This window comes from Pelophylax lessonae (genome assembly GCF_965119305.1).
Source record: "Pelophylax lessonae genome assembly, chromosome: 9".
Classification (NCBI taxonomy): domain Eukaryota; kingdom Metazoa; phylum Chordata; class Amphibia; order Anura; family Ranidae; genus Pelophylax; species Pelophylax lessonae.
In genome coordinates, this window is record NC_138776.1 from 45,999,184 (window position 1) to 46,071,272 (window position 72,089).

General features: G+C 44.3%; 1 protein-coding gene across 1 annotated transcript; it reads left to right on the plus strand.

Annotated features, from left to right (window-relative positions):
* Positions 1 to 8,578: 8,578 nt before the first annotated feature.
* On the plus strand, positions 8,579 to 47,557 carry ADRA2A (adrenoceptor alpha 2A). The gene is made up of 2 exons (XM_082269247.1): positions 8,579 to 10,760; positions 47,500 to 47,557. The coding sequence occupies exon 1, from the start codon at positions 9,259 to 9,261 to the stop codon at positions 10,564 to 10,566; it is 1,308 nt and encodes a 435-aa protein (XP_082125373.1). The 5' UTR covers positions 8,579 to 9,258; the 3' UTR covers positions 10,567 to 10,760; positions 47,500 to 47,557.
* Positions 47,558 to 72,089: the final 24,532 nt, after the last annotated feature.

Below are 72,089 nucleotides of genomic sequence, written 5' to 3' on the forward strand. Positions count from 1 at the left end.
TTTTAGGACTCAACCATCAAAACAGGATTTAAAGTAAGACAAAAAAAACAGCATCATATGGCAGCTCTGATCTAAATTGGACCCAGTCTGTCAGATTAATCTAAAAAAGGTACCGTAATCGAATCCACACATCCTGGAACATTAAATTCTGTCATCAACCATCCCGACGAACGCCACGCCCCAGTCACGCCCCCCCCCCTCCTGGGCTGCTCAGTCCAAAATGCCCGGGCCTATTTTTTGTCCCAGTCCGGGCCTGTCCATGTCTCTGACCATCTCCACTTCCATGTCTCTGACCATCTCCACTTCCATGTCTCTGACCATCTCTTGTCATAGGCCCATAGTCTCTGACCATCTCCTGTTCCATGTCTCTGACCATCTCATGTCACAGTCCCATAGTCTCTGGCCATCTCCTTTTCCGTGTTTGCACACTCTGACCATCTCCTGTTGCATGTCTGCAGACCCTGACCATCCCTTGTCACAAGCCTATAGTCTCTGACATCTCCTGCACATCTGCGGTTTTGATAGGTTTCTGTAGAATTACCAACCATCACCAAATATTATGTGTTACCCCTTTTAGCGATGTTAGGGGCTGCACTTGAATCCCTTTATACTAAGAAAGTTGACCACCACTGAATTACATAGTTGCCAACATTTGAAAAAAAATTTCAGGGACACTTTGCAGCACAGCTATCAATTACTTACCACACCCACTTCCCTGAAGCTCCGCCCACTCCACATAATTACTCTCTGCCTACTTATCATCAGATTATAGGGTCTACTCAATAAAGAGAGAATTATGGGAAACTGAAAAGGGAATTTTAAACTTGAGGCCAAATTAGTGGAGTTGGAATAATTCTCCCATCCAGCTGCACTGCTTCTGCCTAAAGTTTAAAATTCTCATCACAATTCCCTGCAATTCTAAAGTGTCAAATGTGCTCAGGTGTGACCATACAAAAAACGTAATATGTAAATATAAATAGAGTGCAAAGTGTAAATAAGTACATTGAGTCAGTAAGTGCAAAGCGTAAATAAGTACATTGCCGGGACAATGTAAATTACCCGGGACAGGCTCCTATTCGCCGGGTCTGTCCCGGCAAAAACAGGACAGTTGGCAAGTATGGAATTAGACTGACAATATACAAGAATATCAGTCAACAAACAACAAAGTGATCTATTTGTTACTTTTAATCCCCAAATGGGTCCCTGTCTTCTGTGTTAATTAAAAACACCTATAATATAATATAATATAATATAATATAATATAATATAATATAATATAATATAATATAATGTCAGATTAGGCAGTCTTCATTTTTTTCCTCCCAAGGTCTGCATGTAGAAATGAGATCTACATCAATTTGCAGCAGTTGGGAATGGCTTTTCATTTAACACATTCAGTGTACAGGGGAGTGTTCCTTGTTGTATAAGGTCCTATTGGGTGCTTGGTTGTCGGAAACCCCCAGAGGAAAAACATGGCAAGTTGAGTTGGTTTGCTCCACCAGTCCATTCCTGCATGTAAATTGGTAGCATTACAAGATTACTAGCCCTTGTTGCACAGAAATACTATAATAAACAGGCAAAAAATTTGGGGGAGCATACCCATGTATTTCTAAAGCTGCTGCAGCTATGAACCAAAAGACATGTATATTAAAAAAGAATAGCGCGCAAATGCAAAAGAAACTACCAAATCTGAAGACAATCCATAAATAAAAATGGGGGTTTGGTCCCACCATATGGCCATATCGTGCTCAAGCCCACTACTGCGTCAAAGTACCCCATTATCAGTGGGTCCTACACTATCCATGAAAAAGAGATGAATCCAGCCTTTCTAACCCTTGGAGATAATACTCCTTGCTGGGAAAGAGGTGCAAATGCACTACAGGGGACTCCTCCTATATCCACTTGATGGTGGACACTGATTGAGTACAGGTGTGTGTGGGGGGTGGGGAGGGTTGCTCAACCTCGGTGGTCTGGTCAGACCGAATACATAATAAACAGGCAAAAAATTTGGGGGAGCATACCCATGTATTTCTAAAGCTGCTGCTATACCAGATTAACGCCACTCCAAGCCTGCCCATCCTCTGACAGGTTTCACCTGTATTGACCTCTACGATTAAGCCCAATGTGGGCGAAACACGTCAGAGGAGTGTGACCTGTGGCTGAGGATTCAAAGTGAAGCCTGTCCTTCATTTACCTTACACCGGAGTTGAATGCAGTGTGCGTCAGTACCTGTATGCTAGATTATACCTTGTTGCACAGAGTTTAATATGCTGTATATCTGCCAATCAACATACCGATACGTCGCTTGAGTTCAAGTGGTTGTACCAGGATGATGCCTCCTGCCACCTTCCGTGGCTCGCTTGGGCTCTCCTGTCCCGAGCAGGACGGGCAAGCTGGCCGGACACCAGAACAAAGCCAAGATGGGCTTTGATCGGGACTCATAGGTACATAGTTAGTCTGGTTGAAAAAAAAGACACATGTCCATCTAGTTCAACCAATAAAAAGATTGTCTCCATAGCTGGAATCCATAAGCGATGAACTGACATCACTTCTGGTTTACCCGGATGTCAAAGGCGCCATTATAAAAAAAATAAAAGCATTCAAAAACAGTGATCTTGGCGTTTTGAATGCTTTTAAGTTCAGAGGAAGGGTTTGGGGTCTCTTTGTACCCAGGTCCCTCCATAAGGAGTACCTGTCACAAGTCTATTGCTGTCACAAGGGATGTTTACGTTCTCTGTGACAGCAGTAAAAACGATAAAAAAAAAAAAAAAAAAAAAAAAAAATTTAAAGAAACGTTTTAAAAATAAAAAATAAATAAATTAATATTATTTAAAAAAAAAAATGTAAGCGATCCCATCCCCCGTGTTCGCGCACAAAGGCGAACGCATGTGTTGATCCCGCACAAGCGCAAACAAGGATCACCCCACACATGTGAGGCATCACCGCGAACATCAGATCATGGGCAGTAATTCTAGCACCAGACCTCCTCTGTAAATCCAAAGTGGTAACCTGTAAAGGATTTTAAAGAATCGCCTATAGATAGTAAAATTTTAAAGCATGACATGTTTGGTATCTATTTACTCAGCATAACATCGTCTTTTATATTTTATTACAGTTTACAAAGAAGTTGGGTTATGTATTGTGTTTTTTTGCACTAAAATTCAAAAAAGTATTTTTTTTCCCCAAAAATTGTGTTTGAAAATACTGATGCGACTAAGAGCCCATTCACACTGCCGCGACTTGTCAGGCGACTTGTCAGCCTGACAAGTCGCGGTATGTCGCGTCCCATTGAGTAGTACAGGACCCGTTCTAATAGGAGCGACACAAGTCGCTCCGACTTAGAAAAAGGGTCCTGTACTACTTTGGGGCGACCTCGGAGCGACTTGCATAGACTTCCATTATGTGAAGTCCCTGCAAGTCACGCCGAAGTCGCGGTGCACGCGACTTCACAGGTCGCCCCCCGAAGTCGTGCAGCTTCAGTGTGAACCGACATTTTATAGCAAAAAATACAGATTGTTACATGTAAACAAAAAGTGCCAGAAATAGCTTGGAGCTGAAGGGGATATATTGCACTGGACGCCAGGGATAGGCCCTAGGAGGCGGGTAGGTTTCCCCTTTATTTGGGTCGTGGTTCCCCTAAAGGGGGACGATTTGGGACAGTTTGGAGTACTCAGGGGTTCTCATCCAAGCAGGGTGAGGGATTCCAGTTAGAAAGCGGAAAACGAATATACAGTTTTCCAAGATTGTTAAGTCCTTATATGGGATCCAGAATTCAGAGGCTCAAAGAGAGTTTGAGTGGAGAAGAGCCTTCAACCCTGATTACAGGGACTGTGGTCCTGAAGGGGTTAAACTGCCTGCAGGAGAGGCCTAAAAAAGAAATGGTAAGTAGCAGTAGGTGTCTGTTAGGTGTGAGAGTGTGAACCAGGATACACCAATGGTGGACTGCTTGTGACTGAGCCCCTGAGGCCAGCAGGGATATAACCCTGTTACGGGACAAGGTTTTTCAGATGGTGAGCCAAAAGTTTGATTTGTACCAGGAGTGTGGACTGTCTATTTGATGCTGCAAACAAGCTAAAAATACTGCTTTGCTTTTACTGACATGGTTGGCTGGTAATCCCGGGCTCCCCTATAAAATATACACTATATTGTCCAAAGTATTGGGACACCTGCCTTTCACACACATGAACTTTAATGACATCCCAGTCTTAGTCCGTAGGGTTCAATATTGAGTTGGCCCACCCTTTGCAGATATAACAGCTTCAACTCTTCTGGGAAGGCTGTCCACAAGGTTTAGGAGTGTGTCTATGGGAATGTTTGACCATTCTTCCAGAAGAGCATTTGTGAGGTCAGGCACTGATGTGGACAAGAAGGCCGGGCTCGTAGTCTCTGCTCTAACTCATCCCAAAGATGCTCTATTGGGTTGAGGTCAGGACTCTGTGCAGGCCAGTCAAGTTCCTCCAAACCAAACTCGCTAATCCATGTCTTTATGGACCTTGGTTTGTGCACTGGTCCAAATCATTTTGTGGGGTGTGTGTGTGTGTGTATGTGTGGGGGGGGGGTTATAATTCTGTGGGGGTGTTTTTTTAGGGGTTGGGCTTGGCCTCTTAGTTCCAGTGAAGGAAACTCTTAGGCTTCTTTCACACGGTCCGCCTCCACAGGCGGATCCGTGTTGCTCAGCGGGGATCGATCCGCGATCCCCGCTGAGCCGGGCGGATGACAGCTCCGTCTCCGCTTGCAGAGCGGAGAGGGAGGTGTCTCAGCACCCGCTGCCCTCTATGGGGGATCGGAGGAGAGCGGACCGCTTGTCCGCTCTCATCAGATCCGCTCCGCTCCGATTACTGAATCTGATCGGATCCTCCATGCAGCTCTATGGGGAAGCGAGTGTCAGCGGAGGTCACCTCCGCTGACACTCGCTGCCATCCGCATCCGATCCTGTGCTGAAATCTGGACGGATGGAAACCCTATTTTTCCATCCGTCCAGATTTCAGCACAGGATCGGATGCGGATGGCAGCGGGTGTCAGCGGAGGTGACCTCCGCTGACACCCGCTTCCCCATAGAGCTGCATGGAGGATCCGATCAGATCCGCCTAAAAAACTGACAGGCGGATCTGATCGGACCGCCCGTGTGAAAGAGCCCTTAAGGTGTCAGCATACCAAGACATTTTGGATAATATCATGCTCCCAACTTTGTGGGAAGAGTTTGGGGATGGCCCCTTTCTGTTCCAACATGACTGCGCACCAGTGCACAAAGCAAGGCATAAAAGCCAATCAACAAGAATTTTCCCAAGGAGGTCCGGTCTTTTAAGGTGGCTTCCAGGGACCTTTACTTCTGAAAGAATCTCTGGGCACCAACCTGTGCAATACACAATTCACTAAATCATCATACTGAAAAAATGCATTGCCGAAAACGCTGAAGGTGCAGACCATTAAAAAAAAAAAAAAAAAAAGCATCTAGCATTCCAGCAAGAGGAGTTTTCTACATTAAAAAAAAATGTAAAAAAAAATATTTAAAAAAATGAAGAATACAGATATAAAGAGATCAAAAAATAAACCCTGCACACTTCATTAATAATAAATAGATGTATAAATAATTTTCCCAAACAATGTACAGCGATGATCAATCAGTAAAACCAATGGTCTGTGAATATATTAAAAATACATAGCCATCACCTTTAAAAAAAGAGAAAAAAAAAAACACCTATCTGCTATTAAACTGTGCACAAAAAACACATTCATGTCCATAAAAACATGTGTTATATAAACAGTGATGATCAAAAAGATGGTATTATTTTACTGATTAATGATCACTCACTCTACTTTGGGATAATGATTTATACTTAATTAGTTATTTATAACATTTTTTATATTTGTATTTATTATTTATGAATGGTATAGGTTTTTTTTTAATTTATATATAGCGTTCTGTACTGGTATAATTATTAACTGTGGTCTAAAATGACATATAGCATAATAACAAAAAAAAAACTGAAAAAGGTAGTAAAAAATAAAACAGACATTAAAACAATTAATGAAAGTTAGCAGTAAAAATGGGCATGAAAAAATATATTGAAAAAAAAAATAAAGTGCAAAAAATAGTAAAGAAAGGATAATAACTCCCTTCTAGATTGTAAGCTCTAACGAGCAGGACCCTCTAAATTCCTCCTGTATTGAATTGTATTGTAATTGTATTCCCTTCCCTTCCCTTCCCTTCCCTTCCCTTCCCTTCCCTTCCCTTCCCTTCCCTTCCCTTCCCTTCCCTTCCCTTCCCTTCCCTTCCCTTCCCTTCCCTTCCCTTCCCTTCCCTTCCCTTCCCTTCCCTTCCCTTCCCTTCCCTTCCCTCACATTGTAAAGCGCTGCTGTAGTGGTTAGCACTTTCACCTAGCAGCAAGAGGGTCGCTGGTTCGAATCCCAACCACGACACTACCTGCCCGGAGTTTGCATGTTCTCCCTGTGCCTGCCTGGGTTTCCTCTGGGTACTCCGGTTTCCTCCCACACTTCAAAGACATGCTGGTAGGTTAATTGGATCCTGTATAAAAAAAAAAAAAATTGGCCCTACTATGTATGAATGTGAGTTAAGGACCTTAGATTGTAAGCTCCTTGAGGGCAGGGACTGATGTGAATGTGCAATGTATATGTAAAGCGCTGCATAAATTGACAGCGCTATGGCCCCATTCACACTAGTGCAACTTGTCCCATGATTTTGGACCGCAAAATCGCATGACAAGTCGTTTTCCATTATTTTCAATGAGCCCCATTCATATCAGTGCGTTTTGAAGTTGCACTGACTTCAAAGTAGTTCCTGCACTACTTTGCCACGATTTTAATGCTTTTTGAGGCATATAGCCTTGCCATTGCTTTCAAAATCGCGGCAAAGTCGCGGCAAAATCGTGGTAAAATTGCCTCGCATAAGTGTGAAAGGGGCCTATATAAGAACCTGAAATAAAATAAATAAATAATAATAACATAGTAGACAATAAAAAAAAAAAAAAAAGTTAAAAAAACACAAGAAACCATAATTTGTAGTAAAAATGGGCGTAAAGAAGGTATTAAAAAAACGGAAAGCAAAAATTAGTAATAAAAAAAAAAAATAGAAACAAATTATACAGAGACATTGCACTGAGAAATAACAGTTAAAAAAAGGCATAAAATAATTTTAAAAAATTGCATTATTTATTTTTTTTTTTTTATTGCACTAATATTTAAATATTCATGACAAGCTTTCTGCCTGGGACCAAAAAAAAAAAAAAGGGAACACCTCTAATAATTTAAATATTAGTGCAAATAAAAAAAGGTTTCACGGTCAATTTTATTTTTTTTATTATTGTATGCCTATTTTTTGTTTGCTGTGAATTTCACTTTTCTTTTTTTTTTTTTTTTTAAAGATATCAATCAGGACTGTCCCTGGAAATGAGTGTGATTTGCCTGTTAGTGACCAGGGGAGGTGTGCACAGTCTCCTGGCTGCAGCTGTAAGAGTGTGGAAGACTGAGGGTGTGTGCAGGGTGTAGGGATGGTAAATACCCACGTGGGGGTGACGTTGCCTGTTCTCTGCTCTAGCACTGAATGTGCTGCTATATATGAGTCCGGTGCTGGGAGCTCATACAGCAAACAGGAGCTGAATCTGTTCACACAGCACAGGCACAGTCATCGGCTGCTGTCTGCCAACAGGGACACAGGGATTGCACTGGGCAATTGCAGCCAAAAACAGGAGCTACATACTGGGTCATCCTACAGAGACAGTGTCCAAATCACTATTCTGACCCAACTGCAAGAAGAAACAGCACCCAGATCAGTCTTCAAACCCAACTGCAAAAAGAGACATCAACAAGATCACTATTCTGACCCAACAGCAAAAAGAAGCAGTAACCAGATCAGTGTTCTGACCCAGGTGCAAGAGGAAGCAGCACCCAGACCCATGTTCTGACCCAACAACAAGACTTGAAACAAAAGTCTTCTGAACCAACGGCAAGAAGAAGAGGAAGAAGCACCAAGTTTTGTGTTCTGACCCAACTGCAAGCAGAGTTAGCGTCCAGATTGGTGTTATAACCCAAATGCAAGCAGAGACAGCACCAAGATCCAAGTTCTAAACCACATTTAAGCAGAGACAGCACCAAGATCAGCGTTCTAAAACAACATCAAGACAAAACAGAACATTAAATCGATGCCTGATCCAACAGCAAGCTGAGACTGCACCCAGTTCTTGCTAGCTGCAAATGAAGACAGCACCCATATATAACAACCAGTGACAGCACCCAGGCTGAGCAGAGACGGCACCCATATATAACAACCAGTGACAGCACCCAGGCTAAGCAGTGACAGCACCCAGGCTGAGCAGAGACAGCACCCAGGCTGAGCAGTGACAGCACCCAGGCTGAGCAGAGACAGCACCCAGGCTGAGCAGTGACAGCACCCAGGCTGAGCAGAGACAGCACCCAGGCTGAGCAGAGACAGCACCCAGGGTGAGCAGTGACAGCACCCAGGCTGAGCAGAGACAGCACCCAGGCTGAGCAGTGACAGCACCCAGGCTGAGCAGAGACAGCACCCAGGCTGAGCAGAGACAGCACCCAGGCTGAGCAGAGACAGCACCCAGGCTGTGCAGAGACAGCACCCAGGCTGAGCAGAGACAGCAACCAACTATTGCACTGCTGAGCTGTGAGCAGATACAGGACCCAGGCTTTGTATAGCTAGATTCAAGGACAGCACCCAAACTGGACAGCATCAAGGTTCTCTGTTGAGAAAGCAGCTCCCAGCTAACCCCTGGGCACAGGACTTTACTGGAACACAGATTTTTTTTTTCCTGCCACCTCCACCTGTACTCAGAACTTGAATTCTCTTCTACACAGGACTTGCTGCTACCTATTTAAAGATAACTTGAATAACCAGAGTGATCACGCTGGGAATCCAGATGACTCCTATTAAAGCATCTCCCTCAGGTGACCCATTATGTTTCCTAAAACCTTCCATTAACCCTTGATGCCACCGGCATGTTGTGCAACTCATCCAGATGTCCACGCAGGTAAGAATCTGGACTACGTTACTCAACAACTAGAGGTGGGGGGGAGGAGAACAAAGACTAAGAGAGAGGTGCAGGGAACTGTGTGTCACACCTGTGTGGAGTAGTAGGAGCAAGGAGCTGGTGTGCAGAGAAGGAGGTGGACATGGCCGACCCAGGCTGCTGCTAAATACTCTTTGCCTGTGCCTGGTTCAATGTCACACCCAGACAAGTCTGCTGAGCCCAGGGGAAGACATACTAATATTTCATGATTAACTTTGAGAACCCGCTAGCGGCAAGGGGGGGCATCTCTGCCATGGAGTGCCTGGGGGACTGTGACAATGGCACCCTGAACAATGGGACTAATACTGAAGAAGCGGCACCCCCATACTCCCTGCAGGTGACATTGGCACTCATATCCCTGGTGGGTATTCTCATGCTCTTCACAGTGTTCGGCAATGTCCTGGTGGTCATCGCAGTGTTTACAAGCAGAGCTCTCAAAGCTCCACAGAACTTATTCTTGGTCTCTCTGGCCTCAGCAGACATTTTAGTGGCCACCTTGGTCATGCCCTTCTCTTTGGCCAATGAGGTGATGGGCTACTGGTACTTTGGCAAAGTGTGGTGCGAGATTTACTTGGCTCTGGACGTTCTCTTTTGCACCTCCTCCATCGTGCACCTGTGTGCCATTAGTTTGGACCGCTACTGGTCCATAACCCAAGCCATCGAGTACAACCTTAAGAGGACCCCCCGCCGGATCAAATGCATCATCGTCATTGTGTGGGTGATCTCAGCTGTGATTTCGTTCCCTCCGCTCATCACCATCGAGAAGGAGAGTGGCAAAATAGAAGAGCCAAAGTGCAAGATCAATGAGGAGAAGTGGTACATCATCTCCTCCTGCATCGGCTCCTTCTTTGCCCCTTGCGTCATCATGATCCTGGTCTACATCAGGATCTACCAGATAGCAAAGAAGAGAACCAGGGTCCCTCCCAACAAAAGGAACAGCAGTGAAGCTGAGAAGAGGCACAATGGTTACGCTGACAAGGACTTGCCGGTGAAACTCAACGGGGAGAAAGCCGGGGGGTCAGGAGGGGACCAACATCGGGAACCAGAGGCCAATGGAGTGGAGGACCTGGAGGACTCTTCCTCTTCTGATCATCATGAAGACCAACAGCAGTATTCCTCCAAGAAGAGGTCGGACAAAGCCCCCAGGAACAAAGGGAAGACTAAATTAAGCCAGATCAAACCAGGGGACAGCTTGCCTCAGAGAGATGAAGACAGAAGTGCCAAAGCCTCCCGTTGGAGGGGCAGGCAGAATAGGGAGAAAAGGTTCACCTTCGTCCTGGCCGTGGTCATTGGAGTATTTGTAGTGTGCTGGTTCCCATTCTTTTTCACCTACTCCCTCATTGCAATCTGCAACAAGACCTGCTACGTTCCTGAGAAACTCTTCAAATTTTTCTTCTGGTTTGGGTATTGTAACAGCTCCCTAAACCCAGTTATCTACACCATCTTCAACCATGACTTCAGGAGATCCTTCAAAAAGATTCTGTGCAAGGGGGAGAGGAAAAGGATTGTGTGATTTCCCCAACTAACAGCACCCCTTAAACTAAACAAAAAGAAAAAACTAATACCCTAAATTAAGGATGCCTCTTACTCTAGGGGCCCCCCATCTCCTCTAACACCCCTTCATCTTATCTCGTGTTATTCAGTAAGAGAAAACTGTGCACTCAGTTCAAGCAGTGTGCCTTTCCTTTTTTTGCAAGGCATGCAGCTGTAAGTGAACCCATGAATGCTTAATTATAAATATATTTTACTACTAAAATCATCATTCTGCATCGTTCTTGCCAGGTATCTGCTACTTGATGTATTTTTTTTATTGTTTTATATTTGTATTTTTATTTAAAGGGTTGATCTGCCAGCCAGACAGTGCAATTGCTCCTTGCAACCATTCAGATTTGATCTTTTATTTTTTGACCTGCCTCACTAAAACCAAAGGCAGGGATTCTGGTTGGTTGCTAGGAACAACAGCTGCAGTTTTATTTTCTCCAGTGGCCATAAAACTAGCCTGTTTATGCTGTTATAAGTCAGTATTGTTAGTTTCAGTTGTGCTCAGGCACGTTGCTGTGTTAACCCATCATGTTTTGTTTTCCTTCAGAATTTGCAAAAAGGGCTTTTTAGACAAATCTATTTTCTGCCAGGGGGGAGGGCATTGTGCCATAGAAATTTTTTATGAAGCAGCTAACGGGGCGTTTGGTCCCAGGTCCTCCAAGATGGGTGTACACCAAAGCACTTGTAAAAAATGGGGCTTTGATTTTGAAGGTGCTTACTGGTCACTCTCTGTTACTCATGGAAGCTAGTTGACCTTGGGGTGATTTACTAAAGGAGTTGAGGTTCTTTACTAAAGAAGTCCCATGTCCTCCAAGATGAGGGTACATCAAAGCACTTGTACAAAAATGGGGCTTTGATTTTAAGGGGTGAAGGTGGTCACTGGTTACCCTCTGGTGCTCATGGAAGCTAGTTGACTTTGGGGATGTTTTACTAAAGGAGTTAAGGTTCTTTGCTAAAGGAGTCCCATGTCCTCCAAGATGAGGGTACACCAAAGCACTTTTTACAAAAATGGGGCTTTGATTTTGAAGGTGCTTACTGGTCACTCTCTGGTACTCATGGAAGCTAGTTGACTTTGGGGAATTTTTCTAAATGAGTTGAGGTTCTTTACTAAAGGAATCCCATATCCTCCAAGATTAGGGTACACCAAATCACTTGTAAGAAATGGGGCTTTGATTTTAAGGGGTGAAGGTGCTCACTGGTTACCCTCTGGTACTCATGGAAGCTAGGAGACGTTGGGGATGATTTACTAAAGGAGTTGAGGTGTTTTACTGAAGGAGTCCCAAGTCCTCCAAGATGGGGGTCCACCAAAGCACTTATAAAAATGGGGCTTTGATTTTGAAGGTGCTTACTGGTCACCCTCTGGTACTCATGGAAGCTAGGAGACGTTGGGGATAATTTACTAAAGGAGTTGAGGTGTTTTACTGAAGGAGTCCTAGGTCCTCCAAGATGGGGGTACACCAAAGCATTTGTAGAAAATGGGGCTTTGATTTTAAGGGGTGAAGGTGCTCACTGGTTACCCTCTGGTACTCATGGAAGCTAGTTGACTTTGGGGATGATTTACTAAAAGAGTTGAGGTTCTTTACTAAAAGAGTCCCATGTCCTCCAAGATGAGGGTACACCAAAGCACTTGTAAAAAATGGGGCTTTGATTTTAAGGGGTGAAGGTGCTCACTGGTTATCCAATGGTACTCATGGAAGCTAGGAGACGTTGGGGATGATTTACTAAAGGAGTTGAGGTTCTTTACTGAAGGAGTCCTAGGTCCTCCAAGATGGGGGTACACCAAAGCACTTGTCAAAAATAGGACTTTGATTTTAAGGGGTGGAGTTGACTGGTCACCCTCTGGTACTCATGGAAGCTAGGAGATTTCGTGTATAATTTACTAAAGGAGTCCCAGGTTCTCCAAGATGAGGGTGCACCAAAGCACTTGTAAAAACGGGGCTTACATTTTGAAGGTGCTTACTGGGGACCTTCTGGTACTTGTGGAAGCTAGGAGACTTTGGGAATGATTTACTAAAGGACTAAAAAAAACATTTTTCGTGGGACAACATTTGCAAAAAAAGATTTTAAGATTTTCCTAAAAATTTTATTTATGTAAACGTTTTTCATCTACTGCTTAATAGATCTTTTTATGCAAATGTTGTGCCCTTATTTAAAGCCCCATGAAAAATGTTTTTTAGTTCTTTGTATGTGCAAATAGGGGAGGGAGGCATTACTTTATAAGGCACCAGCACACATTATTATTTATTTGATTTACTAAAGGAGTTGAGAATCTTCACCCGATAAATTGTAGCTGTGTTTGTTTTGAAGACAGTCACATGCCGATAAAATGCATAAATAGGAATTTGCTTTTCACATGATTGGATAATTGCGGTGAATCCTCACTCAATGCATTAAGTGACGGTTCGGAACTCCATTAGTAAATCAGCCTCAATGTTTGACAGTGGGAAATGTTTTCTGGCATTTATGAGATTTGCACGGTCTTTAATATCATCATTGGGGTTGGATATAAAATGCTCACCCCCCCCCCCTATGAAAGAATTTTTATAACATATATAACAGAGCAGAGATATAAAATCCAAAAATTGATCAAAATGTGCCACTTGAAACCCAAGCATCTCATTTTTGTAAAGACTTCTTCTACCTTATTGCGCAGAACAACTACTGAAGGGGTTAACCCTGGCGCTGCACAGTGGCTGGTGTATGTACGCAGCAGGCTAGCTCTGGTCTTTAACCGTTCTTGTGCTGGAGGGAGGGACTGGTAATCAGGATTCTAAAGCACATCTGTGCCTGGCTTCAACACAGCCATGCATTTCCACTTGAAACGCAGCTATGTTGCATAATAGATCACTATCTCCGCTAGCATCTTTGACACAGTGGCAAGGGATCGCTGTCAAGCGACTGTAGCCAGTATTAATGAATTCATGATATGGGGAAGGACTAGTAATTAAGGTGCAATGCCTGACCTCACTATTGATGTGCAGCTCATTGTAAGCTAATAAATGCAGAAAAGGCAGTCTATTGAGCGTAGCCGTGGAGGCTTTGCAGGGATGGTGAAAACCCTCATAATGAGCAAAGGTGGGGTGCAAGCCCAAGAACTCAGCACAGGGATGGTGGAGATCCCCTCATAATGGGCACAACAGGTGTGTAGACCCTGGAACTCAACACAGGGATGGTGGGAACCCATCATAATGGGCACAGCAGGTGTACAGACCCAGGAACGCAGTACAGGGATGGTGAAAGCCCCTCATAATGGGAACAGAAGGTGTGTAGACCCAGGGACTCGGTGCAGGGATGGTGGGAACCTCTCATAATGGGCATACCAGGTGTGTAGCCCTGGGAACTCAGCACATGGATGGTGGAAACCTCTCATAATGGGAACAGCAGGTGTGTAGACCCATGGACTCAGTGCAGAGATAGTGGGAAACTCTCATAATGACCACAGCAGGTGTTTAGACCCAGGAACTCAGCACAGGAATGGTGGGAACCCTCATATTGGGAACAGCAGGTATGGACCCAGGGACTCGGTGCCAAGATGTTGGGAACCTCTCATAATGGCCACAGCACGTGTTTAGACCCAGGAATTCAGCACAGACATGGTGGAAACCCCTCATCATGGGTACAGCAGGTGTGTAGACCCAGGAACTCAGCACAGGGATAGTGGAAACCCTCATAATGGGAACAGCAGGTGTGTATACCCAAGGACTCAGTGCAGGGATGGTGGGAACCCCTCACAATGGGCATAGCAGGTGTGCACACCTGGAAACCCAGTGCAGGGATGGTGGTAACCCCTGATAGTGGGTACAGCAGGTGTACTGACACATTATCTCAGTGCAGGGATGTGGGAACCTCTCATAATGAGCACAGCAGGTGGGCAAACCTGGGAACCAAGTGATAGAAGAAGGAAACATTTTCACCAAGAGATATTAGAAAACGTTAGGGGGTCCATTTGATTTTGAACAACCAAATACACAATTATATATTATATATATATATATTGCTCAAAACATTTAAAAACATGTCAGATCTCTACTGGGAAGAATATCATGATATGGACTGGGTAATGTGTTAGGAAGGAAAGGATGCCATATAGTTTGATGGAAATGAAAATGATCAACCTACAGAGGGCTGAATTCAAAGACACCCCCAAAAAGGGAAAAACAATCAAGTAGGCTAGTCCATTTTATTGCAGCAACTCAGAATGGTAGTCAGTAGTTTGTATGGCCCCCACGTGCTTGTATGCATGCCTGACAACGTCGGGGCATGCTCCTAATGAGACGACGGATGGTGTCCTGGGGTATTTCCTCCCAGATCTGGACCAGAGAATCACTGAGCTCCTGAACAGACTGAGGTACAACCTGGCGGTGTCAGATGGACCGAAACATAATGTCCCAGAGGTGTTCTATTGGATTTAGGCCAGGCGAGCATGGGGCCCATTCAATGGTATCAATCATTCATCCTCCAGGAACTGGCTGCATACTCTCGCCACATGAGGCCGGGCATTGTTGTGCACTAGGAGGAACCCAGGACCCACTGCGCCAGCGTAGGGCCTGACAATGGGTCCAAGGATTTCATCCCGATACCTAATGGCAGTCAGGGTGCCATTGTCTAGCCTGTAGAGGTCTGTGCGATATGCCTCCCCAGACCATTACTGACCCACCACCAAACCGGTCATGGTGAACAATGTTACAGGCAGCATAACGTTCTCCACAGCTTCTCCAAACCCTTTCATGTCTGTCACATGTGCTCAGGGTAAACCTGCTCTCATCTGTGAAAAGCACTGGGCACCAGTGGTGGGCCTGCCAACTCTGGTATTCAATGGCAAATGCCAATCGAGCTTCACAATGTAGGGAAGTGAGCGCAGGGCCCACTAGAGGACATCGGGCCCTCAGGCCACCCTCACAAAGTTGGTTTCTGATTGTTTGGTCAGAGACGTTCACACCAGTGGCCTGCTGGAGGTCATTTTGTAGGGCTCTGGCAGTGCTCATCCTGTTTCTTCCTTGCACAAAGGAGCAGATACCGGTCCTGCTGATGGGTTAAGGATCTTTGATGGCCCTGTATAGCTCTCCTAGAGTAACTGCCTGTCTTCTAAAACCTCCTCCATGCTTTTGAGACTGTGTTAGGAGACACAGCAAACCTTCTGGCAATGGCACATATTCATGTGCCATCCAGGAGGAGTTGGACTGCCTGTGCAACCTCTATAGGGTCCAGGTATCATCTCATACTACCAGTAGTGACACTGACCCTAGCCAAATGCAAAACTAGTGAAAAACAGTCAGAAAAGATGAGTAGGGGAAAAAATGTCACCTGTAAAACCATTACTGTTTTGGAGGTTGTCTCATTGTTGCCCATCTAGTGCCCCTGTTTTTAATTTCATAAACAACAAAGCAGCTGAAACGGAATCACAACCCCCTCTGCTACTTAACTGACCAGATCAATATCCCAGGAGTTTTATTGACTTGATGCTGTACTCTGATTAAAAAGTGTTCCTTTAATTTATTTGAGCAGTGTGTAAATATATATTTTTATAGGATTATATTTATAAAAAAATGAATGAATTATCCATCTTTAGCTATATGAAATCCCATAAGGAATGGCTCTGTAAGCTGAAGAGGGCCCTGTTTGCTTTGCACTGTGTGCTGCTGCTCCTCCACTGTGCAGTCAACACCCTACAGAAGGGGGCGGGTCCTGGACCAGGCTGTATTGCCTAACTGTCATAGAGAAAAGTGAGGTCTTAGATCTGGCTTTCCAGTTTGGCTGGATCACAAGACTGGCTGCACTGGATTACTAAGCCTTTTGCAGGTAAACTCACATATATGTAATTCAACTGCATTGTGGCCCACTGCTAGAAAATACAGTAGAGTTAATCTGCGTATATAAGAGCACATTTTGTGTGTTTGTTTCATACTAAGGGCTCTTCAGTTGTTTGCACAGTGACTGTATACAGTGACAGATCCCTTCATTGCAGAGTGTGTTTTCCACTCCGTTTCCTTTAAACAGAAGTATTTTCCATCTTCCTTGACCGATTTGCAATTGGGCGTCAGTCAGATAGTGAAGCAATTTATGAAGCTGACCTCTGGCCTTCCCTTCAGTCTTGCACAGTTGTAGCGGCTCCTCTCCTGTACCGATATCGTGATCTCTGATTTCACTGCACACTGTGAGCTTCTCAGAGTATACATTGGAAGTTGCAGCAAATCAGATAGAGCCCGCCTCATTTCCTGGCTGTGGGACATCCAGCATCATCTAGCTCTTTTCCCTCTGGTCTGTTACCCAGGGCGGACTACATGCAAAAACAGCTGGCCTAGGAATGCTTGCACACCTATCAATGCATTTTCTACATTTACATAAATCCTCCCAAAAGCCAACCCACTGCGGAGGGCTCTGGAGAGGAGTACTGGGGCAGGGTGCTGTGATATCATCAGGACGCCATATGTACAGCACTCTGCCAGCCCCTCCCACCAGCCATGATCTGCCTGCATTGCATATAGGGATCCAGTGGCAGCTGGTGCTCCATGGGCCGGGGGGGGGGGGGTGTTAGACAGACCACACCAGCTCCAGCCTGCACTGCCCCCCCCCCACCTCCCTGGTTCCCGGTCCCCCCACCAGCTGCAGCCTGCACTGCCCTCACACCTACCCGGTCGCCGGTCCCCCCACCAGCTCCAGCCTGCACTGCCCCCCCCATCTCCCCGGTCGCCGGTCCCCCCACCAGCTCCGGCCTGCACTGTCCCCCCCGGTCGCTGGCTCACTCACCCTGGGCAGGCAGCGGCAGGGGATTCCCCCTCAGTCTCCTTCCGCCGCCTCCTCCGCTCCTTGGCCAATAGCATGGCTTTTCCTTACGGCCAATCGGGAAACGGGTCCTGATTGGCCAGGAGGAGAATAATATTCATTCGCTATTGTCACACAACTGGGTGGGCTCTGCGCCCGAGCCCGGCCTTTTTTTGAAGCCTATTAAAGCCTCTGGCTCTAATCACGTGCTTCAAAAAAAAAAAAAAACCCATTGGAATTCATGCGTCCGGCGCCCTGCATGTAGATTAGGGGGCCGGATGCATAGATAGGGGGGACACCCCCAATGCACCAGCCGCCACTGACAGGATCTAAAATAAAATATGTAGAAAAAACACAAAAGTTTTATTAAAAAAAAATTAAATTTTCATGTTGATTAGGGGGAAAAGACGAGGGAAGGCAAAATTAAACGTCAGCTGTAAATGAATTTGTAGAATTGGCGCAAAGGTGGCCATCATGTGACCCAATGAAAGCCAGCAGATGAATTGATTGCAGCAAAAAGATTGTGCAACCCAAGCTGGCCACATACATTACAGTCTAATTGTACAATCTCCTTTAGATTTACCAAGTTGAAGACCTACCCATATAAAGCCAATCAGTTTGCATCCAGGCCCTTGCACTGCCCTTATACGAAGATTGTACAGTCAGATTGTAACCTTTATGGCCAAAGTTAATTTCTCTAAAGTCTGGAGCCAATAGTACCATTTAATTTGGAGAAAATGGGAAAACACTTGACATAGGTGCTGCTTCAGCAGCCATCTTTAATAAGAGAAAGAAGCCATAAAAGTACATTTATATATATCATAGGTAAAAAGGCGCTGGTAATCTTAATATATCACGTGTTATAAAAATTAATAGGTGATTTAAAGTGTAATATATGTGATTAAAAATTGCTACAAATATATATATGATCTACTATTGGTGCAATTAGCAAAGAAAAGTGCATACCAGTGCAATTTCAATTCAGAAGTGTTTGTGCTTCTCAAAGTAAATTAATCCACAAAGGTGTGGATCAGTGAACCAATAAATAGATATATAAAGAATTCCATACAAAAATCACATAAGAATATATAAAAATATAAATATATAAATGTGCTCCAAGTAGTGTTTAAAAATCCAGGCAATAGCATGCAATCAAAATTGTGCTTGGTGGATTCTTATTAATCCCTTCACAGTGCTCCAGGTGCTGGGATGTGACAACCGTCAATTAAGAAGTGCTTGTGCTTCTCAAAGTAAATTAATCCACAAAGGTGTGGATCAGTGAACCAATAAATAAATATATAAAGAATTCCATACAAAAATCACATAAGGATATATAAAAAAATCACATAAGAATATATAAAAAAGTATAAATATATAAATGTGCTCCAAGTAGTGTTTAAAAGTCCAAGCAATAGCATGCAATCAAAATTGTGCTTGGTGAATTCTTATTAATCCATTCACAGTGCTCCAGGTGCTGGGATGTGACAACCGTGGCCTCTTACCAGCTAGCAGCAGGTCACAAGGACCCCCAACGCCTGTGATCCCTTTATTGGGTGGATCAGACCTCTCCTCGATTGCTTGGATCTCTGGCTCCTATATTACTCGAGTTGGACCATGTAGTCCCCCCATACACATAAAGATATAGAAGAACAAATAGCCTCCAATAGTGAAATACTGTTTTATTCTCCAAAAAACATACACTATAAGGTGACAATTAGCCTCTTACTATTTGTTGTGCCCTCCTGGCACTGGGCAATTCGGCAGTACAAAATCGTTTTTTTGGGTCTTAGGAAGATATTCTCCGGGGATCTGCAGCACCCTGTATCTCCTTTCCCCCTTTCTTTGTATTGCAGCGGTGGATGTGTATCCCAGCCTCTGTTCCGAATGCCTCTGTGTGTTACTTCCGGGTTAGCATTGACCACAATGCATTTCGCTTAACGAGCGTCCTCAGGCAGTCTCAAAAAATTAAATTTTCATGTTGATTAGGGGGAAAAGACGAGGGAAGGCAAAATTAAACGTCAGCTGTAAATGAATTTGTAGAATTGGCGCAAAGGTGGCCATCATGTGACCCAATGAAAGCCAGCAGATGAATTGATTGCAGCAAAAAGATTGTGCAACCCAAGCTGGCCACATACATTACAGTCTAATTGTACAATCTCCTTTAGATTTACCAAGTTGAAGACCTACCCATATAAAGCCAATCAGTTTGCATCCAGGCCCTTGCACTGCCCTTATACGAAGATTGTACAGTCAGATTGTAACCTTTATGGCCAAAGTTAATTTCTCTAAAGTCTGGAGCCAATAGTACCATTTAATTTGGAGAAAATGGGAAAACACTTGACATAGGTGCTGCTTCAGCAGCCATCTTTAATAAGAGAAAGAAGCCATAAAAGTACATTTGTTATATGAATAAAGCCGGCACGCGAAAAGGCTTTATTCAATTAAGCAGATTGATGCTACGAGGAAGGCGTAAAGCCGAAACGCGTCAGGACTCGTCATGTTGTCACCGCTATCCATGCTGGTATAAATAATTTTACTTGGAAGAAGCCTTTTCGTGTGCCGGTTTTATTCATATAACATTTGTTTTTGACGTTCAGCCTGAGCGCCGACGCTTAGCTCTTTATCTTCTCACAGTGCGGTGGAGCTAGGGTGAGTTGTTGTTTATAAAAGTACATTTATGGCAAATCCGACACTTTTCTCTCTATGTATGATGTAATCGGCTTGATCCTGATACAAAAGTCAACATCTTCCTGGTTACTTGCAATAGGCCCCTGCTGTTACTGTTAAAGAAGAACTCCACCCAGTGTAAGAATCACTTAGAAGGGGGCACTTTTAAAATCATAGGTGACCTCTACAAGACTTGTGGGTGAATCATGTCAGAGGAGGAGGTCCCAAGCAGAGGACTCCTTGTCCATTTGTCCAGATCAATAAAGTTCTCAGTGCTAAGACTTCATTGAGTGCCGCCAACTTTCTTTTTTTGGACTGAGTGGAGGGCTCGGTGTTGAGTGTAATTGCATTGTGTGTTTGGTGGTTTGGTGATTAGACACTATACTTGTATTTTTCTTTATAGGTAAACATCTAAATCCATGCATACACTATATTACCTAAAGTATTGGGACGCCTGCCTTTACACGCACATGAACTTTAATGGCGTCCCAGTCTTAGTCTGTAGGGTTCAATATTGAGTTGGCCCACCCTTTGCAGCTATAACAGCTTCAACTCTTCTGGGAAGGCTGTCCACATGGTTTAGGAGTGTGTCTATGGGAATGTTTGACCATTCTTCCAGAAGTGCATTTGTGAGGTCAGGCACTGATGTTGGATGAGAAGGCCTGGCTTGAAGTCTCCGCTCTAATTCATCCCAAAGGTGTTCTATCGGGTTGAGGTCAGGACTCAGGTTGATTGTGCAGGCCAGTCAAGTTTCTCCACCCCAAACTCGCTCATCCATGTCTTTATGGACCTTGCTTTGTGCACTGGTGCACAGTCATGTTGGAACAGGAAGGGGCCATCCCCAAACTGTTCCCACAAAGTTGGGAGCATGAAATTGTCCAAAATGCCTTGGTATGCTGACGCCTCAAGAGTTCCCTTCACTGGAACTAAGGGTCCAAGCCCAACCCCTGAAAAACAACCCCACACTATAATCCCCCCTCCAAGTATTGATTTGGACCAGTGCACAAAGCAAGGTCCATAAAGACATGGATGAGCGAGTTTGGGGTGGAGGAACTTGATTGGCCTGCACAGAGTCCTGACCTCAACCCGACAGAACACCTTTAGAGTGGAGACTGCGAGCCAGGCCTTCTCACCAACATCAGCATTCAGGGCCATCAAAAATACCCCAAACTCTTGTTTCTGGAGAAGCATATTTGCACTTTTTACGTAAACGCATATAAACATTTATAAGTATGCGTAAAAGCATTCTAGTGGCTAGAATAAATTAATATTCTAGCCAATAGAATGAGTTTACGCAGGGGCATAACTATGGGGGTGGCAGGGGTTGCAATTGCAACCGGCGCCATGCTCCAGGGGGCCTGTGCGGCTCCCCTGTACACCTGGATAGGAGGGGCAGAGGGGCAGCATGTAGAGAAATCACTGTCCTCCTTTTCCTCCTGTAGCTGCAGGAGGAAAATGGAGGAGATTGGTTCCTCTGTATGCTGCCCCCGCCACTCCTCCTATCCTGTTCACTTGTGTTCTGCTGTCTCTGGGCCCCTGTGTGCTCCCCTGGTCCCAACCCCCCCACTGTACTGCCCCCCCCCACTGTACTGCCCCCTCCTCCCCCATTGTGCTCTCTTTCCTCTCCTGCCGGCTGCTGCAGGAGATGTGTCACAATAGAGAACCAGGGAGGGGTCGGTAAATATGTAATTTACCAGCTCCTTCCTTTTCTGAATGGACAGAGTCATAGTCAGTGACATGGTAAAAAAATAAAAAAATGATAAAAAGTAATACAATTAAACTGCAAAAAATAAAAACTACTGACACCAGTGGGTGAATTCCAGGATCGCAAAGGTCACACTTGCAACCGGGCCCTGGCATTCCACCACCGTGGGGAGGCCCCAAGATGGCAGGAAGGGGGCCCACTGCAGAACTTGTGAATGGGTCCCCCTGCGGGACCTTAATAAATGGCCCCGCAATGAGAGTAAAGGACCCCAGGATCAGTGGGAAGAGCCCCAGGCTTGAAGGGAAGGGCCCTGGCCAGAGGTCCAGGGGGCCCTTAATGGTTTCTTGCACCGGGGCCCTGAAGGTTCTAGTTACGCCTCTGAGTTACGTACATATGCCTCTAATGGCCGTGCGCATGTAAACATGCATACATGCACATCATTACATGCCAAAATTACCCTTTTTTCTTAGCTGGATTTTTCTCCTGGCAGAAAGATCCAGCGTACACAGGAGTATTTTAGTACGCCCGTGAGCATGAGGTCTAAATCAGATATCTGTAGAGAGTTATTTGTTGGTTAACACGCAGCCATCTCCTTGTTAACTACGTTGTCAGACCGCAAGAGGGTGAGGGCACATAGGAACATTTACTACAATTACTACATGCACTTTGTCCCCTGGGGGATAGAACATTGAAATTGAAGTGAGAGTTCTTCTTTGTAAGTGTATCTTAACCAAAGAGCAAAAATGTAATATATTGCAGCTTAACAATTCTTACATTTGGTGGCTTTCTTTTTAAATGCTTTTTATTCACCTTTATTTTCACCTGGTTGAAACGGTTGGAGCTGGCCCTTTGCCTCAAATGCGATTTGTTGTTGTGGGCAGAGATGCCAACTGTCCTGGATTTGCCAGGATAGTCATACACTATATTGTCCCAAGTATTGGGACGCCTGCCTTTACATGCACAAGACCTTTAATGGCATCCCAGTCTTAGTCTGTAGGGTTCAGTATTGAGTTGGCCCACCCTTTGCAGCTATAACAGTTTTAGGAGTGTCTACAGGAATGTTTGACCATTCTTCCAGAAGTGCATTTGTGAGGTCAGGCACTGATGTTGGACAAGAAGGCCTGGCTTGCAGTCTCTGCTCTAATTCATCCCAAGGATGTTTGATCGGGTTGAGGTGGGGACTCTGTGCAGGCCAGTCAAGTTCCTCCATCCCATACTTGCTCATCCATGTCTTTATGTTTGGTGCGCAGTTATGCTGGAACAGGAAGGGGTCATCCCCAAACTGTTCCCACAAAGTTGGGAGCATGAAATTGTCCAAAACGTCTTGGTCTGCTGACTCCTTAAGAGTTCCCTTCACTGGAACTAAGGGGCCAAGCCCAACTCCTGAAAAACAACCCCACACCATAATCCCCCCTTCACCAAATGATCGACATGGATGAGCAATTTTGTGGTGGAGAAACTCAACTGGCCTGCACAGAGTCCTGACCTTAACCCGATAAAAAACCTTTGGGATGAATTAGAGTGCAGACTGCGAGCCAGGCCTTCTCGTCAAACATTAGTGCCTGACCTCACAAATGCACTTCTCTAAGAATGGTCAAACATTACCATAGAAAAAACAAAGGTCCTTTGAAGACGCTGTGTGTGACGGCGAAATGCGTTGACGCACTTCCGGTTGCGGACGTAACGTCATTTCCGGTCGGGAACTTCCTGTATGTGGAACGCACGCTAATAGCGGCGCCACTCGCTCTGTTTACTATATGCCCATATAATCTTTTATCCTGTAAGTATTCAATCGTTTTTTGGGGAAATAAAACATACCTTATGTACTTCACGATGTATGGCCCTCTTTTCTTTTAATGGTGATATCGGAGACGATTTCAACACGGAGGTCACATCGGAGGAATCCCATATCAGATCCTGGGCAAATGTGCAATAAAACCAAGGGCTTTTATACAATCTTAATCCGGTGAGTGGGGAACCAAGAGGGCACCTTCACCTCACAAGCACCTTTATTCACTTGGCACTTTGGCACCTTTTGGATCATCAATAAGGACTGTATTTCACCATTTATGCACTTTAAACTTTTCACTTGGAAATTATATTTATTAATTTGTTTAGCCTAATTATGCACTATATTTAATTATCACAGAAATTTATGCACTTTAATGTGATTGAAATATTATTATACATTGGATTTATATGATATAGATTGGTTTATTTTAATTATTTTTATCACTAATTTGTTGCTAGCGCTGCATAAATTTGCTTTTATTCAAACATTCCCATAGACACACTCCTAAACCTTGTGGACAGCCTTCCCAGAAGAGTTGAAGCTGTTGTAGCTGCAAAGGGTGGGCCAACTTAATATTGAACCCTACAGACTAAAGCCTCGTACACACGCAACGAATGTCCGCCGACCGGTCGTCCGTCTTTTGTCCAGAGTGGTGTCTGTTGGTTGGAATGTGCTCTAAACTGCACACGAATTTTCCCGCACGACAGAATTCTACTTCAGAAGTGATGTCATGTGTTGGATTGTTTTCTTTGTGTTCTTTCATCTCTGAGCATGCCTAGTCTTGCTCATAAGATTTTTCCCCATCGAAATCTGTACTAATGAGACGAAAATTGGACGTGTTTTGACGGTCGACAAAAATATTATAGCCTGCACACCAGGATTTTTTAGGCCGAAAAGTCGGAGTCGGTTGTCGGAAGCATCATACTAACAAGCCGAAAATCGGCAGATCGGTCGTCAGACGAAAATTCCCGGCCGAATTTCGACTCTGTGTACGGGCCTTAAGACTAAAGCTGGATACACACTATACAACTTTTGTTGTTAGATTTCCTTTAGATTTACCTTCAACTATGTAGTGCAAGGGCCTGCCTGATGGCATAAAAATTGAAAGTGTTCAGATTTGACCTCATATTATATGGTTTTGGAAAATCTAAAGGAAAAAATCTAAAGACAATTGTATAAGACTGGGATACCGTCAAGTTCATGTGTGTGTAAAGGCAGGCGTCCCAATACTTTTGACAATATAGTGTATTAATATACATATATATATATATATATTATATGTAGTCAGGATATTGGCCCTCTGTCTTGCCAGTGCTGTGTCCTGGGATCGTAGCATTAACCTTTTATGAGTTATTGCATATATGCAACAACTATAACAGGCATGATTGGCGGGGATCAGGGTAGGAAATGGGTGGTTCCTGGCTATTTTGGAGGGTGGAATCGGGTGGGACCAACACCTTAAGTTGGTGCAGTGGGATACTGGGCAGCACCAGTCTGTAAGATGGCCATGATTTGGGTTCAGCCACCAGGAAAATGGGTGGATGGAATTCAGTTGGTGGGCAAAGTTAACAGGGTTCTGGGACCATTAGGTTGGTAAGTATGTATAGGGGACGGGGAGTAGACCATTCATTAGATTCACATCAGATTATAGTGTGATCAGGTCGAAAGCGAGTTTTGTCGTACAATTATCGGAACGTGTGTACGGGGCATTAGTTGTACTAACAGATTTAAGCCTAGTACACACGGGCCAAATGTCAGCCGGTTCAATAGAAACCAGCTGACGTATGGCCATGTGTATGGCAGCCGGTCCGACAGAAGCCGGTCATTCGGCTGGCTTCTGTTGAAGGCTCATGTCCAAAAAAGGTCTTCCGGCTGGCTCCCAATCAGCACTCTCAACCAATGGCTGAGAGCGCTAACCGGAGTGTTCTGGCAGGGGGAGAACAGAACACATTAGAACAGCAGGGGAGATCGCTGTACTAACATCAGATTGTTAGTACAGGGGTTCCGACCTGAGCTGTCCGGTTTTTTTTTTTTTGTTGTTTTAATGTTAGTGGTGTGTACTAGGCTTTAAATACACTAACAAGTTGAAGCTAAACTCAAGCCCACATTGCAGTTACAGCAGCTTGATTTTTTTTGGAGGGGGGGGGGGGAGTAAAGGTTTTACATTAATTTTAAAAAGCTGGTCAATGTAAGCACTCCTGACAGTGGTAATCGGTTTGTCCCAACATTCTAACTGATACATTTGCAGGACAGCATGTTTTTTTGAAAAACAACAGACCCACTGGCCTGATCACCAGGTAAAAATAAAGAAAAGAAAGCCTAAAATTGGTAAGCTTCAATATAATAAATGTTTGGTTTTTTCGGTTTAATACCGTTTTAAGTCTTTAAAGTCTCAGTAACACAAAAACTAATATTTTGGTTTTTTCGTGGATTCTCACAATAATGGCCCAAATGGTGTACTGCCCAGTAGCCGTTAATAAAGAATTTCTCTGCTTTAGGCTCCATTCACACTTGTGCAACTTGTCATGCAACTTTGGACATCAAAGTCGCATGACAAGTCGTACCCCATGTTTTCCAATGATACCCATTCATATATGCGCGACTTAAAGTTGCAGCCACTTCAAAGTAATTCATGCACTACTTTTGTCCAACTTTCATGCAACCTGAGAGCCATAGACTTCAATGTTAGCCCTAGTCCATTATCACTGGTCAAAGCCAAAGTCATATCCAAGTTGCACCCATCTAAAGTTGTGTCAGTGGTGGCTGGTGAATAAAAATGTGGGGGGGCTGGGAGGAGAGTCAGTGTGATAATAGCGAATATTCATTCGCTATTGTCATACAACTGGGTGGGCTCGGGTTGCAGTGCTCTGCGCCCCGAGCCCACCCTTTTTTGAAGCCTATTAGAGCCTCTGGTTCTAATCACGTGCTTAAAAAAAAAAAATCTCCCATTGGAATCCATGCGTCCGGTGCCCTGCATGTAGATTAGGGGGCCGGACGCAGGGATGGGGGGGGGGGGGCACCCAATGGACGGGCCGCCCCTGAGTTGCGCCAAAGTTGCACTCCAAAGTCAGCGCAACTTTGTAATGGTACAAGTGTGAATGGAGCCTTAGTTGGGGTCTGGAGTCTGCAAAAAGACGATGAAAATCCCAGTGGTGAGAAACAGCCATTTAAGGAGACTTTTTCTCTGTGGGAAAGTGGCTGCCATTGGTACTTCGAATTCTGAAAATGTTTCCTGGCTGGATCAAGCGTACAAATCCAGATTTGGCTTCAATATGACTTTACAGATAGGCAGGTCGCTGACTCAAACCTTACTGATGGCCAGGTTGGCAAGTGTACCAGCTAGACAGCATCTTTAGAAGGGAATGGACAATTACCAAACATAAGAGCCCATTTACACTTAAAGAAGATGTACAGCCGAAGCTCGTTTGGCTGTATCTCTCCTGTGCATCACAGGAGTGCCGTTCGTTCTGCACACCTGTGACCCATTTTCAGCAGACAGTGGGCTGATGCCGCTGTCAGCTGATGTCACAGAGCCAGTCCAGGCTAGGGCAAGATTGCGACAATATGGTTGGGATCTGCCCACAACCCTGGTCCGACACCTGACTCAGCCTCTTAGTGACCTGCTGGGAGCCTGAGCCGTCCGCTCCCGCCCCCGTCCCCTCCACAGCCCCACGGGGTAGAGGCTTGTGGGTCAGAGCACAGATCATAGACTGCCATTCACCGGCTCTCTGCTTACGGAGGTCCGACAACCAAGCGATCAGCAGGGTTTGATCATTTGGTTCTCAGTTTTAGAGCCAGGCGGGGAACCGATGGTGCCTCCACCACCTAGGTAAGTATGATTGCATATGTTCAGAGCACCCCACTACCCCTGTACATCAGATATCAAGAGTCCCCTTCACCATCAGAAGTCGAGCCCCCACTCTCCCTTATATCACAGTTCACCCCCCTTGCAATGTGCTACTGCTGCAAAGAAGCTGGTGGCAGAGCTGGGAAGCAGAAAGTGCAGGGTCTGGAGGAGGACAAGAGGGCTGGAGTCAACTGCTGAATGCTGAGACCAGGGGAGACAGAGACGAGGGGGTTCTGTGGCTACAAAGAGAGCCACAGGCTCTGTAGGATCTTTCATGCAACTGCTGAGATGGTGGTGGGGGCAGAGACGTGCCTCTCCAAGGCTCCATGGAGACGCACGGGATCTGTCGAAGGAGTTCTGTCCTCCTCTCTGCTGCTGATTGCAGAGACTAGGTGGGGGCAGAGATGAGGGGGTTGCTGCAGCTGCTGGAGAGCTGCAAGGGCCACATGAAATGGCCTGGCAGGCCACATTCGGCCCCTGGGTCTTGTGTTTGACACATGTGTTGTCTGTTGAGCTCTACTGTATAACCCGTTGGATGCCATTAGCAGTGAATGGCACTGTGTGACGTACTGCACACAGAGCAGGTGCATTGTCATGTGTTATGGCAACAGTTTGCAATGCGTGTGTTGCCACAACGCACAAGTGTGAATAGGCCCTAAACATTTGCTTTAGCTTATCACTGGGAATTGATGATTGATCAGGATTTGTACACGCACCCTCATAATGTTGACCATTCTCTTATATTGAATCTGAACCCAGGTACAAAAAATGTAATATGATGCAGCTTAAGTGGTTCTAAAGGTTGAAGATTTTGCATAAAGGTAAAAAAACCTTCTGTGTGCAGCTCACCCCCCAGCCCCCCCCCCCTCTTATACCTACCTGAGCCCAATATCGATCGAGAGATGTGCATGAGAGCAGCTGCTCTCCCAGCTCTCTCCCTTCTCATTGGTGGGGCAGGGCTGAGCCCCATTCTGTGTGTCAATGAATGGACACGCAGATCAGGGCTGGGGATCAAGCACACACAAGTGCCCCCATAGCAATCAGCTTGCCATGGGGGCACTCAGCAAGGGGGGAAGAGCCCACAGCACTGGCAGGGTACCTTAGAAGAGGAGAATGGGGGCTGCTTTGGGCAAAACCATTACTTTATAGGGAAAATGAATCCAGGGAATATCCGATTGCCTCTTGGGGGATCAGGAAGGATTTTTTCCCCCTGCTGGAGCAAATTGGACCATGCTTTGCTTTTTTACTCTTTTATTGGTTGAATTGGATGAACTTGTGTCTTTTTTCAACCTGACTAACTATGTAACTATGTAACACAGAGCAAGAAAATATAACATGTTCATTTTTTTATTTTTCCTTTAAAGCGTAACTCCACTTTTGTTGAGAAAAAAAAATATTCTCCTCTGGGTGATCTCTGTACATTGCAAGGATTTTAGCAAGGCAGATTCCTACCTTTTGCTATTCTGAAGAAATCCCTGTTTGTTCCTCTGACCTCCTGTGCTGAGTGGGTCAAATGGGAGTGGTTTCATGATTATCTATCAGCTGTGGCAGCTGCAGGGCACTAATGAGAAAAGTTGCTAGGCCTGCATCCCTTTAGACGTGTTCCTATTGGAAGGATCTCACCGAAATTGACATTTCTGTTGCAGGGGATGCCAGAAATCTGACTTGTATTTTAGGCAGACTTCTGGGAAAATTGGTGAGCCAATCACAAAAGCAGGAAATGATGTTTCTGGGGTGTGGTCAGTATACATTCTGTGTATTATATATACAGTCAGGTCCATAAATATTGGGACATCAACATAATTCTAATCTTTTTGGCTCTCTCTACATCACCACAATGGATTTGAAATGAAACAAACAAGATGTGCTTTAACTGCAGACTTTCAGCTTTAATTTGAGGGTATTTACATCCAAATCAGGTGAAAGGTGTAGGAATTATAACAGTTTGTATATGTGCCTCCCACTTTCTAAGGGACCAAAAGTAAATGGGACAATTGGCTGCTCAGCTGTTCCATGGCCAGGTGTGTGTTATTCCCTCATTATCCCATTTACAAGGAGCAGATAAAAGGTCCAGAGTTAATTTCAAGTATGCTGGTTGCATTTGAAATTTGTTGCTGTCAACTCTCAAAGAAGAAAAAAACATAACTTCGGCAAAAAATAACAAATAAACCAATTAACAATAACCAATTAAAACATAAAAATAATAAAACCAGCTTTCCCCCCCCCCAATCCAAAAATTTCTCCCGCAATACTTTTTTTCTGCCACAAGATGTCCTCAGTCTGAAGGCCAGCATTATTCATTCCACTTCCTGTGAGCCCAGCAGTGGTGTATTTAGGTTTTGTGCTGCCCTAGGTCGGACTAAACTGGTGCACCCCCTAATTTAAATATGATGCAATACTTCCTGTAAAGGCCACACCTCTTCCTGTTTATGACCCGCCCTGTCAACTGTAAACCACAGACCACCATCACAGTCTATCAGTGCCCATCAATGTAGCCTCATCAGTTCCCATAAGGTCAGCCTCAGCAGTGCCCATAATCATACCATCATATCATACCAGGAGGTAGCAGTATGACCGCTTTATGGGGGTGCCAGACTGATTTGCCTCCTGGACCCTGCCCTCAAGCCTAATTCGCCCTATAAGACTGGCACTATACTAAAAGTGTGTAGCGCAAGCCAGCAGGGACCCTTTTTAGTGGGCGAGCTGGGAGGAGGCTGTTTTTTTTCTCATGCGTAGTGCAGCTTTTATGCTGCCCCCCTGCAATGTGCTGCCCTGGGCCTAGGCCTTGTTGGCCTAGACCAAGATACAGCACTGGAGCCCAGGTTGTCCCTGACCCACCCACAGCTTGTGACTGGACTGTGATCCGAAAAGCAGCACAGTGATGAGCTCATCTCACTATCAGTCTACTCTCTCCTCCTATCAGCATGCGCCTGATTGGCTCCTTGTGCTGCTTCTTCCTCTCACAGTCCAGCCCTGCTGTTTGGGAACTAGTCATATTCAGGTACTTTCAGTGTTTGCCATCATAAAATACATTTATGGTGTATTATTGAATGCAAATGAGATGTGTATCCATTCTATCGACCTAGGGGATTATTTTAATAGCTTAGTGTTGTAGATCCACGTTTCTGATTGGCCAGCAATTGCTTTGTAAACAACCCTTGGAAGGGAAGGAGCCGGTCTGATCTCATTGTGGAGCGATGGACGCTGTATAAAATTTTATAGTCATTTATTACACAGGACCATCTCTCATTCTCAGTAGCAGGAAAGAAGCCTTTGCAGCCACCCATTCAGAAATAACACAAATGGACAAAAAGTATTTCTTTAGAAGCAGATTAATGCATCATTTTCCCTAATGATCCTAATGGTGGTGGGGGGGGGGGGGGATTTAGGGTAAGGAACAATCCTCAGCTGGAAGAGCCTGGGCGGCGCCGTGTAATACTCAGGATATCAGATGCATCTCAAGCTGTCATGGAAGGAAATTGGCCAAAGTGCTTTTTTTTTAAATGCCATCTCTGGTTTTGGACAGGAAATTGCTTACAGCGTGTCTTTAGAATATTCTGAATATTTCCTAATGTTTGTAGAAAAAAAAAAAAAAAAACAGGAAAAGCATTTTTCTGTGTATAATTAAAGTAACAGAGATCCACTTTGAACAATAAAGAGACCCTGTCACCTTGCCCTTTAGGGTCTCTTTAATGTCTGACACAGGTATGTAGGTGATTCTCAGATATTGTGTTACCATATTCCCTTGATAAGTTAATAAAGAAGAAAGGGAATGACCCCCTAAAAAGGGTGGGACTTTAAGGGTAACTAATAAGGATCTTTTTTAAAAAGATAGAATTAATTAAAATAAAATACAGTTTATTGAAACAAGTGTGATTGTGAAAGATCAATCAAACAATAATGATACATTCCAAATACAATACAATACAATTGCAGATGCATGACAGAATCCAACGCGTTTCGAAATTTGTATAGTACCAAAATCTTCCTCAGGGAATCTGCATGTCATCCTGGAAAGCATAATCATATGCCACAAGTAAATCCAAGAGAACAGAGCAAAATACAAAAACATACATTTTGTGTGTCACATCAATCATATCAAGTTTTTGCATATGCGACAACATATTATTTCATCTTGTGAGGTAATATAAAAAAAAAAAAAAAAAAAAAAAAAAAAAAAAAGGGGGGGGGGGAAAAATAATAAACGACAAAATATCACCAGGTAGGTGTTCACATACCGGCAGGTGTCCGGAGCCACTCATACTATCCAAGGAGGGATATATAGGGGTCCCGCAGAGTGGGAGCTAGAATCAGGTATTTGTATTATTTGTATGTCCTCTATTACCTGTAAATAACAGTGCAATGTCAAGAAGATTCGCTCCAAGGATAAATTTCCTTATATCTATGATTACGGATCACTTCACCTGTTATGATGATCCAAGAGGGGGATGAGTGATATGTAGAAGTGAGGAAGAAAAAAACCTTTTAAGTGGCGGAAAAGATTCCAGTCACCTTCCCGTTGGTGATCCTCAACTAGAGGTGCCTATTGGAACTTAATTTATGGTGACCCCTGAAAGCAGATGGAGAAACACAGGAAGAGGAAGTACTAAAGAGCGGAAGGCTCAGAACATAAATTATCCACAATTGGATGTATTGTAGTTATTATTGTTTGGGGTGTCTTACCTCCGTGTTGTAATGGGACATCCAAGATGCCTCAAATATCTTAGATAGATGGTACGTTGGGATGTGGCCCAAAAGTATATATATATATATGTAGGAATATATATGGTATATTATATTCCAACAGATAAATATCGTTTGCCTGAAAAAGAGACAATGCTTATAGAGGTGTGTTTAAGGGGTGGGGGCGTGTGCCCACTAAATAGTAAGTGATTTCTATTTAGTTGCCTTACCTCCGTATAAATATAAAAAATGACAGCCAAATCCGGTGCCACTTCAGCAGATGCAATATCCACTTGGGGATGCACTTTGGTCCCAGAGTGGTTCAATGTTGATGTTGGTATTCTGCTTTATCTAAAATATAGAAAGTTTTATATTGCATCTATCTGATTACCTATCCAGGATATTATATAAGCCAGGAATGACCCCAATAAAAATAAATATAAATATAAATACCGTTAGGTGAAAGAAAGCGGCAGACAATCAAAGACATTATCTTCCAACAGGGACGGATAAAAACCCCCACGGCTGATAATGCAGCTGGTGGAGTTAGCCCATTGATCTGAAGGAGTAAATATGTATAAGATAGGGTTCACCTAAGTTGAGGTGCCGAAAGCATTCTAACGATCAAAGATCCCCCAAAAAAAGAGTACTTACTGAGCTATAAGGAGGGTTGGAGGAACAACAATTCTGTCCTGTCACGGAGAGATCACTCACCGGACTGATTCTCGGCGTTCCCTTAAGTATCACAGCGAGGCCCGTAATTTACCGATGAGTATCGCGAGGCCTTGAGTGATGTCGTCATTTCCGTCTGTTTAGTCTCGCGCAAAATGCCACGAGTTTTGGACGGTGACATCACATCCGGTTTGGGCGTGTATTCCAGCACTACACGGAACATGACCGCGGTGATGGACTTCCGCCCTCACTTACAGAAGGGCGTGATTACAATATCCGCCCTTAATTCTAATAGTTCGTGAATATTGATGCAAATAGGAATATAGGGCATTTTAGCAGAACGTAGTTCCAACTATATGTGTATCCGAGCCATAATAATAAAGATTATATGAAAATTTCAAGGGATATGCCAATTTCCTATTGTGGGGAAGATACTTGGCCTAATAGATACAGAAGGGGAAATCCTATCAGATATCGCCCCGGCACGGGTGGTGGCGTTTAACCCCCAGATGGTCGGGGGTTCAAGCGTGGAAGTCCCACAATTGTTGTAGGGGATTTATCCAGCTATATAGCGCATAAACTCTCCAGATGAAAGTGGGACATCCAAAACCAGTTTTGGGTCCCAAGGAGAGCGGTCTCACCCGTGCCGGGCTCCCAACCTGCGGGATATCTCTCCATAAAAAAGATATGAAAACGTGCAATTGCATGGTTGTGACTTCCAGATTGCCGGGATGTAGACCCACCAGGAGGAAAGAGGGGGGGGGGGGAATGGGAGAAGAAACAGAGGAGGGGATGGATGAAAGGAGGGGGAAAGAAAGGGGGGAAAGGTGGGGGGGGAAATGGAGAAGGGGGGAAAAAAAAAACGGAGAGGGGGGGAAAAAGAAAAAAGGGGGGGGAAAGGGGAGAAGAAAACAGTGGGGGAAGAAGGGGGAAGGGAAGGAATGGAAGGAAATATATATAAAAAAAAAGGGGGGATAATTACCTGATTGGATGTTTTTGGAGAAACAAATGTTAGTCGCATCATGCAATCACATAATTTGGGTTACAAAGTATAATATACCAATTTAATTCATTAATAAATCAAAATAATATAATGAACCCACTTAGAGGTATGCATTAGCCTGGATAAAGCTAAATACAAACTACATATATCCTCAGAGTGCTTAATTCAGAGCCCTCCAGAGGGATAAGGGATAGGAGGAGGAGACGCCAAAGATAACTCTGAGATTATCAGAGGGGACTTTGAAAGCATATAGAGCAGACAAAATAGAGGGAGGAATAGGGGGGGGGCGGAGAAAGAATCAAACAAAAAAGAGACAAAAAGGGTAAAAGGAAAGTCAATACTAGGCCTCCAACCAAAAGGAGGAAGGGTTACTCAAAGGGAAGACCCTTAATCTGTCTTCCCTGAGACGAATCCCTCCAAGAAGGGTCTATAACTTGCTGTTTCATTCAGGCCAGGGGGGGTCATTGCCCCAAGTCTAGCAATCCAGCGCATTTCATGCTGGAGAAGCTGCTTGTTCCAATCGCCCCCCCTGGCCGGAATGTGCACCCTTTCAAGGGCATAAAATGTAACTTTGGGGGTCCTGTATCTGTGCGCGATGGCCATGTGTCGGCCCAGTGGTAGATAAAGATTGCCGATGTCGAGGCTTTGCATGTGTTTGCTAATGCGTATCCCAAGTTCTTGTTTGGTCTTACCAACATAAAAGGCCTTGCATTCACATCGCATCAGATACACGACCCCCCTAGTTTTACAATTAACAAAATGTTTTGAATGATGTAGTTCACCATTGGGGAGCTTTGTACTTTTACAACGGACTATCACCTTGCATTGGTCACAATTGCCGCAGGGAAATGTCCCTTTGTCGCGGCAAGGGTCTCCTCTCTCTGCGCCCTTGCATTCACTTTGGACTAAATCGTCCATCATGGAGGTGGCTCATCTGTATGTGATGGCAGGGGAAGGAGTTACTATCTGTTCAAGGATAGGGTCCTCCCTCAGTATTGCCCAATGCTTTTTGAGAATTCCATAAATTTGGTTATGTTCATTGGAGTAGTTAAGAATAATTCTTGGTGGGTTCTTTGAAGGTGCCCTTTCCCTTTTAGATGTTTTAAAAAGTAGATCCTGTCTTTTCATAGTTTGTACCCTATTGAAATTTTTCCTAAGACACGTCTTGGAATATCCTCTTTCGAGGAGTCTCTGTGTTAGTTCCCCTGCCTTTTCCCTAAAATCCCTTTCTAAGGAACAGTTTCTCTTAATTCGTAAATATTGCGAAAATGGAATTGATCTCTTGAGTGGCTCAGGGTGAAAACTGGCTGCATGCAGCAAGGTGTTCCCTGCTGTGGACTTCCTAAATAAGGTTGTTGATATATGACCTTCGTCACTTTTGTGAATAGTGATATCTAGAAAGTCCACAGATTTTGGGTCATGGTGCATGGTAAAAAATAAATTCATATCATTTTGATTTAGTTTCCTGAGCCATTCCTCAAGGAGTTCCACCGGACCGTCCAATACCAGGAAGATGTCGTCGATGTACCTCTGCCACATGACTACGTGGCAGAAGTACATCGACAAGTCTTCACTGGTGATGATGTTATGTTCCCATTCCCCCAGGTACAGGTTTGCATAGGATGGGGCACAGCAAGTCCCCATCGCTACTCCCTGTACCTGGAGGTAATGGGAACCCAGAAAAGAAAACACATTGTGCTCCAAGATAAATCTCAGAATTTCCAAAATAAACATATTGTAATTTAGTTCCTGAGGGCCTCGCTGTTTCAAAATCTTGGTTATGGCAAGAAGACCTTTCTCATGTGGTATAGAGTTGTATAGACACTCCGCGTCTATAGTTGCAAGGATAGCATTGGGCGGAATGGTCACATCCTCTAGAATTTGAAGCATGTGGATAGTATCCTTGGTATAGGAGGTTAAGCCAGTGACATGAGGTCTTAAGTGGGCATCCACTACACGGCTTGCTGTCTCGTGATACTGCCATTCCCAGAAACTATGGGACGGCCCGGTGGGTTCCTGAGATCTTTGTGGATCTTAGGTAGACAATAGAAAGTGGGAATACGAGGATATGGTGTCCTCATGTATTCCCACAATTCTTCTTTAATGTCTGACTGCCTTATACCCACCTGCACAATGCTCCCTCGCCACTTCACCAAATATCGGGAATCAGCTGGTGTCAGACTTTACATGGGTGGAAATAATATTGTAACCCCCCCCCTTGTCATGTAAAGTGTTCAGGCCTAGGTTTTAATTGGCTGCTAGGATCAAATAATGCATAGTGGAAGGGGGGGGGGGGACACATACTCTGCCATACCCGGAAGAACAAGAGATTTTGCGGAAAGGGGCAGCAGGCAAGTGCTGTAACAGTAAATATAACTGGTTCGGGTATTTGCTTAAAATAGACCTGCGAATGGGCAAGGAGACAGGGCCTCTTTAAGGCATGGTGCCTATATAACTTGTTTTTCTATATATTTTTGGAACGTTTTTGCCATTTATGAGATCTTGATCACAAAAAATGGGTTATTTGTATGCTCAGAAACTGAGAAAGAAGACAATTCCCCTAATAGTCTCCAAAAAAAAAAAAAAAAGGGGGGGGGGGGGTGATGGACTATCTGATTGAACTGAATACACATAGGGTAAAATATTTTTTTTCTTATTCATACAAAGAAGTAGAAAGAGGATATCCAAATACAGGTATTCTCAGAAACTGAGAACGAAGACAATTCCCCTAATAGTCTCCAAAAAAGAAAAAGGGGGGGGGTGATGGACTATCTGATTGAACTGAATACACATAGGGTAAATCATTTTTTTCTTATTCATACAAAGAAGTAAAAAGAGGATATCCAAATACAGGTATTCTCAGAAACTGAGAACGAAGACAATTCCTCTAATAGTCTCCAAAAGTCTCCAAAAAAAGGGGGGGGGGTGATGGACTATCTGATTGAACGTATTACACATAGGGTAAAATAAAAAATGTTTTATTCATACAAAGAAGTAAAAAGAGGATATCCAAATACAGGTATGCTCAGAAACTGAGGACGAAGACAATTCCCCTAATAGTCTCCAAAAAAAAAAAAAGGGGGGGGGGGGAGGTGATGGACTATCTGATTGAACGGAATACACATAGGGTAAAATATTTTTTTTTTTTATTCATACAAAAAAGGAAAAAGAGGATATCCAAATACAGGTGTGCTCAGAAACTGAGGACAAAGACAATTCCCCTAATAGTCTCCAAAAAAAAAAAGGGGGGGGGGGTGATGGACTATCTGATTGAACTGAATACACATAGGGTAAAATATTTTTTTTTTATTCATACAAAGAAGTAAAAAGGATATCCAAATACAGGTATGCTCAGAAACTGAGAACGAAGACAATTCCCCTAATAGTCTCCAAAAAAAAAAGGGGGGGGGGGTGATGAACTATCTGATTTAACTGAATAGACATAGGGTAAAGTAAAGTTTTTTTTATTCACACAAAGAAGTAAAAAGAGGATATCCAAAATACAGGTAGGAACATAGTTTCCAATGTTCATACTCATGTTCATTTGGATGATGGTATCCCCACCTTTCTGAACTTAGTTTTGCTAGAGGCCCTCTCTTACTCCTTATCTGTATGGTCAACAAAGTGGTTACCTGTATCCTGAACCAGACGCTCAGGCGCATCTTTCAGCATGTTACTGCGACATACCGTAGTGCACACAGTACCGGGACAGGTTCATCCTGTTGCTAATAGTGCTGTAGAATGGATGTAATGCCCTGCGTCTGTTCTCTGCCCCCTGCTCCGGCTGCCCATGGTTGGCATGGAGTGTGCACTGCATATGCACGACCAGTTGCTTGCTTAATGGTTGCCTGCCACTAGAGTGTGCATGCATATAATGGTAAGGGGTGCCCCCCCACTGCTGGGCCTGGGGCGGCTGCCCCTCCTGCCCACCTCTGAATGCACAGCACTGTGACTACTGGCAATAATTTAGAATGCAACCCCAATGCTCAACTACAGTAGGTGGAAACGCACCAATGCTACAGCGTGCCATGGTGCACATGCCATACATTTCAGCGCGCTGTATTAAGAATGCTAAAGGGATTTTTTTTCTTCATCGCCATGCATTGGCAACCTCAAACAAATGCACTTGTGGTAATGCACATCAATGAATTGTTTTGGAGAGAAGAGGCCCTAAATGTGCTAGCCATGTTGTAGCCATGTTATAGGACATATGTCATCTTAAAAAAAAATGAATGTCATGGTTTAGAAAGACATGTACTAGCACAGCGCGGTGGCTATCACAAAAAGGATTTTCATTCAGGCCATGCAGAGCAGGGCTCTGAAAAGTAGGCGCCATGTTTGTAAAATTAATAAAATTTCCTTGTTCAGTTGCATACATTGCAAGGATTTTAGCATGCGTCATAGCAGGCTCTTACCTGCCTCTGTGCTGCAGATACAGTACAGGCCACCCCACCAACTTCTTTGAACCAAAGAAAGTAAGAGTGCTAATTGGGAGGTTCTACCTGCTAGTCAAATTCTTGTTGTAATAAGAGTATAACGACTAGGAAAAACCATCACGTGAGATTTCTGAGGAGGATTTTGTGTAAGTAGTGTATAAGACAGGGATTTTCCAAAGTTGAAAAGAAAAAAGCATGCTGGGAAAGAAGAAAGAGGTATAATACCTATGCTGGCTCAGATGCCTGCCCCTCCCCCACTGCATTGTGTCCCTGCACATTGCAGTTAGTGGGTTGAACCACGTTAGGCTGGGGGGGACACAGACATCTGCCACTCCCAGAAGTAGATGCTGAAGATTATTTGCCCAGTGTGGCTCCGCAAGAGAGCAAATGTTACAGGTGAGGGGACAGGTATTTACCTTTTCTCCCCATTTTTTGGTGAATCTAAATTAGGTTTAAAATCCAACTCCAAAAGTGACAAAAAAACTACTCTTGCAGTGCCCCCCTACCCCCAGCACTGCAATTTTTAAATACTCATTAAAGAGTAACTCCATTTTTGTTGCGAAAAAAAAAAACACTCTCTGGGTGATCAATTTACACTGCAAAGATTAAAAAAAAAAACAAAAAAAAAACAAAAAAACTTTGTTGCAGATTTTTACCAGTTTTCGCTCTAAAGAAATAGCTATTTGTTTGACAATGCCTTTTGCAGACTGATTCTGAATGGGGGGGGGGGGGGGGGTTGGTTCATTCTAATCACCTGGTGCACTCTCAGTGTTCTAATGGGAAAAGTTGCAGCATCTAAACCCCTTTAGAAGTATTTAACCCTTGGGGAGTATCCCACCAAAAATATAATTTCTAGTGCAGAGAATGCCTAAAATTTGACTTGTGCGCACTTCTGCAGAAAACAGTGAGCCAATAACACACGCAGGAAATTACATTTTTGGAGGCTTTTGAACACCAATGCACAGAATGCCTCAAGGTTGCCATAATGCTTTCAATTTTGCAAAAATTGCAGTGCTGCAGATTGTAATGGAAAGGTAATTTTTCATAATAAATTATGATAAAGCTAGTGTAAATGCTATATATATATATATTTTTTTTTTACTTGCTTTATATTTTTCAAAAGTAAAAATGCTCTTTAACTCTCTAGGGCAAAGGTGTCAAACACAAGGCCCGCGGGCCGAATGCGGCCCCGCCAGGCCATTTCATGTGGCCCTCACACCTCTCCTTCACCCCCCCCCCCTTGTCTTTGTAGTTGGCAGCAGAGAGGAGAGAACTCCTTTGCTAGATCCTTCACTCCTCTGTGCAGCTGCAAAAAGGCTCGTCTTTGCCCACCCCCACTTCTCAGCAGTCCGCAGCAGAGAGGAGGGCGGAACTCCTCCTACAGATGCTGCACCTCTCTGTGCAACTGTAACACCACTTTGCCTCTCCCTCCCCTGGTCTCAGCATTCAGCAGACTCTGGAAGCTGACTCCAGCCCTCCTCTGGTTCTCCTCCAGACCCTGCACTTCTTCCCAGATCCACCCAGATTTTCTTCCTGGCAGCAGTGCATTGTGATGTAAGGAAGGGTGCAAGACTCTTGACGTCTGATGGAGGGGGGCTCTTGACACCTCATGTAAGGGGGCGTGGGGTGCTCTGGACATCTAATCCTACAGATCTAACCGGGGCAACCATAATGCTAATGCGGCCCGTGATGAAATTGAGTTTGACACCCCTGCTCTAGGGGATAAGGAATAAGGTGTAATACTTGCCCGATTCCTCGTTCCAGCAGATACCTCCATCTGTACAACCAGTTCCCCGAGGCCTCCTCTATTGGACACTCTGGGCTGCAGTCACACAATGACGTCATCAAGTACAATACAGGACCAAAAGTTCTGCACAGTTCGTGAAGACAACGAGAGAATATCCATAACCCAGAGTGGAGGAAAGTGCTGGAGCGACGAGTGAGGCAGTAATTACCCCTTATTCCTCATTCCCTGAAATATATTTGTATTTAATCCCTGCATTGATGCACCACTGCATTGCAAGGGTAGATTTAGTTTGATAATTCCTGGAGTTGAGCTTTATTAACCACTTAAGCCCCGGAAGATTTTACCCCCTTCCTGACCAGGGCCTATTTTGCGATTGGGCACTGCGTGACTTTAACGGACAATTGCGCGGTCGTGCGACGCTGTACCCAAACGAATTTGGCGTCCTTTTTTTCCCACAAACAGAGCTTTCTTTTGGTGGTATTTGATCACCTGTGCGATTTTTTGATCATGCGCTATAAACAAAAAAAGAGTGTAAATTTTGCAAAAATAACAATATTTTTCACATTTTTTTATATGAAATTCCCCCAAAAAAAATGTAAAAATCAAAATTTTTTAAAATTTTACGCCAATTTTTTTTTTTTACCATATGTTTGGTAAAAAAAAAAAAATCGCAAAAAGTGTATTTTGATTGGTTTATGCAAAAGTTATTGCATTTACTAACAAAGGGAAAGATTTTTGTAATTTTTTTTTTTTTTTTAACGCGTAATGGCGGCGATCTGCGTTTTTTTTTTGCGGGACTGCGACATTGCGGCGGACAGATCGGATCCTTGACTGACATTTTTGACACTTTTGGGGGTACCAGTGACATTACTACAGTAATCAGTGCTATATATATGCACTGTTACTGTAAAAATGACACTGGGAGGGAAGGGGGTAACTTTATTGGAGAGGGAGGGGTTAAGTGTGTCCTAGGGGCGTGATTCTAACTGTCATTGGATGTGGCTGTGTGTGTTACAGCACAGATCTACGGTCCTACATAGCAGGACCGTATGATCTCTGCTGTTACACAGGGGAGAATGACAGGCGGCTGTGTTTACATTAGCCGCCTGCCTTTCTCCCTCTCTACCCGACGATCGCGAGTGACCGGCGGCGCGGGGGCGGGAGCGCGCCTCCGGCGGCGCGCGCTCGCCCCCTATTGGCTCCCAGGCTAGTGACGTACCGGTACGTCACTTTGCCTGGGAGGGGCTGACCGCCGCCGTATATAGTCGGGCGGCGGTCGGCAAGTGGTTAAAAGCGGAGTTACTCTTTAAATATTCCTGCTACCATCGGGTTTCCCCCTTTCTAATCTCCATCTATAAGACATTCCCTTTAGTGATACAAACCTGCTTTCATAATAATCATATAGAGGTTCCTAAATTATATATACCATATATGTTTTTGGATATCTGATCGCACCTATATGAGCTTCTTGGACATTTCATTTAAATATTTATAGAGTTGACCCTTTTTGTGGCTATAACAAACTGTTCTGGGAAGGCTTTCCACAAGATTTTGGAGGTTGTCTGCGGGAATTTGTGTCCATTCACCCAAACTAGCATTTGTCAACTGATGTTGTAGAAGAAGATCTGGCTTCCAGTTCATCCCAGAAGGACTGAGGTCAGGACACTTGATTTCCTCCACACCAAACTGCTAAAACCATGTCTTCATGAAGTACACAAGGGCTCAGTCATGGTGGAACAGAAAAGGGTCTTCTCCAAATTGATACCACAAGGCCGGAAAGGCACAATTGTCTAAGATGTCTTTTTGTGCTGGTACATTGACAATACCCTTCACTGTAAACACCTGAACCCTGGTGTCTGACAAACTTTGGGCCATACAATATGCATTTATTTTATCCAAATGTATGCCAAATGCTATTGCTGCCTTCACAATTTTCTGTGAGACCCATATCAGTTGTGAGACTATAGGTACCCCCTTAGAAGCAACTATGCAGTACAATGGTCTGTATCAGGGAGTCTCCAATTTTTTTAAATAAAGGGCCAGTTTACTGTCTTTCAGATTTTTAAGGGATCAAACTGTGGCTACTAATTGGAGTAGAAACTGCCCTGGCGTTAAAGGGAGTAAACATGTCCCATCCTTAGTGTCAGTGGGAGGAAGTGCCCCCATTGTTTGGTATAAGGGGAAGGAATAGTGCCCCATTGTTTGGTATAAGGGGAAGGAATAGTGCCCCATTGTTTGGTATAAGGGGAAAGAATAGTGCCCCATTGTTGGTATAAGGGGAAGGAATAGTGCCCCGTTGTTGGTATCAGGGGAAGGAATAGTGCCCCATTGTTGGTATCAGGGGAAGGAATAGTGCCCCATTGTTGGTATCAGGGGAAGGAATAGTGCCCCATTGTTGGTGTCAGTGGGAGGAATCGTGGCCCATTGTTGGTATCAGGGGAAGGAATAGTGTCCCATTGTTTGTATCAGGGGAAGGAATAGTGTCCCATTGTTGGTATCAGGGGAAGGAATAGTGCCCCATTGTTGGTATCAGGGGAAGGAATAGTGCCCATTGTTGGCATCAGGGTAAGGAATAGTGCCCATTGTTGGTATCAGGGGAAGGAATAGTGCCCCATTGTTGGTATCAGGGGAAGGAATAGTGCCCATTGTTGGCATCAGGGGAAGGAATAGTGCCCATTGTTGGTATCAGGGGAAGGAATAGTGCCCCATTGTTGGTATCAGGGGAAGGAATAATGCCCATTCTTGGTATCAGGGGAAGGAATAGTGCCCCATTGTTGGTGTCAGTGGGAGGAATCGTGCCCCATTGTTGTTATCAGGGGAAGGAATAGTGCCCCATTGTTGGTATCAGGGGAAGGAATAGTGCCCCATTGTTGGTGTCAGTGGGAGGAATCGTGGCCCATTGTTGGTATCAGGGGAAGGAATAGTGCCCCATTGTTGTTATCAGGGGAAGGAATATTGCCCCATTGTTGGTATCAGGGGAAGGAATAGTGCCCCATTGTTTGGTTTCAGGGGAAGGAATCGTGCCCCATTGTTGGTATCAGGGGAAGGAATAGTGCCCCATTGTTGGTGTCACGGGAAGGAATAGTGCCCCATTGTTGGTATCACGGGAAGGAATAGTGCCCCATTGTTGGTGTCAGTGGGAGGAATAGTGCCCCATTGTTGGTATCAGGGGAAGGAATAGTGCCCCATTGTTGGTATCAGGGGAAGGAATAGTGCCCCACTGTTGGTATCAGGGGAAGGAATAGTGCCCCATTGTTGGTATCAGGGGAAGGAATAGTGCCCCATTGTTGGTATCAGGGGAAGGAATAGTGCCCCATTGTTGGTGTCAAGGGAAGGAATGGTATCCACGGGAGAAATAGTGCCCGTCATTAGTGTCATTGGAAGAAATAGTCCCCCATCAATAATGTCAGTGGGGATAACAGTGCCTGGTCATTGGTGCCAGTGGGAGGTAAAGTGCCCCAAAGGCTCAGATAAAGGCAAGCAAAGGGCTGCAGTTTGGAGACCACTGATCTATATGATTGGGTTTGAACTGAATGCATTACTTAGGAATATCTTTGAATTACATGGTTGCTTTAAAATGTAAATTACATTGTACAAATAGATTGTGATGTGCGTGGTCAGCTTAAAGCTCTGACATCATTTTGAAACCGCAGTTACAAAAGTGGGTATGACAAAAGAAAAAACACATAAAATCTATCTGCTCCTTCAATGTGGTCACAAAAGCTTGTGTGAGAAAATGGCGTTACCTTCAGTGATAACTTTCCAAACTATCAGAAGATCCAGAGGAACAGATGATTTGAGATTTATCAACATGACCCAGTGCATGAGGGAGAGAATGCTTCTCAACTCCTCTGGATGAACTCTAAAGCCCCGTACACACGCACAGATTGTCGTCATACAAATGTTCGTCTTTTCTCCCCGGGATGTCGGTGTCTGTTGAAAAGTGCAAAGACAGCACAAGGACAGCACAAGAATTTTGTCCGCAGACTTCAGCTGACTGCAGAAGTGATGTCATGTAATGGTTAACTTTCCCTGTGTTTTTTATTTTCTGAGCATGCCCAGTCTTGCAAATCTGCGGTCTGTCGGCTGATTTCTGTACTGACAGGCGAACAATCGTCCGTTCTGGTGTCCGCAGACAAAAATTTTCATGTTTGCAAGAAAGACTCTTGTCCGCGGATTGTGTGCAGACATCTGTCGGAGGCACCATACTAACACGCGTACAATCGGCAGATCTTTCGTCCGCCGACGTTTGTATGACGACGATCTGTGCGTGTGTACGGGGCTTTACAAAGAGTCTGTTATACTGCTAGGTGGTTTAAATCAGAAAATATAAAGAGAAATAATTCAGGACTGGAGTAATCAGTATATTTACTGGTCATGTTGCTTTACATACAAATCTAGAATCTGCCAGAAAAGTTGTTGTTCGCCTTGCCTCTGAGCTCCCGCATTAGTCATTTAGACTGCACATCATATTTACAGACCAAAATCTCAACAAGAACAACAACAAAAAAAAAGATTGATCATATACCTATTATGCTGACCTCACACCAATATCTTGTAGTAACGTTCTTTTCTGAAATACACTGCACTTCATGTGGGGTCATTCTTTTAGAATAGCAGAGCCTCCAATAGCACCTCCTTTAGCCTGTACTGCTCGCTCTGCTCCTGATCATCACTCTTTCTAATACATTTACCCGAAATTTAGGGAAACCTGTCACAAGGGTTCAATGACTAAGCTCAGGTTAGTAAGTCAGAGTCAGAAAGGAGGAAAAATGACCAGGTGTAGAGTGTGATGTACCTACTGGTCAGGTTGGAAGGTTCAGAATGGTATACCTGCTGGAGGTGATCAGTTTTGAGGGTTTGGAATGGCATACCAACTGGAGGTGGTCAGGTTGGAGGGCCTGGAATGGGGTTCCTACTGGAGATGGTCTGGAATGGGGTACCTACTATAGGCGGTTAGGTTGGAAGGTCTGGAATGGTGTACCTATTAGAGGTGGTCAGGTTGGAGGGTCTGGAATGGCATAATGACTGGAGGTGGTAAGGTTGGAGGGTCTGGAATGGCATACCTATTGGAGGTGGTCACGTTGGAGGGTCTGGAATAGGGTACCTACAGGAGGAGGTCAGATTGGAGGGTCTGGAATGGGGTACCTACAGGAGGTGGTCAAATTGGAGGGTCTGGAATGGGGTACATACTGAAGATGATCAGGTTTGAAAGTCTAGACTGGCGTGCCTACTGGCGATGGTCAGGTTTGAGGGTCTGCAAATCTTGTACTCGCTAGTGGTGATCAGGTTGGAGGGTTTGGAATAGGTGGAATGGGGTACCCACTAGAGGTGGTCAGGTGGGGGAGGTCTGGGATAGTGTACCTACTAGAGAAAGTCAGGTGTGGGGGGTCTAGATTAATGTACCTACTAGAGGTGGTCAGTTGGGGGGGTCTGGGATAGTGTACCTACTAGAGATAGTCAGGTGGGGGGGGGGGGTCTGGATTAATGTACCTACTAGAGGTGGTCAGGTGGGGGGGGGGTCTGGGATAGTATACCTACTAGAGATAGTCAGGTGGGGGGGGGGGTCTGGATTAATGTACCCACTAGAGATGGTCAGGTGGGGGGGGGGTCTGGATTAATGTATCTACTAGAGGTGGTCTGGTGGGGTGGGGGGGTCTGGAATGGCATACCTATTGGAAGTTGTCAGGTTAGAATGGAATGGTGTACCTATTGGAGTAGATCAGGTGGGAGGGTCTAGAATGGCACCCCAAAAAAAAAAAGTAGAGTAGCTGGAAATGCACCGCCCTGCAGTGTATTAGGAAAAGTTTTGCAACTCAGTTAAAACCTGTATTGTGGTACATGGACTGTCCATTTCAAATGATTGGGCTGCCTTACCCAAATATATGTTAACATGCAAAATACTGCATGGTTAACTCAGTTGAAAAGTGTGAGGGGGCCCTTATTGATCCCCACCCTCCTCTCTGCATGCGTTCTCGTTTTTGTCTGTATCTTCCTCGAAACTCAATTAAATTTTGCATACCCAACTTGTACAATTCATGGTGCTAGAGATGCCGATATAGGCTCCTCTCCTGTACTTAAATGGCTTAGTCTGATTTCACTGCACACTGTGAGCTTCTCACAATGTGCATTAGAAGCTGCAGGAAGTCAGATAAAGCCTGCCTCATTTCCTGGCTGTTTCCATCCAGACCCAGCTTTACCTGGTATACCCTTTCATTCATTGGATTACTATTTTTTTAATCTTGGAGGCTCAGTATCACATATGTGCGTTACCTAAGGCGGTCTGCATGCTAATATAGCTTGTCTAGGAACACCCACATCTCCAGACTGGCATAGACCCATCAAGGTGTTTTGATATTTCGATAATTCCTTCTAAGAACCAGCCCACTTGCATCATGGTGGAGGGCTCCTGAGAGGCGTACTGAGGCAGGGGTTATATGAATAAAGCTGGCACACGAAAAGGCTTCTTCCAAGTAAAATTCTTTATTTCAACATGGATAGCGGTGACAACATGACAAGTGTTGACGCGCTTTACGCCTTCCTCATAGTACTGAGGCAGGGTGGTGTGCTGTTTTTGGGAAGTTATGTACAGCACCCTGCCGGCTCCCCTAATCAGACATGATTTGCCAGCATTGCATGTTAGTGATGCCAAAAAAGGTATGTTATGAAAACAGATATTTGTTGAAAAATGCCATTAGCATGTTGATTTAGGGTCCATTCACACTAGCGCGACTTGTCAGGCGACTTGGTCGCCTGATAAGTCGCGGTCAATCGCTCGCCATTGAATAGTACAGGACCCGTTCTAATAGGAGCGACACAAGTCGCTCCGACTTAGAAAAAGGGTCCTGTACTACTTTGGGGGCGACCTGGAGGCGATTTGCATTGACTTCAATTATATGAAGTCCCTGCAAGTCGCGCCGAGGTCGCAGCACAGGTCGCCCCAGCAAGTCGTGTCGCGCCAGTCTGAATGGGCGCGAAGGGGAAATGAGAAAATGTAAGATTACGCTTTAGCTTTAATAATAGTTTAGAGGCATTACAAAGTTTTACCTGCTTACGGGAGAGGTTCTTCGTTGTCCTGAGTGACTCAGCCTTCAGACCGATGTGACATTAAATGGGTTAATCCTGCAGGCAGCTTGGGCTAGAGCAGACCTCCAGGCCTGCTGTAATTAGTACTTGCAGGTGACCTGGTCCCTCCTATTAAGGTCAATTTCTCTGCTGTGTTCTGTTTAGTCCCAAGTCTTTTCTTCCGATCGTTTCCTGCTCTCTGATATAGGAAAAGCATTGCAAAAATGAGACCGTTGGCAATCAATTAGGTGCCTTTGTAAAACATAAAACTTGATTGGTTGTTCAGAGCAACAACATCACTTCTATTCCTGTTTTTAATGAGAAAATCGTTGTGATCTTCATGAAAATGTATTACATTTGTACTGTAAAAATCTCTTTTGCCTAAAGTGGACCGATCATCAGCTATAATTATTTTTTACATGCTAAGTAATATGTTAGTGAAGCACTTCCAGGAATTTATTTATTACCTCTCACAGACAATGCAGTACTCCTCTTGACAATGCCTTCATTTGCTTTTCTTTCCAGAAGGACGGCTCCATCTTTGTTTAGGGATCATCCAGGGTCACCCTCTCCTTCCTGAACTGTTCTTGGCTGTGTCCACAAATGTCTCAAAAAGATCAACCGCTGCAGCCTCTCACGTTATGACTTGTTACAATGTTGCACTCTAATCAATTGGGGAGAGGAGACTGAGGAAAGGCTTCCTCCTGCCTGCAGCAAACTGATGACCTCATCTCGGCTTAGGCAAAGTCACTGTTTGGAGATCAAAGATGGTTGTTTTAATAATAAACTGTGGAGGTTTTATAAAAAATTATACTGTTGCTATCTAGTGTGACATGTCAGGAATTTGGTCATGCAGATTTGTAGGTCCACTTTAACTGTGTAAAAGGACCTCTAAATTGCAGAGTGACAGTAATGTTCAAACAACATCGGAAGCTCAATCAATTACAATATTCTGATTTCATACACAATAACATGCCGCAATGGTCTAGATCTAGTTGTTTGTTTAGGACTTCACATTTTCCACATTGTGGTTACTCCTTTGCATTATTTTTTTGCCTTTGATAAAATGCCATACTTTGGACAAAGCCAGGATCAATAAATACTTTGATTTTTGAAACAATGCTCTACTTGTCTAAGGATTTGTACATAAATGCACATGCACCCTGAATGTACATGCTTTTGTCATCCCTCTCTCTTGGTGTACAATATAACTTCATAATTCAGACAGGGTTACCAACATTTTTCAGATGCTGTGATTCTGCAGACTTTGCTGCAAGCCCACTGTAACGGATCACCTGGCACCCAAATGGGTACCTCTGTTGATGGATGCTCCTAGTGCTTCCCGAGGGCTCCAAGCACTAGGACCCAATCCTACCGCTGCCAACAATGTAACGGATCAACTGGCACCCTGACTGGGTACCTCAGTTGACGGATGCTCCTAGCGCTTCCCGAGGGCTCCAAGCACTAGGACCCAATCCTACCGCTGCCACCAATGTAACAGATCAACTGGCACCCTGACTGGTTACCTCAGTTGACGGATGCTCCTAGCGCTTCCCGAGGGCTCCAAGCACTAGGACCCAATCCTACCGCTGCCAACAATGTAACGGATCAACTGGCACCCTGACTGGTTACCTCAGTTGACGGATTCTCCTAGTGCTTCCCGAGGGCTCCAAGCACTAGGACCCAATCCTACCGCTGCCACCAATGTAACCAATCAACTGGCACCCTGACTGGGTACCTCAGTTGACGGATGCTCCTAGTGCTTCCCGAGGGCTGTAAGCACTCCACCAGACACCATAACCACCACAGACCCCACGAACCGCCGCAGCTTGGTTGGGGTCTCGCCGTCTCCTACCCACCCTGGACCTACCACAAGGCTCCAGGTTCCAGTGGGTGAACCTCTCTTTCCCCAGAGAGTGGAACAGGAACAAGCTCTTACAAGAGCTTAGTGATTATTCAAGGGAGTATGAAGAGCATAGCAATCCCTTGTAGCAGATTTCCCCAATAAGAGACAGGACTCTAGATTGAGGGTGAAGTAGAACTCTAGGTTTAATGCTACAGCTGCTCTTTTATACAGTTTTCCCCGACAAGGTTACCGCCCAGGAGGACCTTGTGGGGAACAGGACATGAAATTGACAGTCCAATAAAAACAGAGTTTTACACTGAGTCACTCCCATACAGTGTACACAATCCCTCCCCTCTGCCTGATTACATTATCATATGCAGATGAAATTGTATACAGAAATTGAATTAACCTGAACTAATTATCTAGCCATCTGGACAGAATAATGTGAGGTCATTAACATTTAAAAATGAAACAGACAGACTAAACACAATCCACATCACACCTCAATAGATAGACAATAGGACAAGACTGCCAATGACAGTCTGTCCATCTCCTACATTGAAGTACATGGAATACACATTATCTCAATACACAAACAATAGGGAAAGCCTGTCTCTGACAATGAAGGACATGGAACAGAAGCCAATGTGAATAGCTCTTTCAATGAACATGTTCAGAATCAAACAGGAACAGTCCTCACATATCTCTCGAGATACATGGCTGACAAACATCACTGTCCCACCTGAAGCAACCTAAATCATCAAGTATCTGTCCTTCACCCCTAGTGACGATGAGCACCGTCACAAACTTAGGTTCCTCCCGCTCTCACTAGCTGCTCACAGAGGAGTCACTTGTGCTGCAATACTAATGTCTACTAGAACCTGGCATATGTCAATCTAAAGCAGCCTTTTGCAGCCAGGTTTCCAGGGTATCCTATAGTTCCTCCAGAGATTGCTAGAGGTTCATTGGACAATGAGAAGTTTCTGCTAACTATAACAAACTATCATTTTAGCCATCTGGAGAGGGGGGGGGGGGGGGCATTCTTTTCATTGACCAACAGTTTAAAGATCCCTACAACTATATAAGAGGGCCCTTATGAAATGACCACCTATGCACCCATATAAGATGGCCTTTCTCCATTAATTACCTATACACCTATATAGAAATGCCCTGCTCCACTGACCACCTATTAAACTATATAAGAATGCCCTTTTCAACTGACCACCTTTACAACTATATAAGAATGTTCTTCTCAACTGACCACTTATAAACCTATATAAGAAAGCCCTTTTTCTATTGACCACCGGTATAACTATATAGGAAAGCCCTTCTTCATTTAAAACCTATACAACGATATAAGAAGGCCCTTCTCCACTTACTACTTATACAAATATAAAAGAAGGCTTATCAACAATGTCCACCTATACGAGTATACAAAAAGCCCTTCTCCACTGAGCAGCTTCAAAACTATATAAAAATGCCCTTCAACACTGACCACTTATACAACTATATAATGTAAGAACGTCCCTCCCCACTACCAAATACACCTATATAAGAAGAACCTTCTCCATTAACCACCTACACAACCATATAAGAAGGCCTTTCTCCACTGTCCACCTATACAACTATATAAAAAGGCCCTTCTACAATGACCACCTAAACAACTATTTAAGAATGCTCTTTTACAATAACCATCTATGCGCCTATATAAGAAGGCCAGTCTCCACTGACTGCCTATATACCTATATAAGAAAGCCCTTCTCAACTGACCATTTATGCAACTATACCTGAAGGCCCATTCTAGTGACCACCTGTAGAACTATATAGATATGTCCTTTTCCACTTACCACATATACAACCATAGAAAAAGGCCTTTCTCTACTGAGCAGTTATTCAACTATATAGAAAGGCTTATCCCCACTGACTATGTATATGAATATAAAAGAAGGCCCTTCTTCACTTACTACCTATACAATTATTTAAGAAGGCCCTTCTCAGTTGACTACTTTTACAAGTATATAAGAAGCCCCCTATACATCGATCATCTACACAACTATACAGTATATGAAGGCTCTTCTCCACTGACCACCTATACAACTATATAAGAAATCTCTTCCCCACTCAGCACCAATGTAGGAAGGAGAGCACTTTACTAACTACCAAACAAGTCTATTCTGCTCTGACCACTAGGGATGATCGAATGGTTCGGGTCGACCATCGGTTCGACCCGAACATTGGGTGTTCGAAGTTCGGCTGAATTCCAAACTTTTTGCGGTAAAAGTTCGGAATTCGGTCACCAGAACCGCCCAAAATGCAATGGGACAGGAAGTGGGCTTTAAAAGCCCGTGATTGGCCCAGAAACGTCAGTAAAAGCCAATGAGGGGGCAGGAGTCTGCTAGGAACGTGATTGTAGTGACTACGGGGACCAGAGGCCAATCAGGAGTGAATACGCCCCCCAGTATATAACATAGCCCCGCCTAACCTCTAGCACTGTAATACAGAGGCTTTGGAAGAGAGTGGAAGCATTTGTGTTTCTCCTGCTGTGTTAAACAACGTTGCTGCATAGCCGATTGCTTGTAAAGCTCCAGATCAGCAGAAGAGCAGTCAGCTTACAGAAAGTTTGTCAGTGTAGTTAGAAATACAGTGATTGTGCTGTTTGAGTTAGAAAAAATAAATAAATTTAAAGGGACAGTGTTAGTTAGTGTAAGATTCTGGTACCTCTGGTACCCTTCATTTCCATTTCCTTTCAATATGCGTCCCACCTTTCTAATTAGGTGGTACGCATACACCTTTAAGACGGATGACGTCATCGCCGAGCGCCGCTCTGAGCGGCTATTTCAACCGCCGGCGTTCTCTCTCACGTTGTTCGTTCTAACCGCCTGGTTAGTTCGTTCAAGCCGCCTGGGAAGCAGCCATACTTGATGTCACTCGCTCCTGTATATCGCTACCTGAACTAGTTTCATTACTGATCCCGTATCTCGCTACCGGATCACTCTTGGCTTACTGCTTTCACTCTCTATCCCTGTGCCTGTGCCTGTGCTTATGTGCCCGTGTGTCTACATGCTTACAAGCTTGTCTCGCTGCCAGAACCTCCAGCTATTTGCTTTTACCTGGAACAGACCGGAACCTCGCTACTGATCCCTGTATCTCGCTACCGGATCACTCCCTCACTACTGGATCCCTCTACTACTAACCTTACTAGTGATAAGTACCCCACAGGGGAATCCTCCATAACCTAACTTACACTACCTACCTCTGCACATTAAGGACTGTTACTATCTATGCATACTAATTCTATCATCTGCACTGTTACATAGATTGCTAGCTCTTGAGTCTACTACCATCTATCCTTGCACTGGGTTAGCCTATCCTGTATTTGTCATCTGCTGTCCTTACCACCTGTTACCATACTCGATTACTAACCTATCTGCATTCTACCTAAATACCATCTAATACTCTCCTGAACATTTCTATCAAGTGCTTACCATCTCTGTCACTGTTCACACCTGTCCCTTCAGCACATCACCTTTATACTATCATATACATCCTATCACTCCAGAAACATCTTATTGAGTGTGTGTATATCTGTATGCTGAAGCTGACGGGCCCACAGTGATGAGTCTGGAGAGTTGGATCTGGTTATTCAACACATCTCTACATGACTACTGAGTGCAAATCCAGCCTACTACAAAAAACGCAGGAGCGTTACAGTTAGAAATTATCTTCTGCTGTATGGAGCTGTTCTTTTAGTGTGAGGAAAGGGATATGCAGTGTAGTTAGGGTACTATACACCACTATAGTTAGATTCAATAATCTAGTTTTTGTAGGGATAGTTTTAAGTGTCAGGGTTCCGTCTAGTGAGCACGTTGCACTGTGCTGATATATCTACAGCAGGTATATGTGCTTGCTATTCAGCTATTGTGCAAAATAAATTTCAGCGATACACACATCTGCTATATTTAGCGACAACTTTGGTTCGCATAGCAGTGTGCGTTTTGCAGGTGAATTTCACCGCGCAGAGTTGCCAAAGCCTCAGTGACAAGTTAACGCCTGTGCATAAATTGCATAAATAATCCAAAACATCCAACTAAGCAAGAACAGAGTCCTTCAAAAGTCTTTGTTTATGTAGTGCCAGAGCTGGTGGTGGTGACATTGTACGGTGGTACCTATAACTGACACCAATGACCCTGCATTAAAGGCACTGTGTATTGCTCTGGCACTACATAAACAAAGACTTTTGAAGGACTCTGTTCTTGCTTAGTTGGATGTTTTGGATTATTTATGCAATTTATGCACTTTATTTATTTGCACTTTATGAAAGGAGGGTAACACCATCCCTGCGCTACTGAAATTCTAAGAAAAATAATCATTTTTTTTGTGATGAATTTTAATTTATGTATAGTTGTCACTGAGGCTTTATCAACTGTGCGATGTGAAAATCACCTGCAAGACGCACACTGCTATGCAACCCAAAGTTGTTGCTAAATACAGCAGATGTGTGTGACGCAGAGTAGCAAAGCCTTTTGCAGTGAACTTAAAGCCTCAGTGACAATTTAACGCCTGTTCTTGTTGTAAGCGTTAAGTCCACTGCAAAAGGCGTCACACACATCTGCTTTATTAGGAGCAAAAGGAAGGTTAAGCAAAAAAGTCATTTTTGAAGGTTTGGCATGCTATAATTCTGGTTATGGACATGCTACAGAGCTGAAACTTCACAGGTACACTTTTTAGGCCCCCCAGACACTAAGTCCAAAGAAATCTCTTTTTTTTTTTTTCCAATAATTTTTTCAATAATTGGCTCTCTATCAAAAATGACAATTTTTAAGAACTTTTTTTTGCCCGATTCATAGTCCCTGGGGCATGACCCAGAACCCTAGGCACTTTTAGGGCTTCAAAATGGTGTTTTTTGATTCCCGAAGTTCGGGTCCCATTGATTTCAATGGGGTTCGGGAAATTCGGGTGTTCTGGTCGAACCAAACTTTTCAAAAGTTTGATTATCCCTACTGACCACCAATGTAAGGGGGCAAGTCACGGACTGCCAATGAAAAGGACACTTTTCCATTGACTGTCAAAGCAATTGGCCATGTCTTCACTAATTACAATGTAAGGCAATACATGTATTTCTGGTGATTCATGCTATTCTTCTTGCTGTTTTTTATCTTTTACTGAATGGAAATTATTTTGTGGTATAGACCAGCCCTGGGTGCCAAACATGCTAAGTGCATTACATTCCCTTATCTTTAATTTATTATTTTACCTACAACGTACTGTTTATGCTAATGAACTATGTATTACGTGTAGAAACACAAATCACGCCCAGAGGTTCCCAGTGACCTAAACTCTATTTCAAGGGTTCCTTCATGTTAAAGAGGTTGAGAAAGGCTGATCTAAAGATAGATTTCAGGTGAAAATGCTGCATGGTAACATATTTATCTGACTTGTGAAGGAGCGCTGGCAGGAACCTAAGGGTGTCTGTGAAGGTTATCATTTATCTAGATCAGAACATTCATTGGCATCCTGTGTGTCTTTTGTAGAAGGTCGTGTTGTAACACATCCATTGGCTGGAGAGACACAACAAGTGGCAGTTTGGATGACCTGGCTCCAGCTTGAGACGTGTGGCTCCTCTGCCGCTAATGAGCCACAAGTTGCCTTTGCTGTGTGCCTGCCATGTTTACAATTGTCATTCTACTTAACCACTTGCCGACCGCCGCACGACTATTTACGTCGGCGGTCAGCCCCTCACAGGCAGAGCGACGTAGGGCTACGTCGCTAGCCTGTGAGGGTTCAGGGAGCGAGCGCGCGCCGCCGGAGGCGCGCCCCCGCGTGGTCACGGACCCCCCCGCGCGTGTGGTCGGCGGACCCGATGTCCGCCGGTCACTCGCGATCGTCCGTTAGAGCAGGAGAAAGGCAGGCGGCTGATGTAAACAAGCCGCCTGTCATTCTCCCCTGTGCAGGAATGGTGATCATACGGTTCTACTTTGTAGGACCGTTGATCACTGTTCCTACACCTCAAGCCACAGCCAATCACAGTTATAATCACGCCCCTAGGGACACACATAACCCCTCCCTCTAAAAAAAAGTTAACCCCTTCACTGCCAGTGTCATTTTACAGTAACAGTGCATATATATAGCACTGATTACTGTAGAAATGTCACTGGTAACCCCAAAAATGTCAAAAATGTCAGTCAAGGGCCCGATATGTCCGCCGCAATGTCGCAGTCCCGCAAAAAAAATTGCAGATTGCCGCCATTACGCGTTAAAAAAAAAACAACAAAAATGACAAAAATCTTTCCCTTTGTTAATAAACGCAATAACTTTTGCGCAAACCAATCAAAATATGCTTTTTGCGATTTTTTTTTACCAAACATATGGTAAAAAAAAAAAATTGGCCCAAAATGTTAAACACTGTTGATTTTTACTTTTTTTTGGGGGGGAATTTCATATAAAAAAATGTGAAAAATATTGTTATTTTTGCAAAATTGACGCTGTTTTTTTGTTTATAGCGCAAAAAGTAAAAATCGCACAGGTGATCAAATACCACCAAAAGAAAGCTCTGTTTGTGGGAAAAAAAGGACGTCAAATTCGTTTAGATACAGCGTCACACGACTGCGCAATTGTCCGTTAAAGTCACGCAATGCCGAATCTCAAAATAGGCCCTGGTCAGGAAGGGGGTAAAATCTTCCGGGGCTTAAGTGGTTAATGATAAACTCTTCTGGTGCCAGGACTGGACCAGAACTCCAGAACTGTGTTTGTGGCGCCGATGCAGCCTCTTTTCAGCCTGAGTTTAGAGAATACAATGAACTCATTCAGTCTTTTTTTCTTATCCATTCCGCTAAACGGTTTATTTCCTAATAAAATCAGAAGATAAAAAAACTCTGGCTTACTGTGTGATTCTATTAGTAAAATGTTTTTCTTTTTATACAGCTACAGTAAAAATGAAAGCTACTTTTTATTTATTTTTTTAATATTTTTTGTATCTCGTTTGTGCTTGTGACCAGAAGAGCCGTCGGTAAGTATCTAATGGTACTTTTCCACTGCAAGTACCGGCTCGGCTCTACTCGGCCCTGCTTGGCCCGGTTTGCTTTTCCACTGCTGGTACCGCATGGTACGGTGTTGGAACGGTTCGGTACGGTACGGTATGGTTTGCTTTTCCACTAAAGTAGTACTAAAGTTAAGTGGGTGGGATAACAACGATTCTCTGACCAATCAGTGGCTAGTAGTGACTGCATGCAAAGGATTGTGGGATATGGTACTGGTATGGTATCTCTTGGAACCACAATCAAGGGGGTACTGTTTTTGAGAGCCGTACCGTTCGGTTCCATGTAGTGGAAAAGCGCTGCCGTACCGTACCGAACCGTTCCTACACCATACCATGCGGTACCAGCAGTGGAAAAGCACAAAAGCGAGCCGAACCGTTCGGTTCCATGCAGTGGAAAAGCACCATAACTGAGTGAAGTCAATCTCTGAAGGAGCCATGAATAGATGGAATTGCCTTCTGTCCAGTGGTTAACAGAGTTTTTAAGGATCATTATTCAGAATTATAGTGTAAAAGCTGATACTTATAATTAGCTATCTTCTTGTGAAACTCCAGTTTTGTTCAGAAAAAAAAGACCAGCAGATTCTTAATTGGTTCTTCTCTAGAGATATTGATGTAGGTGTCTTTTTTTTTTATAATAACTGATAAATGGGGAAGGTCTGGCATAATTATCACCACCTGATACACCGGGCTGTAATGCCCCATACACACGTGCAGATTATCTGCAGACTTTTGTCTGCAGACTTACCAAAACCATATAATATGAGGTCAAACCTAAACACTTTCGATTTGTATGCAATCCGGCAGGCCCTTGCACTACATAGAAAAGGTAAGTCTGCAGACAAAAGTCTGCAGATAATCTGCACGTGTGTATGGGGCATAAGGCTTGGCCATACACGGTGCAAATTTCTTTCCTGCAACCATGATCCCCCCCCCCTCAACACAGACAGTGTTGACAGGGGAATCAGCAATTGTCTTCTCCCGGCGGGGACAGCTTACCCAGTGATTATTGTTTGCAGCTGTAGTAACTGCTAGCGATAATCGCGAGAGAATCCGGAGGCTGGTTGTACCCAAACTGATCGATCGATCAACTGGTATATTGAGCCTGCCCATTAACGGATTGAATCTCGGCCGTTTCCTGCTAAATGGCCCGAGATTCGAACCGTGTATGGCCGGCCTAAGTATTGCCCTATCTTGCAGGATTCTTTGAGGGCCCATATCCATTTATACCAGGGGTGTCAAACTCAATTTCATCATGCATCACATCAGCAGTATGGTTGGCCTCAAAGGGCCGGTTGTATCTAGAGTGCGCTACGAAGTGCAGGGTTCAGGAGTGCATTACATAGAGAGTTCAGAGTTAAGGACTATTATTATTATCATTATTATAATACAGGATTTTTATAGTGCCAACAGTTTGCGCAGCACTTTACAACATGAGGGCAGACAGTACAGTTATGATACAATTCAATATGGGAGGAATTAGAGGGCCCTACCAACAGAGTGCAGAGTTCAGGAGTGCATTATGTACAGAGTGCAGAGTTCAGGATTGTACTACATACAGAGTTCAGGATTACACTACCTACAGAGTTCAAGAGTGCATTATGTACAGAGTGCAGAGTTCAGGGGTGCACTATGTACAGGATGCAGGGTTTTGGTGTGCATTTCATACAGACTGCAGAGTTCAAGGCTGCGCTGTGTACAGAGAGCAGAGTTTAGGGGTGCGCTACATACAGAGTGCAGGATTCAGGGGTGTGCTGTGTACAGAGTGCAGAGTGTGCAACCCCAACCCCCTCCAAACCTTCCAGGCAGACACAGTTTTTGTTTCATCCAGCTGTATTTACTCAGTGCAACTTAACATTCAAGCGAAAGATATAACACCAACATGTCAGAAAAAAAATAAAAAACAAACCCCTGATTGCAGAAAAGAATTTTGCTCCGTGTATCGCCTGCATTACTCCTGTAGTCTATGTTAATTACTCTTGATCTCTGCACTGTGGAAACCCCTCTATTCTGCGTTACTCACTACTGACCCCTGAACTCTGTGGTACTTACTCCTGACCCCTGCACTCTGCATTACTGACTCCTGACCCCTGCACTCTGTGTTACTCCTGACCCCTGTACTCTGTGTTACTCCTGACTCCTGTACTCTGTGTTACTCCTGACTCCTGTACTCTGTGTTACTCCTGACTCCTGTACTCTGTGTTACTCCTGACTCCTGTACTCTGTGTTACTCCTGACCCCTGTACTCTGTGTTACTCCTGACTCCTGTACTCTGTGTTACTCCTGACTCCTGTACTCTGTGTTACTCCTGTACTCTGTGTTACTCCTGACCCCTGTACTCTGTGTTACTCCTGACTCCTGTACTCTGTGTTACTCCTGACTCCTGTACTCTGTGTTACTCCTGACCCCTGTACTCTGTGTTACTCCTGACCCCTGTACTTTGTGTTACTCCTGACCCCTGCACTCTGTGTTTCTCCTGTCTCCTGTACTCTGTGTTACTCCTGACTCCTGCACTCTGTGTTACTCCTGTACTCTGTGTTACTCCTGACCCCTGTACTCTGTGTTACTCCTGACTCCTGTACTCTGTGTTACTCCTGACCCCTGTACTCTGTGTTACTCCTGACCCCTGTACTTTGTGTTACTCCTGACCCCTGTACTTTGTGTTACTCCTGACCCCTGTACTTTGTGTTACTCCTGGCTCCTGAACTCTGTGTTACTCCTGACCCCTGTACTTTGTGTTACTCCTGACCCCTGTACTCTGTGTTACTCCTGACCCCTGTACTCTGTGTTACTCCTGACCCCTGTACTCTGTGTTACTCCTGACTCATGTACTCTGTGTTACTCCTGACTCCTGTACTCTGTGTTACTCCTGACCCCTGTACTCTGTGTTACTCCTGACCACTGCACTCTGCATTGCTTACACCTGACCCCTGCACTTTACGCTACCTACTTCTGACCCCTATACTCTGTGTTACTTACTCCTGGCCTCTGCTCTGTGCATTGATCACTCTTGACCCCTGCACTCTGCATTAGTTACTATGGACCCCTGCTTTGTGAATGAAAGTGAATGTCAAGTTTCTCAATGAAGCTGAAAGTTTATCATTTTACAGTCACATTTGTATTGTTAAAATTTTTCTTCAACCCTCATTACTTTTTCTTGCTAGGTTATTTCGTTAAAAAAAAAAAAAAAGAACGATGCACCCCTTGTAAATTATCTGGAAATGACACTGTTAAATGTTTTATGCATAATTAAGTTACAAAAATAAATAATAATAACAACTTTATATTTATATATTAACAATATTAATATAAAGAATATTTAATTGATCATTACTGCCTTCTTAAGTAAAAATATACTGGGAGTACCTGTATTGTAAATTTGACAGGCTGGCAGTGGGCAGTACAGCAAATAAGTATATAAAAAAAAAAAAGGCTGGCGGTGCCCAGTATATTTTTTATGACAGGCTGGAATTGCCCAGTATATTATGTAACAAAGGCTGGCATTGCCACATATAGTAGATATGAAAGGCTGGCAGTGCCCAGTATATTTTAAAATAAAGGCTGACAGTACCACAAATAGTATAGATGACAGTGTGGAAATGCTCAGTAATTTTTATATTGCAGGTTGGCATTGCCCAGTATTGTATATGACAGGCTGGTATCGCACCATATAAGTATATAACAGGCTGACAGTGCCCAGTATAGTATATATATATATATATATATATATATATATATATATATATATATATATATATATATATATATATATATATCATAGGCTGGCAGTGTCTTGTATCTATGGGACAAGCTGGCAGCACCCAGTTTAGTATACAAAACAGGCTAGTACTCTTTATAGTAAACTATATATATATGGCTGGCAGTACCAAAAACAGTATATATAAATAGGCTGGTAGTGGCCAATGTAGCATATACAGCAGGGAAAATAATTATTTGATCCCCTGCAGATTTTGTAAGTTTGCCCACTTACAAAGAAATGAAGGGTCTATAATTTTTATCATAGGTGTATATGAATGATAGAGACAGAATATCAACCAAAAATCCAGAAAAAAACATGATACAAATGTTATGAATTGAGCTGCATTTCAGTGAGTAAAATTAGTATTTGATCCCCTACCAACCAACAATAATTCTGGCTCCCACAGACTGGCTACAGTATGTGCTCATGTGGTAAACAGATTAGTCCTGTCAATTTAACCACTTTACCACCGGAGGATTTTGCTGTCTTCCGTCCAGGCCACTTTTTGCGATTCGGCGCTGTGCGACTTCAACTGACAATTGCGCGGTCGTGCGACGCCGTACCCAAACGAAATTTACGTCCTTTTTTTCCCACAAACAGAGCTTTCTTTTAGTGGTATTTGATCACCTGTGCGATTTTTACTTTTTGCGCTATAAACAAAAAAAGAGCGTTTATTTTGAAAAAATAACAATATTTTTAACATTTTTTTATATGAAATTCCCCCCCAAAAAAGATGTAAAAAACAATTTTTTTAAAAATTTTTGGCCAATTTGTTTTTTGCTACCTATGTTTGGTAAAAAAAATCGCAATAAGCGTATTTTGATTGGTTTGCGCAAAAGTTATTGCGTTTACTAACAAAGGGAAAGATTTCTGTCATTTTTGGTGTTTTTTTTTAACGCGTAATGGCGGCGATCTGCAATTTTTTTTGCGGGACTGCGACATTGCGGCGGACAGATCGGACCCTTGACTGACATTTTTGACACTTTTGGGGGTACCAGTGACATTACTGCAGTAATCAGTTCTATATATATGCACTGTTACTGTAAAAATGACACTGGCAGGGAAGGGGTAAATTTTATTGGAGAGGGAGGGGTTAATGTATGCCTGGTGCTTACTGACGTGTGGGGGGGGGAGGTGACTGAGTGAGTCATGGACAGATCGGATGTCCAGCTATGCTGAACAGTCCGATCTGTCACTCCCTGTCACTATGGAGATCCGCCCGCTGTGTTTACACACAGCGGGCGGATCTCCAGACTCGATCCCCGACGATCGGGTAAGAGCAGCGGCGATCGCCGCTGCTCCTCCCCTGGCCCGACTCCCGCTGTGAATGAAAAGAGCGGGAGCGAGCCTCCGGCGGCGCGCAAGCGCCGCCCAGAAGGGGGAGTGTCTGACGACGTAGTACTACGTCGTCAGACGATAACGAGCCACTCTGCCGCAGTAATATTACTGTGAGCGGTCGTAAAGTGGTTAAGAAGGTACCCCTCATGTCAACTCGTTCGTTATATATATAAAACACACCTTTCCAAAGAATCTCTTTCTTCCATTCAAACCTCACGATCATGGGCAAGACCAAAGAGCTGTCAAAGGATGTCAGGGACACGATTGCAGACCTGCACAAGGCTGGGATTGGCTACAAGACCATCAGCAAGAAGCTTGGTGAGAAGTAGAGAACTGTTGGAACGATTTTTCGCTATTGGAAGAAATACAAAATACCCATCAATGGCCCTCGGTCTGGAGCTCCATGCAAGATTTCGCCTCATGGGGTAAGGATGATCATGAGAAAAAGTGAGGGATCAGCCCAGAACTACACGGGAGGAGCTTGTGAATGCTCTCAAGTGAGTTGGGACCGCAGTCACCAAACAAACCATTGGTAATACAATACACCGCCATGGATTGAAATCCTGCAGCGCCCACAGCCACATGTACAGGCCCGTCTGAAAATGTATGGAAACTCTGCATTGTGGGGGCACAGCACAGTGTTCATTGCATTGAAGGTGGCACAGTGTTTATTGCATTGAAGGGGGCACAGCACAGTGTTCATTGCATTGAAGGGGTCACAGCACAGTGTTTATTGGATTGAAGGGGGCACAGCACATTGTTCATTGCATTGAGGGGGCACAGCACATTGTTCATTGCATTGAGGAGGCACAGCACAGTTGCATTGAAGGGGGCATGCACGCTGAACTCTGCATTGTGGGGGCACAGCACAGTGTTCATTGCATTGAAGGTGGCACAGTGTTTATTGCATTGAAAGGGGCACAGCACATTGTGCATTGCATTGAAGGGGGCACAGCACAGTTGCATTGAAGGGGGCATGCACGCTGAACTCTGCATTGTGGGGGCACAGCACAGTGTTCATTGCATTGAAGGTGGCACAGTGTTTATTGCATTGAAGGGGGCACAGCACAGTGTTTATTGCATTGAAGGGGGCACAGCACAGTTGCATTGAAGGGGGCATGCACGCTGAACTCTGCATTGTGGGGGCACAGCACAGTGTTCATTGCATTGAAGGTGGCACAGTGTTTATTGCATTGAAGGGGGCACAGCACAGTGTTTATTGCATTGAAGGGGGCACAGCACAGTGTTTATTGCATTGAAGGGGGCATAGCACAGTGTTCATTGCATTGAAGGGGGCACAGCACAATATTCATTGCATTGAAGGGGGCACGCACGCTGATCTCTGCATTAAAGGTGGCACGCACGCTGGTCTCTGCATTGAAAGGGGGCATGTACGCTGGTCTCTGCATTGAAAGGGGGCATGTATGCTGGTCTCTGCATTGAAAGGGGGCATGTATGCTGGTCTCTGCATTGAAAGGGGGCATGTACGCTGGTCACTGCATTGAAAGGGGGCATGTACGCTGATCACTGCATTGAAAGGGGGCATGTACGCTGGTCTCTGCATTGAAAGGGGGCATGTACGCTGGTCACTGCATTGAAAGGGGGCATGTACGCTGGTCTCTGCATTGAAAGGGGGCATATACCATCTTCTGTACTATGACCTGTGACATGCCTATACCATATCTGTGCCATGCCTATACCATATCTGTGCCATGCCTATACCATCTCCTGTACCATCACCTATGCCATGCCTATACCATCACCTGTGCCATGCCTGTACCATGACTTCAAAGTCACGCATTTTTTTACTGCGTTTTTTGACGCGAAGCAATACCTATTACATTTTTCTTTTTGGGCCACCCCAAAAATTTTGAGCACCAGCCGCCACTGGACTTTAGAGTGCGACTTTGATCCAACTTTACACTCTCTGGATCAAAATCGCATCAAACGTTGCATGAAAGTGGTGCAGGTACCTTTTCAAAGTCGCATAGATGGGAACGGGTGCTATTGAAATCAATAAGCTGTGACTTGTCATGTGTGTCCAAAGTTGCATGACAAGTCACACTAATTGAAACGTAGACTTAGTGTGGTTGCCTGTACTATGATCATTGTAGACTGTGAGCTGAGACCCCAGAGACTTTCCAACTACACTGACAGCCCCCCTCCCCCTTCTCCCCGTGTCCATCCTCCTTCACCTATGGTAGTCTTCATTCAAAGCCCAGCACAGCTATACTGTATATGTTCCCCTCCCCCCCCCCCCGTGTTCTGTATGAATTATTTCTTCATTTTCTCATGAATTAGGATGTACAATGCATCCTTACTGATGAGAGAACACTGGGCGGGAACATATGGTCAGCTCCTCCCATTCTGTATAAGCCCACTGGCTACACAGGAACAGTGCCCCTCCCTGGAAGTGATGTCACTGGCTTTTAGTAACCACACCCACTTGCTGCTCTTGGACGCAGCAGGAAAAGGAATTGAAGTCATGTGACAGCACTGAAAACTGCAAAATAAAGGGGAAAAAACTGGGATTTTTTTTAATTTTGACACAACAGGCTTAACTTTGCTTACATTAATAAATGCAGGGAAGAATTTAAGGTATTAGGCATTACTTCTGCTTTAAGTCCTCTTGCTCTCTCTAGAAGCAGACTTGATGCAACTACTTTATCCCATCCATTGACTCTTCTAGCTGAAGGGATGGCCCTCTCAGAGCAGGCCCCACGACACCAATCTGTACTCCAGTCAGCTCTGCAGGACCTCAGGTTTCAGCTCCTCTCTGACTCTCAGGCCCTCAGGTCAACCACCTGAGGCCATATGGCAGCTTCTATAGAGGAGAGGCAACTGCCCCCTCCCTCTGGGACCCCACTCTCCACCTGAAAGACCCCGAGCACATGTGCCCTTGGCATCTATACAGTATTCCAGCATGTACCGAAGCACTTTCCTCTGCCAATTACCAGGGCTGTACTAAATGCCTGTGCACTCACTTGTCAGGTCCCCCCCCCCCCCCCCCACTGTCCAATATGCCTCCCTATTGGACCAGTGTGAAACACTTCAGACAAACTAAGCTGCACCTGAGCACCATGAGCAGACCTTGCTAGCAGATCCTGCTCTCTGGTAGGCAGTGAACATTATAAATTTACCTGGCAATCTCTTTGATAAGCAGGAAAATACAAAAACGATATTCTCTCTTCTAGCACCTACCTAGGAGGGTGCTACACATAGAATGCAGGAAGGTAAAAAACCTTCAGCCTTTACAACCACTTTAGTGTGTATTGAGGATAGATGTGTCCATAGTGAGGAGGACTCCGGGAGCTCCCGCAGCTCCAGGTAATTAATAAAGAGCCTGGCATCTGGTTCTGGAGAGATAATCCCCCTGCAGATGCCGGACACGCAGGTCGCCCCTGTCACCTCCTCAGACATATCGATTATTGGAAGTCACATGACTGACGTCACCTGGCTGAGATTTCCCAGACCTGGACACTGTACTTAATACAAACCAGACCAGGCCTGGGGATGGCGGCGTTAACCCTTCCACCTCTGGCCGCCAAGAAATGCCATGTCACCTCTCCTGGCAGGGTTCCAGCCTGCATTGCTTTTTCATAAAGCTCTATAGTATATAGGTTGCAAGTTCCTCCCCATAAATGCATTAAGGGGCCACATTCACCATTTTTTCCTAACATATTTGTGTGTAACGTTAATGCACCAGAGTTATTGTGTGTTATGTCTCGCCTTAACTACTTCTGGACCGGAAGGATTTGCTCCCTTAATGACCAGGCCATTTTTTGCGATTCGGCACTGCGTTACTTTAATGGACAATTGCGCGATCGTGCGACGCTGTACCCAAATAAAATTTATGTCCTTTTTTCCCACAAATAGAGCTTTCTTTTGGTGGTATTTGATCACCTCTGCGATTTTTTTTTTTTTGCGCTATAAACAAACAAAGAGCAACAATTCTGAAAAAAAAAAAACAATATTTTTCACTTTCTGCTTTATAACATTCCTCCCCCCCAAAAAAAATATGTAAAAAACTAATTTTTTTAAAATTTTAGGCCAATTTGTTTTCTGATACATATTTTTGGGAAAAAAAAATGCAATACGCGTATTTTGATTGGTTTGCGCAAAAGTTATCGCGTCTGCTAACTACGAGAAAGATTTAGGTAGTTTTTTTTTACTAGTAATGGCGGCGATCTGCGAATTTTAGCAAGACTGCGACATTGCGGCAGACAGATCGGACTCCCAACTGACATTTTTGACACTTTTGGGGGTACCAGTGACATTACTACAGTAATCAGTGCTAAAAATATGCACTTTTACTGTAATAATGAGACTGGCAGGGAAGGGGTTAACACTGTGGGTGATCAAGGGGTTAAATGTGAGACTAAGGGAGTGTTTTCTAACTGCGGGGGGCGGGGCTTGTGAAAAGATCACAGTTACCTGCGATCCTATATAGCAGGATCACATGGGTTCTGTGATCATTCCAGAGAGAAGAACGGTCAGCTGTGTTTACAACAGAAAGCCTCCCTGGGCTGGTCGCATAGTGAAGAGGAAGACGGCACAAAATCCTCCGGGGCGCGCTCTGGGACAGGGAAAACACTAGCCAAGATGGTGGTTGAGGTGCCCTTGATTACAGTGATGTTTAGGGTGCTTGTGGCGGCTAGGTCCCTTGATGGTATTTGTCGTGACACCAGTACCGTTAATGGTGGTACAACCAGTTGTAGTAGCGATGTTGAAGAATGGGGTAGACCGTGGTAGGATACAACTCACAACTTTTACTGTGACTGGTTTTGGTTGCAGTATAAACATTCAGATAGAATACAGTCTTTGGGTAAATAGAGGAATTCTGCTGATCCACTGTTAATAGGCTTTGGTAATCCTGGACTCAGGCTGTGGTTCAGTATAATGCTTACCGGTAAGTGACTCGGTTTCTGGTCCCTTTTGAATCCAGTGACATTCGGTGAGGTTGCCGGTGGCTAAGAAATGCTTCACCTATATTCTCAAAGGTCTTTGCTGCCGGTTGGTGGCTATTACCCTTTGGTTTGAGCACTTTCAATTTGTCCCCTCTTTGGACTGAACTTCACTCCTCCACCTTGTGCTTACTCTGCACACTGACCACTGAACACACTCACTCCCAGATAGGACCTGAGCTGGGTTAGATATCCCAGAATGGTGCTATCCCCATCTAGTGGTGGGAAGTATGAAGCACACTTGACCAGCCTATGAACAGGGATGCAACAGGTGTAGCAATGCAAAATGACATGCAATACAGCAATGACAAAGAAGTAATACATTTGCAGTTCCCACATGTCCTGAGTGGGACACTGCATGAGGATTGCCCCTGGGGGTCTGCCTAGAGTCAGTGGGGACCACTCCAGAGAAAGTTCTAGGACCCAAGTGTCAGCTAGCTTTAAAGGGGGTACCTAGTCAGAGGACCCTGAAGTGATAGAGGGGGTACCTAGGTTGAGGACCCTGAAGTGGTAAAGGGGGCACCTACAGTTGGGCCCTGAAGAGTCAGTGCACAGTGTGAGTGCATCAGTTGAGAGTTGCAGCCATACAGGAATACAAAGCAAGCTACCTCAATCCAGGGCAAGGCTGGAGAGAGTAGTCAGTGACTTTGCAGTGCAAGCAGTGTCAGATGTTCAAGGTTCTACAGTCCTGGATCTGCTAGACTTAAGTTGGGGTTCCAGCACAGCTTTCAGAGATACAGTGTGTCCAAAGCGTTAGTAAGCGTTGGCTAGCGTCGGCTGGCGTCAAGACAGCGCTAACGGGCATTTTTGCTACAAAAGTCCCAGAATTTTACATAGTCGAGCCAAAGGAGTATCCCACTCATTCCCTTCTCCCATCCCCTAAAACTACAATAAAACAACCAAACAAAGATGCTGGAGTTGTCAATGTGTCAGTTCTCACACCCAGGGCCGCAGCTCACATGGGTCTGGAGAGGTAACCGGTAACAATGGCAGACCCACCTCAGGCCACAGGCCTGGAAACCTTGCTACACATAGTTTCTAGTTCTCTCTGTGGACTACAGAACACCATTATGTATAACATGGGGATAAGCAGAAGGGGAAGTGTTCTGTACAAGGGTGACAGCATCACTCCTTCATGGATACAGTACCGTGAACGTTGTCACCCCTGTACAGGAAATTTGTTACTGGCAGGATCACCATGTGAAAATGAAAAAAAAAAAGCCCAAAAAGGAAAGTAATGCAACCACATCTAAAGACTGGTAAGCTGCAATGTATGACAGTTAGTGTTGGGGTTTAGATACACTTTGGTGGTTCAAAATACATTTGAATGGTTTTGAGATAATGCATAACTGTGTACAAACAAGAAAAGGAGATTATAAGGGCAGAGGCTTGGTCATAATACCTAATATGCAAGAAATGTAGTTATAAAAATGTTGTAAAAATAAAAATCTAAAAACTGTAAAAAATAAATAAAAAATAGATAATTAGGGTTTTAGATACAGATGTTTCAATTGTCCATATAAAATATAAAATATTGTATACAACAATGTCCACATTAGCAGCGCTGCAAATAATATTGTTCCTCCACTCAGGCTAAGTGTTATTATAACATCATTGATGTCAGAGTAGTTAGAAAGTTCATAAAGTTCCCAGATGGTGCAAACCAAAGTGTGTTAGTCCTTTAAAATATCATCCAGTGATTACACATGGACTGCCGTCACCACACCTTGTGAATATTCCCCCTAAGGATGAAGCACTCATCGGAACTCAAAAGGAGAAAATCCTTTCTTAACCCCAGGTCAAGCCTGGCTGCTCAGCTAATCCACCTTGCTTCTCCGATCTCCACAGAGCAGGGATCTCCCCTGACAGCACCGGATCACACAACTCAACTCCTTTCCTCTTCAATCAGGCATTTAAATAAAATACAAAAGGCTCATAGCGTAATACAGTTTATTATACACTCTAAAATCCAAAACTCCAATCCTCCAGCATATCTGCTTACATCAAATCAATATTAACAAGCATTGTAATGGATGTACCATATGGTTAATGGAAGTGCCGATCTCACCGCCACTGATCCTGCCGTCACTTAGCTCCGGATAGCCTGTTCACCACTTGCGGGGATCCAAGGAGGCACGTAACCAACGGTTGTCTTGGTAGCTGCGTGATCACGCCCTGACATGTTTCGTCATCCAACTTCGCGACGACGCCCTCAGACAAAGTCGAATGACGAAACGCGTCAGAGCGTGATCACGTGGCTACCAAGACAACTGTTGGTTATCTGCCTCCCAGGATCCCTGCATGCAGGGGAACAGGCTGTCCGGAGCTAAGTGACTGCAGGGTCAGCAGCGGTGAGATCGACACTTCCATTAACCTTATGGTCCATCCTTATGGGGAATCCTCACGAGGTGTGGTGATGGGAGTCTGTGTGTAATCACTGGGTGATATTTTAAAGGACTGCACACTTTGGTTTGCACCATCTGGGAACTTTATAAACTTTCTAACTATCTGACATCAATGATGTTATAACAGCACTTAGCCTGAGTGGAGGAACAATATTATTTGCAGCGCTGCTAATGTGGACATTGTTGTATACAATATTTTATATTTTATATGGACAATTGAAACATCTGTATATGATTATTTAATATTATAGCGCCAGGTTTTGTAGTATCGCATCTGGTTGCACAGTGGTACCATAAGCGCTGGGCGAGAGAGACCACTTTTTTCTAAGCCGGTCACTTTCTGTGTATATAGATAATTAGGGTTTGTTCACACTTTAGTCTCTGAGGAGTGATCGGCATTTGGATTGCTTTTCAGAGAACATTTGACAGGCGATAAAGAGGTCTTGTATCGCCTCTTCACTACCTGCTTTAACCACTTCAGCCCTGCACTAGCATGCTGCAATCATGTGCCTTGCACACAGGTGTGGGGCAATTGCAGAGCAGCGCCATTCACTTGAATGGGTCATGTTCAACAAAGGGTGAAGCTGTGCAGCAAAGCATTGTGGATTCAGTATGTTTACACCTTTAGGTGCTGCCTCTGTAGCTAAAGGGGGTAGTGGTTGAGGCAAACAAGGGATACCATGGTGTCCCTTCCCAGCAATCATAATTTAACCACGCCCACTTTTCAAACACACCCACTTTTCGCTGTGGAGCGCAACAATCGCCACAGGTCAAATTCTCCCCTTAATGTCCCTCAACTTCAAAAGTTGGGAGGTGTAACGGATCAACCGGCACCCCGACCGGGTACCTCCGTTGACGGATGCTCCTAGTGCTTCCGGAGGGCTCCAAGCACTCCACCAGACACCATAACCGCCTCAGACCCCACAAACCGCCGCAGATTGGTTGGGGTCTCGCGTCTCCTACCCACCCTGGACCTAGGACAAGGCTCCAGGTTCCAGTGGGTGAACCTCTCTTACTCCAGAGAGTGCAGCAGGAACAGGAACAAGCTCTTACACAAGCTCTTACAAGAGCTTAGTGATTTTCCAAGGGAGTATGAAGGACATAGGAATGCCTCGTAGCATATTCCCCCAATGAGAGACAGGACTCTAGATTGAGGGTGAAGTATAACTCAACTTTATTGAACAAGAAACATACTTTTATACAGTTTTCCCCCCCACAAGGTTACCACCCAGGTGGACCTTGTTGAAAACAGGCCCTGACATTCACAATCCAATGAAAACAGAGTTTTACACTCCCATACAGTGTACACAAAGATATATACTGTGGGGCAATCCCCCTTCCCCCTTAGCAGCCAATCCACATACACATATACATCCCCTAATAAGCTTATCTTAAGGCAGACAGAACAATGTGAGGTCATTAACATTTAACAATGAGACAGGCACAATCCACATTCCCTCCCAATACACAAACAATAGGGAAGTCTGCCAATGACAGTCTGTGTGTCTCTCTCACAGACAAGCACATGGAATACACTGTGTAAGGTGGTATTAAATCTTCATATGAAGATATGGTTTACAAATATTACTGTCCCATCTGAAGCAATTCAAACCATTAAGTATTTGCTCCTTACCTCCAGTGAGGGCGAATACCGTCACAGGAGGTATGATGGTGGGAAAAAGAAAAAAATATCCAGTGAGCAGCAGTTGTGTGGAGGAAAATAACTTGTTGATGTCAGAGGTCAGAGGAGAATGGTTCAAGATGATAGAAAGGCAACAGTAACTCAAATACCCACTTATTACAACCAAGGTATGCAGAATACCATCTCTGAATGCATAACACATCGCACCGGGAAGCAGTTGGGCTACGGCAGCAGAAGATGACACCGGGTGCCACTACTGTCAGCTAAGAACAGGAAACTGAGGCTACAATTCGCACAGGCTCACCAAAATTGGACAATAGAAGATTGGAAAAAGGTTGCCTGGTCTAATAAATCTCGATTTCAGCTGCGACATTCAGATGGTAGGTTCAAATTTTGGCATAAACAACATAAAAGCATGAATCCATCCTGCCTTCTATCAATGTTTCAGGCTGGTGGTGGTGTAATGGTGTGGGGGATATTTTCTTGGCATACTTTGGGCCCCTTAGAACCAGTTGAGCATTGTTTAAATGCCACGACCTACTTGGGTATTGTTGCTGACCATGTGTATATAATGTATATATATTGTATAGGTAGATATATATATATATATATATATATACACTATATTGTCAAAAGAATTGGGACGCCTACCTTTACACGCACATGAACTTGAATGGCATCCCAGTCTTAGTCCGTAGGGTTCAATATTGAGTTGGCTCAACTCTTCTGGTAAGGCTGTCTACAAGGTTTAGGAGTGTGTGTCTATGGGAATGTTTAACCATTCTTCCAAAAGTGCATTTGTGAGGTCAGCCACTGATGTTGGACGAGAAGGTTTGACTCACAGTCTCCCCTACACAGCTATTCACTGGGAAGACCAGTGTGATGTTGTTTCTCCTCCCCCAGCTCTCTAAACTCCTTATGCAGCTGAGAACAGAGGTCATGTGATTACTTATAAAAAAGGGTATATAGGTATTTATAATGTTGTTGTTTTTTTTTGTTTTTTTTTTAGTTTTTAATCAATACACAAATGTTTTGCCGTTTATTACTATTTTAAATAGAACAGGTTGTTTTTCATGGAGTGGGTTTACATACAGTATTTTAATAACTCGAAAAATGCTGTAATTATCCCTGCTGGTAGTACTGGTATAATTGCAGCAAATACCACTTATCTCCAGGTCGTTGTAGAGATGTATTTTATGGTTTAATGGAGGTATATAGATAAGTACTCTGCTCATCATTAGGAATCCTGTAATTGGACGCTGAATGCGACCCTTCTATTATCCAGAGTTGGATTGATATTGATATTGATATTGCGTTTGCTATAAAAGCAGTAACAGAACTTGGAACCTCTTTGTGTGAACATTGGACATTTAATTAATTTCAGCAGCAGAGGGTACAGGGTCTCTAATGTTATGCTCTATGGTAACACATCAATATGGCTTTTTAAGGATCAATAATATGATGCTGATCGGTCAGGACATCTGTCATTAGCTATGAAAAGCTGTCAGGTTCAGCAGATAAAATTAGAACCAATTATGTTATTATTTTTGATACAACTGATTTTAGCTGAGCAATGTTTTCTCAAGGCAAAGTGTAGGGTGGAAGATACAACAATCATACCATCTTGTTATTTTTTAATATAAAAGGGCTGTGACATTAAGATATAAATATATTCCCACCCTCATCTGTATGTTACATTCTTTATAATATAAAAGAAATAAATAAAGTAGAGATGGTAGGAACCTCTCATAATAGACACATCATATGTACAGATGTGGGAACTCAGCATGGGGTTGGTGGGAACCCCTCATAATGGGCAAATAATGTTTATACCGGTAGACATAGAAACTCTGCACAGAGATGGTGGGAATCCCTCATAATGGGCACATTGGGTGTACAGACCCAGGAACTCAGCACAGGGATGGTGGGAACCTCTTAAAATGGGCACATCAGGTGTACAGACCCGGGAACTCAGCACAGGGATGGTGGGAAACTGCCATTCCACTCCCTGACAGCGAGGTGTGAGGTTGCTGATTCCTTAGCTCGTGTGCTTCCAGAAGCCAGGGGCTAGAGTTGTTTCTCTGCCCCAGGAGGGATGCTGGATCCTGGGGAGGACCCCGGCGGGGG

What these genes read in the sequence shown, in the direction of transcription:
- ADRA2A (XM_082269247.1), top strand. Translation starts at nt 9,259, where the DNA reads ATGATTAACTTTGAGAACCCGCTAGCGGCAAGGGGGGGCATCTCTGCC.